Source organism: Maylandia zebra, unplaced genomic scaffold (genome assembly GCF_041146795.1).
Source record: "Maylandia zebra isolate NMK-2024a unplaced genomic scaffold, Mzebra_GT3a scaffold03, whole genome shotgun sequence".
Classification (NCBI taxonomy): domain Eukaryota; kingdom Metazoa; phylum Chordata; class Actinopteri; order Cichliformes; family Cichlidae; genus Maylandia; species Maylandia zebra.
Genome location: NW_027490033.1, coordinates 3873088 through 3939626, shown reverse-complemented (window position 1 = coordinate 3939626; position 66539 = coordinate 3873088). Strand labels below are relative to the sequence as shown.

General features: G+C 40.1%; 2 long non-coding RNA genes and 2 other non-coding genes across 4 annotated transcripts; 3 read left to right on the top strand and 1 right to left on the bottom strand.

The window, feature by feature from the left end:
• The first annotated feature begins 9438 nt into the window (after positions 1 to 9438).
• Positions 9439 to 13485, top strand: LOC143415745 (uncharacterized). Its single transcript, XR_013096172.1, has 4 exons — positions 9439 to 9504; positions 9678 to 9742; positions 13111 to 13207; positions 13397 to 13485. It is a non-coding gene; the product is annotated as an uncharacterized LOC143415745 (long non-coding RNA).
• A 23382-nt stretch (positions 13486 to 36867) lies between these two features.
• LOC112431111 (5S ribosomal RNA) lies at positions 36868 to 36986 on the bottom strand. Its single transcript, XR_003022355.2, has one exon. It is a non-coding gene; the product is annotated as a 5S ribosomal RNA (ribosomal RNA).
• Positions 36987 to 37342: 356 nt separating this feature from the next.
• On the top strand, positions 37343 to 37461 carry LOC112431107 (5S ribosomal RNA). Its single transcript, XR_003022352.1, has one exon. It is a non-coding gene; the product is annotated as a 5S ribosomal RNA (ribosomal RNA).
• A 20730-nt stretch (positions 37462 to 58191) lies between these two features.
• LOC143415737 (uncharacterized) lies at positions 58192 to 61151 on the top strand. The gene is made up of 3 exons (XR_013096160.1): positions 58192 to 58257; positions 58561 to 58683; positions 59998 to 61151. It is a non-coding gene; the product is annotated as an uncharacterized LOC143415737 (long non-coding RNA).
• Positions 61152 to 66539: the final 5388 nt, after the last annotated feature.

Here is a 66539-nt window from a genome sequence, read left to right as displayed (position 1 = left end):
CACCTGAGAGCCAACAGAGCCCCTAACCGGACATGACCGCTACCCCGGGTTGAGCCCCCCAAGGAAGATGCCTCCGGGGAAACCCCCGATGCCCTAAGCCTGTCCCTACCCCCACACCAATCACAACAGTGAAGGCGGGACCAAACTATGACCCCCCCACCCCCACTAGGTGATGGAGCTGATCAAAGGAGCCCAGAGCAACTGATCTGATGTGGTGGCAGAGGCTGTATCAAGACTAATGTAATCTAATAGATAATTTCTATATTGGTTAGAATTAAGATTATTTTTATTTTTCCAGTTCATGAGGACAGTTTTCTTGGCTATGCATAGGGCAGTGAAAACCATATGGGCTATATTCTTTTCTGAAGTGACATTATCTAAGCTGCCCAACAAACACACTAAGGGGGAAGTTGGAATGTTACATTTCAGACACTTTGATAAGTCTTCACATATCTCGCGCCAAAACTTCTGAACTGGTGGACAGAACCAAAGAGCGTGGATATAATTGTCCGGTGAATTGGTTTGGCAGTGTGAGCAGTTGTTGGTAGACGTAAAGCCCATCTTGAACATCCAATGACTGTATAGTGCACTCTATGTAATATTTTGTATTGAATTAATTGAAGACTGGGATTTCTAATTAGATGAAAGGTTTTTAAGCAAATCTGAGACCAGAAGTTTAGGTCTAAGTTAACTGATAAATCCGCTTCCCATTTTGCAATAGGAAGTGATATTGATTCATCTGTTTTAGAAAGCATTCTGTATATTTTGGATAGTAATTTGGGGGTTTTAAGAGTAAGAAATTGAACCACACTTGGTGGTGTTTGTAGTTCAACTTGACCCGGTTTAAATTTCTTTTTTACTATGGATTTAATTTGTTGATATTCTAAAAATCTTTTCTTGTTGAGCCCATATTGTGTAACTAGTCCGTCAAATGAAATAAATTCTGTTCCTTCTAGTATATGTTCTAAATATTTGATTCCTTTACCACTCCAATCTGAAAAGTTTATCATATTATTGTTTTGTAATATGTCAGGGTTGTTCTAGTTAGGTGTACGTTTGCATGGGATTAATGAAGACGCCGTCAATTTTAGAAACTCCCACCATGCTGTCAGAGAAGAGCTGATGTTGATGCTTTTAAAGCATTCATGTCGTTGGATGTTTGAGCTGATAAATGGTAGGTCTGAGATCTCTAGATTATTGCAGAGTGCTTGTTCTACATCTAGCCAAGGTTCATCTAAGAGGGTGTGTTTTAGCCATCCTGAGATAAACTGAAGCCTGTTGGCTAAGAAGTAGTGCTGAAAGTTAGGCAGTTCTAGTCCTCCTTTATCCTTGGTCTCTTGTAGTGTTTTTAAGCTTATACGTGGGGGTTTATTTTTCCAAAGGAATTTGGACATACATGAATCTAGAGATCTGAACCAATCTTGTGGCGGTTTAGTTGGGATCATTGAGAATAAATAATTTATTTTTGGTAAGACCATCATTTTTATAGCGGCAACCCTTCCCATGAGTGATATGGGTAGACATTTCCACCTAGCCAGATCATCTTCTACCTTCTTTAAAAGTGGGATATGGTTTAATTTAGTTAGATCTGCAAGCTTGGGAGAAACATTAATACCTAAATATTTTATATTTCCCGATTGCAGTGGTGTAGAAGAGGAATTATGGAGTTCAATCACCCCAGAGAAATTGGTTTGTGAATTTTGGAGAAAGAGTAACACATCATCCGCATAAAGGCTGATTTTATGTTCCACGTTCTTGCATTTTATGCCCTTTAATTACTGAATTCTGTCTAATTGCTGCTGCTAGTGGTTCAATAAAAATTGCAAACAGTGAAGGGGAGAGTGGGCATCCCTGCCTGGTGCCCCTCAAGAGACAGAAGCTGGAGGATGTCTGGTCATTTGTTCTGACACAAGCTGTTGGGGAGTTATATAATATTTTTAACCAGTTTATGAAAGAGGATCCAAAACCAAATTTGTGTAAAGTTGCAAATAGAAATTTCCAGTTAACTCTGTCAAATGCTTTTTCTGCATCTAAAGAGAATATTGTAGTTTCTAGGTTTTTACTGTATGAGTAGTCTATCAAATTAAGTAATCTACGTGTATTTGTTGATGAGTGCCTACCTTTTATGAAACCAGTTTGGTCAGGATGAATTAACAGGGGGGTTATTTTCTCCAGTCTCTTTGAGAGAGCTTTGCAGATTATTTTAAGGTCTACATTTATAAGGGATATTGGACGATAGCTTGAGGGATATACAGGGTCTTTGCCTGGTTTTAGCAGGAGATTAATGTTTGCAGAATTCATATTTGATGGAAGTCTGCCCTTTTCTTTGATTTCCAACAACGTTCTGTAGAAAACTGGTGCTAGAATCGACCAGAATTCTTTGTAGAATTCTGCAGGAAAGCCGTCTGGACCTGGAGCCTTAAAATTCAATTTCAAATTAGACTAATTCAAATTCAGTTTTCAAAAGCATTTATTCAAGTTACAATTCAGATTCAATCTGAGCAATTCAAATTCAAATTGAATTTATTCAAATTCAGTTTCTGATGGCACAGATTTCTGCCCATAGAAAACTTTTTTAAAATTATTGATGGCTCTGTCTAGCACAGACCCACCGCTGTAACGAGACAATTATACTACAACAGCAGAAAGCATTGAACACCAACCAGAGCTCTTTGTTTGATCTCGTGCACGAGGGAGAGAACTGTGACGAGCGCTGTTCCTGACGCTCGAACCCCAGCCACTCTCGTCTGCTCCCCCGTAACACTGCTCTTTATTGCGGTTATATGACTATGCATAAGAATCATTAACATATGACGTCTTACATAGGTGTATACATGTAAACAAAGAGTACCTTGTTTGTGTGTCGTGTAGGTATGTGTGCGTGTGTGTGTGTGTGTGGTCAAGATGTGATCCTGTGAAGACTCCTTAAAGCTGGTGCCAGGCGTCCAGCGGTCCTTCTAAACAAAGGGCTCTTATACTTATTAAACAGATACAGAGTAGGTGTCCTCCTATACCACAAATCAGTAAGAGAAGGCACGACCTCTCTCATGACCTTAAGATGTGTGTGTATGCCAGAGTGCTCTGGGAGGCACACAGGGTCTTTGCAGACTGCTAAGGATCAGACATACTATCAATATGCAATCGATTATAAGATTCTAAGCATATATGAGTGCATATTTCTAAGCATAAATGACAATCAACAATATAAACCTAACAATTATTATTCAAAAAATGATTTAATATGAAGGCAATAGGCAAAGTGTTACAGGTATAGCCCTAAAGAATGTAGCCTCAGCTTTTCAACGCCTCTCTCTGTCTCTCGCTAGCAAACTTGACCCAGACAACAAAGCAAAGCTAGTTTTCAGCTACGAGCCCGACACCAAAACCGACGGATTAGTCAGAGGTCCCTTTACTACTGTTTGGAGCCGCGGACCTGTTTTATATACGCGCGGAATAGTTTTCTATACGAGATCGCTGCAAAAAGTGCAGCTTTACCTAATGTCCACCTACTGTTACTCAATTTTTATTAAGATTTAAAAATCTAGTTGGTATTGGTATGGAGAGTAACCTTCAGTAATAGTAATAAGTCACACAGCAATAGTACATTCATGTAGTTGTAAAAAGCATGATAACATATTAAGTAATCCAAAGTATTCAGAATACGTTACTCTCATTGAGTAACGTATTTGGAATATGTTACAAAATACATTTTGGGGCATGTATTCTGTAATCTGTAGTGGAATACATTTTAAAAGTAACCTTCCCAACACTGTCTATTAGGTTCTCTTTGTGTCTTCATCATCTGTGTACCTCGCTGCCTCTCTGTGTTTGTCATGTCTAATTTTTCTTTTTACATATTCCCCTCCTTGTGTTTCATTCCATGTCCCCTCTGTCTGTCGTGTGCATTCATGTATGTTCCCCAGTCCGTCTTGCCTCTTTCTCTTCCCTCTCTTCCACCTTCATGTCTCTTGCTCTCTCTCTCTGTCCCTCTGTCTCTTGTTCCTTCTCTCTCGCTCTCTGCCTCCATGTCTCGTGTCCCTTAACTGTTTCCATCTTTGTGTCTCCTCCCATTGTTTCCCCAGTCTGTCTAGTTCCCATATTCCCAGGACACCGCTGGACAACAAGTGGGTGTTCCGAGACTGAGAGACAGCCAGAGTTGGTAAAAGATCAGACATTCTGTACTTAAGTAGAAGAACAAATACTACTGTTAAAAAATACTCCAGTGAAAGTTAAAGTACTGATTCAACTTCATTACTCAAGTTAAAGCAAAAAAGTACAGGCTCGAAGCGCTTACAGAGAAAAGCATAGAGAAAAGTACTTGGGTGAATGAGGCAAGTTGTAGAGAGTAGAAAAGTTTTATATGAGAACCAGTTCATTTACCATTACATGTTCATTTTATTTTCAGTTCTGTACTTTTTATATTTAATATTGATTCATTAGATTGACTACATGTATCAGACCTAACTCACTGACTGTAATTGTTTATTTGTACATTATTGAACATTTAAAGGTGTGAAGTCTTGCACTTTAATAGAACAGAACAGTCTGGTTTCTAAAGCTACAATGGGAAATGATTGCGTCGAGGCTGCTTCCTGTCTGCACAAAGGTACATTTTTATTTTAATCAGCACACACGCAAGTAATGGAACTAAAGCTGATCGAGCTCTTTCTGCACAATGACAACCATATTAGGACACATAGAAGAAATGGTTGTATATATCTTAGCACAAATGACAATCTTAAATTATTAATTCTGACAGAGACCACATCCTCATTTTAGGTTTGACAGCATTTCTTGTAGATAATGGCAGATGGCTGGAGCATGAATTTAGGCTGCAATTTTGGGAAGGCCTCAGAGGGGACTGTCAGCGACTCCTGAGCTCACAGTCCGTTACAGTTTTTAAACTGTAACTGTAACGGAATACAGTTACTCATATTTTGTATTTTAAATATGTAACTCTGGTACATGTATTCTGTTACTCCCCAACACTGATAGCAGACAAGAAACTAAACAGGGATCACTTTTACCATCTTTTATGTATTTGCTGGTCATCTTATTTCTTCTATTTTGCAAGCACAGTGTTGCAATCATTGTCTTTGTGGTACAATGACACAGGCATAATACAGACTTTTTCATGTAAGATAAAGCATGTATGTTCTTCAGTGGTCAAACTGATGCCCTAAAGATGCCTAATGTGATTTGAAGAGAAGATAAAAAATCATGTTTTAACAAAAATAAGCAGCAGACACGTCTGTGTGTGAGTTATTCAGGTTCAGTAAGAAGGTAATATGTCTGCAGAATTTGTAATTCCTGTGCAGATATTGCTTGTACAATAAATAAAATCTTTTTAACTTCTTCTTCTGGAAAGTGCCTTTATATATTTAGTCATTTTGGGGCGATCCTGTCACGGTCCTGGGTTGGTGACCCAATGTTTTCAGTTTTGTATCATTATTGAATTTTTGTCATCGCTTATCTTTTCTAGTCTTTTTTATTTCTGTTCTGTGTTCTATGGTTGCTGTATCCCTAAATTATGTCGGCATCTGTTTTGTTTCCTGTTTTACTTTGAAAGTCGTTGTCTTATGTCAGTGTATTGAGTTTTGCTTCCCTTGCTCTCGTCATGTCAGATTACTCCCAGCTGTGCTCCCCTTCTGTGTCTCATGCCCTCGTTATCCCAGTGTGTATTTAAGCCCTGTGTTTTCCCTGTGCTGTGTTTGGCAGTTGATGTTCATGTCCTCCCTGTGCTGTGTTTGGCAGTTGTTCATGCGCTTAGTCCTGTTCCTATGGGTTCTCTATGTTTAGGTTCCAGTGTCCAGTCTAGTTTCATGTTCATGATTTTGGTTGTTTCAGTAATGTTTATTTCTCTGATGAGTCATCCCGGTGAATAAACTGCACTTTAAGTTAACCTCTTGGTTACGAGTCCTGTGTGTGCGTCCTCCATCCTGCCTGCTCCACAGCACACTACGACTGCTCCGTGACAGATCCTTCATTTAGTAGTAACCTTAGTTGGGGATATATATCACAGTTTACTTTCAGATATGAGCATTGTGATACCCGTAAATGAATCTATCATCATGACACATACAAAACAATAACTTACTGTGTTTTAATTTTCCTTCCACTCCATAACTGGCAATTCCCCCCCCCCCCCCCTTTTTTTTTTTCTTTCTTTTTTTTCTTTCTTTTTTTTCTTTTTTTCTTTTTTCTTTTTTTCTTTTTCCCCCTTTTCTTTTCTTCCTCTGTCTGGGTATAGTTTTGTCTTACACTGTGTGGTAGGACTTGAGTTCGAGCTTTTCTGTATGAATGATATGCTTTCTGAAAACTCAATAAAAACACTTTGATTATTATTATTACTGTGTTTTAATTGTTTGAAATCTGATGGTTAGACGAACTTAGTGTGTGAGGTTGCACTGACCATCAGAAATCTTGAGCCTTCGGGGGTGTTTTTTGTTCTTCTGTGAAAGACCTGCAAGCTAAAAGAAACCCATGTAGCTATAACCAGACAGTCAAACCCCTAGGTCACATTTGTATTGACATGCACAATTAAATCTTTTCAATGATTTAACAGTGTTGCTTTTCAAAGATTAGGATTTCAGAATTAAATTGTTGATCTAAATGTTCCACTGTTTTCTGACAGAATTAGTGTCACAAAAGGTAAAGAAGTTCATAATTTCATATAACTTTAATAATATGTGTATTGCTCACTGAGTAGAAGTGAATGCAGATGTTAGTGTTGCTCTGCATCTGTAAAAAACAGACCTGACTATTTGTGTGTCATATGTTTGTTTTGTTTGTGTCTTTGTCCCCTGAAAACTCATGTTAAAGATGTCCTGAGCACAAGGAATGTGTTACAAACTGTTACTGTAATCTCATTACATTTTTTAATAATGCAGTAATCTAACTCAATCCTGTATTAAATTTGCTAATTACGTTACTCTTACAATGATGTTGTTAATTCAAAGGAGCTTGCAAAGAAAAGCGTCTGGACTTCTTTAAGTTGCTTGAAGACGTTTCACCTCTCATCCGAGAAGCTTCTTCAGTTCTAAGGTCAAATGGTGGAGAGTCCCAGATATAAACCTAGTGGGAGTAACCCCCCACAGAGGGACAAAAGGACCCCCTGATGATCCTCTAATCGCCTGAGCCAAGGTGTGAAACTGGGTGTGGGTCCCAATCAGCCAGAGTTTCGGGTGTGTTCATTGTGAAACCTGGCCCCACCTTATCATGCGAATTCCTGAGGTCAGATGGCCCAGGATGTGAGTGGGCGTTAAGGCGTCTGGGAAGGGATCTCAAAACTGGATTATAGATGGCAGAGAGTTGGTGTCGTAAAGCCCCGCCTCTGTTCAAAGATGGTCGCTCACAGTGGACATAGATGGCTTCTTTCACTCCTCTTTCAAACCATCTGTCCTCTCTGTCCAAAATGTGAACATTGGCATCCTCGAAAGAGTGTCCTTTATCCTTAAGATGCAGATGGACTGCTGAGTCTTGTCCTGTGGAGGTGGCTCTTCTGTGTTGTGCCATGCGCTTGTGAAGTGGCTGTTTGGTCTCTCCAATGTAGAGGTCTGGGCATTCCTCGCTGCACTGTACAGCATACACCACATTGTTAAGTTTGTGTTTTGGCGTTTTGTCTTTCGGGTGAACCAGTTTTTTGTCTGAGCGTGTTGCTGGGTCTGAAGTACACCGGGATGTCATGCTTGGAGAATGAACACACCCGAAACTCTGGCTGATTGGGACCCACACCCAGTTTCACACCTTGGCTCAGGCGATTAGAGGATCATCAGGGGGTCCTTTTGTCCCTCTGTGGGGGGAAACTCCCACTAGGTTTATATCTGGGACTCTCCACCATTTGACCTTAGAACTGAAGAAGCTTCTCGAATGAGAGGTGAAACGTCTTCAAGCAACTTAAAGAAGTCCAGACGCTTTTCTTTGCAAGCTCCTTTGACTACGATGACCTGGATGACTGAGAACCTTCACAGACGATGTTGTTAATTGTTGCTTCAGAAATGATCTTCGGTAATCTGCATGTCAGGCAGACAGACAAAACAAAATCAAACCAACAGCACAGACAACATGCTAACGTAAAGAGCTAACAAAGAAGAGTGATGATACAGCTGAGTGCATGCTGACTCCGACCAACCAGCCAGACCCTGACCCTCAACAGGTAACAATCAGTCAGAATCAGAATAGTTGAATAATCCCTAAGGAAAGACAGTTATGGGCAGTCAGACTGCAGCCTCTGTTTCTACCTGTACAGGTTTCTATGGTAGAATCACTGTGGCAATCGCTTTAAAGTCACTTTGGGCTGGTTTTCATCTTTGCTTTGTTTCGTCAGGTTTGTGTTCATGTGTAAAAAGTAGAAGAAACATCATTGTGTTTGCTTATTAGTACACAGATATTATGTTTGGTTATTATCAAAGGTTTCTTTTGTGTCCAACTATCTGGCTTTGAACAAAGTGTAAGAGATGGCACATGTGCTCCTCTGACTGACAACTGGCTGGGAGTGAAGAGAGAAAATGGTAAATGGTCTGTATTTGTATAGCGCTTTACTAGTCCCTAAGGTCCCCAAAGCGCTTTACACATCCAGTCATTCACACATTCACACACACATTCACACACTGGTGATGGCAAGCTACATTTTAGCCACATCCACCCTAGGGCGCACTGACAGAGGCGAGGCTGCCGGACACTGGCGCCATCGGGCCCTCTGACCACCATAATGGATTCTTACAGGGAAAGTGGCCTGGTAATGCTATGAAATACAGAACTGGATAATACAGGATTTCCTGAACTGAACAAAAAGGGTGGACTGTAACAGTAAGAGCCCCTGGGGGTCTGGTGTGTTCATCTTCAGTTGTGTTTGAGACTTAACCTGCTGGAGGTTCTTATTTGATGATTTTAGTGTCTTTATTTTACATTTTAGGAGTCTTTTAAAATTTGTTTTCAATAAGAAATTTCTGCCATGTGAAGTTGCATCTCCAGTCCCTTGTGTGCTTTTTTTCCATGTCCTTATTTAATTTTGGTATATTTAGTTTTTCTCCTGCCTGTGTTGAGCCTTGACTTTTGTTTTAATTAAATAAACTTTTTCTTCCCTTTTCTCTGTTGTGTCTGCATTTGGATCCTTATTTGAAATGTAAAACTGAAAAGCAATTGTCTGCAATTCTTAGGTGCACTCAGTTTATTTATGTAAAGAAAAATAATTTAAAGACATTGTCAATAGTTTGGCCACAGGAACTGCTTGCAGGACTCAGCTGTGAATAACAAAGCACATCTGCATGCTATTGTGGTCATTTCTCCTCATATTTGCAATGTTTTTCTGAACCACAAAAAGAGAAGTGTGTTACAATTGGTGCACTAGTGACGTAGGTCTTGATTATTTTTGGAGCTACTTAAAATGTATAAAAACTGAAGCCTCCAGAGCCAAGTGTCAGTTCTTCTGCTTGTGTGACAGAACTGCGTGTCTGAGCTGCACCAGACGTGATCTCTGCTCATCGAGTCTTCACTCCTCAATTGGTAAGAATTTTTTATTTATATTATGTATATTTATACACACCAAATTTATGGATTTATGCTCAAATTTAAATAAGCTTTTCATTGAAATCCAGTTTTACTATGAATTCACAGTAATCACTGACACCTTCAGAGCATTACATTCATTAAAGACGTCTTCTCACCTTCTCTTCCAGACGACTGACACATACCTCAACCACTGCAGATTAACCAACCACTCATCAGTAAAGCACAAAATAAGGTAAGTGTCCTCATGTGGAAAGGACTTAAATACAACTCCCATATATTACTAATGTAACAGATCCATTTAGGTAGAGTAAGAACACTACGCTGGATGTCTTTTAATGCAGGAAAGTCCTGTTTTATACTGCACCTCTCTGAGGAGAATATCATTGTTCCTACAGATCATCAGCTCCATCAAAACCAAAGCAGGAAAGACTAATCCTGTGGCAGCAACAAATCATTTACATTTAATATCTGAGGACAGTTTCATGATCCAATATCATAAAATTTTAGGCCTGCTGTCAACAATAACTGCAATGTTGATTCACATGCATACATGCCAACCCTCCCGATTTTTCCGGGAGAATCCCGAATTTCAGTGCCGCTACCAAAAGTCTCCCGGAGCCACCATTCTCCCCAATTTCTCCCGATTTTCCACCCGGACAACAAAATTGAAAAACCATATCCCAGATTGGCCCAGCCAATTCCAGTTTCCAACAATGGATACTACTACTGCAGCTACTTAGTTTTAATTTTACTCTTATTACTCTTTCTGGGTCACAAAATAAACTTTTAACATATTTTCAGGCGACAATATAGCTGTGTAAACTTCAAATATCTGAGCCGGGGAGAACAGCAAACTCCTGGAACATCGTTTTCAAACCCCCGCGGTCTTTCGCTACTCAGGTTAAACATGATATATAAGTCACTTAAATAACTGAAACATGTTTTTGTTATTGGGTTTTATTTGTTCGTGAGTAAATCGGTTTGGCTGAGATTAAAGTTATTAGATTAGATGAGATTAAATAAAACTTTATTAATCCCTCGGGAGGATTCCTCCGGGGTTTTCACACAGCTGAATAAACGTCAAACAGAAAACTGATTAAACAGAAGTGTGAGATGGTCGAAAATTTACGCCAGCGTCCGGTTATATTTTAGATAGCAAGGAGCAGACACCTGAGTTTCACTCCACCGAGAGAGCTCGTGACGTAATTCTGAAGGCTAGACCGTCCAATTTCACAGTTGCTCATTTCCGGTCTGCCCGGCTTTTGGAGGACCCAGCCCACTTAGACCACGAAGGCCGGGTCCTCAGGTGGACGCAGACTCTGAATTTGGACACCCCTGGCCTGTTTCCGGCTGGACAATAATAACGGTGACATTTAACTTATTTTATCCGATAAATAAACATTGTAAGATTCAAGTTTTTTGTATATATATATATACAAAAAAAAATATAAATAAATAAATAAATATATATATATATATATATATATATATATATATATATATATATATATATATATATATATATATACATATATATACATATATATATATATTTTATCCGATATATATATACATATATATATATGTATATATATATATATATATGTATACCACCCCTCCCCAACAGCCCTTTTGAATGTCTCCCTAATTCTGAGGTCTCAAGGTTGGCAAGTGTGTTCACATGGCTATTATTTTAAGAAGTATTAAATAATTCTAAGATTATTAAACAGTGAGGCCAAACAACATCAAGGTAGTGTCACTTTTATTAACTCTCCAACAACCTGCAGTCTTTGCATTGAGGACACACAAACATCACAGTGTCAAAATATATGAGCTGCATTCATCTTAGCTTAATTTTTACAACATGTGACACATAATTTCACAGCAGTAAGGACAGCGCACACAGTAAGTGTGAAAAGTAGCTGTTATAACATCAGCACTGAAAGAATCGCCCACAAATTTCATCTGCAAGGCTTTCAAAATAAACATGCTCCCTTTTAGACTCGAGATTTAGAGTTTCAAACCATTTAGAGCTCAGTGTTTATAAGGTTTTATGCACGGAAAGTCAACAGTGACAAATCTGAATCTCTAACAACCTTTTGGTAAAATGGTAAATGGCCTGTATTTGTATAACGCTTTACTAGTCCCTAAGGACCCCAAAGCGCTTTACATATCCAGTCATCCACCCATTCACACACACACACACACTGACAGAGGTGAGGCTGCCGGACACTGGCGCCACCGGGCCTTCTGACCACCACCAGTAGGCAACAGGTGAAGTGTCTTGCCCAAGGACACAGCGACCGAGACTGTTGGAGCTGGTGCTCGAACCTTCCAATTACAAGGCGAACGCCCAACTCTTGAGCCACGATTGCCCCGTAAAACGGTGTAAGATAAAATAAGAAATTACTTGGTTATTATTATTGTGAAGTGAAAAGTGAAGCTCAGTTAAAAAATTTGAAACTGTGAAGAAGGAAAAATTAAATTCCAGATTATCTCCCAAACAGCTACACAAAGTGAGTTTGGTGCTGCGGCTGCAGACTCTTTACCAGTCCATGCTGAAGAGACAGCTGAGCTTAAACGCGAATCTCTCACTTCACCAGTCGATCTACGTCCTTACCCTCACCTTTGGTCACCAGCTTTGGATAGTGACCGAAAAAAACGAGATGCAGATACAAGCTTTGGAGAAGGAGGTCTGGCCTTCTCTGCTTGGGCTGCTGCCCCCGTGACCCGGCCACGGATAAGCAGAATAAAATGAACGAATGGATTGAATTACAAAACAAATTATTGTGACTTCTTCTTTGCACCACTTTCACTTACACTTTCCCTACTTGCTAAATGCCACTTTAACCTTTTGGACATATTTGATATCCACTCTAATACTATAGCTTTAGCTGCACTAAACTCTTAATCCAAAACATGTTTCTGTTTTTAGTTTTCCACTCGAGTTTCAAAGCAGGAGAATCTTCAAATAAAATCTAAAGACAAACAATGTGGAAAAATAACCTTTTGTGAAATTTTTGAAGATGACATACAAAATCTAAAAGAACTACAGTTATAAGGATATCAATATATCCGTATATACCAAAGACATCGTAATCAACCAGTTATGGACAGCATTACATGACTTGATCTTTATTTTGTGATCTTTAATAATATGAATATTTTACATATTTACTTGCATAGTGAAAGCTTTAACTGATTTCTGTTTAGATATAAATTCATTCAAACTGGTCAGATATGCAGGTGCTGACCTTTCCTCTGGAGCGATCGTGGCTCAAGAGTTGGGAGTTCGCCTTGTAATCGGAAGGTTGCCGGTTCGAGCCCCGGCTTGGACAGTCTCGGTCGTTGTGTCCTTGGGCAAGACACTTCACCTGTTGCCTACTGGTGGTGGTGAGAGGGCCCGGTGGTGCCAGTGTCCAGCAGCCTCGCCTCTGTCTCCTCTACAATGTAGCTGCCATCACCAGTGCGTGAATGGGTGGATGACTGGATATGTAAAGCACTTCTGGGTCCTTAGGGACTAGTAAAGCACTATATAAATACAGGCCATTTACCATTTACAGGCCATATGAACTCACTGCAAACAATCTGACTTTTCAGAGAGTTTCCTACACTGAAGATCTTCCTCATTCAACCAACAACTGTGGGTGTTCAAGGCATCCAATCACACTTTGGCTAACTGAAAAAAGAAGACAAGGTGAGACATCTTTGCTAGTTATTGTTTGGAGCATTAGTATCATCTAATTTGTAGTTTTAAATATCTATTGCATTTTTACTTTAATAGTTAAGCACGATTAAAATTTAGGAAACAAAAATAAACAAGTTAATAAATTAAATGAAATAATACTGATTTATATATTCACTCTGTTTACTTTCTTTGCTATAGAAATACAATGAAGACTTCCATTTTCCTGCTGGTGGCGCTCCCTGTCATTGTGCTCTGCATGACTGACGGACGTGTTCGGAAATTCCAAAACCAGCATATAATCTCTGAAATCCCACGAGGGGGATGTGATTTTCTGATAGCAAACAGGAACATCAGAGATAATAATGGTAAATGTAAGCGCGAGAATACCTTCATCATTAGTAACTTTAATCAAGTTAGAACAGTTTGTGCTCCAAGGAATCGTATCAATGTGAATAGAAATCTTTATAGAAGCCCCAGGAACATGCGCGTTCTGTATTGTAAACTGCTGGGACAAACAACCAATACACATTGTAAATACAAACAGATACAGATGAGAAAGCGTATTGTAATTGCATGTGATAAAATCAGAGGAGGATTCCTTCAGCCTGTACACTTTCAGGCTGTAGGACTGCTTACAGCATCTCTTTTGATTTGAGAGATGCTGTAAGCTTGCTGCGATCTTTAAACATCACTTCATGATGCTGGTTTAGATGCTTTATAAGACTTTGTTACGTTTCTTAAACAGTGATGAAAATAATAAAGAGGAAATATGAGAGAACTGATTTTGAAATGAATGTTGAAAAGATACAACGGTCACTAAAATTATGGCAAAATCGTTCCACTTTGCTTTCTTAGCTTGCATGTTGTACATTTTGACAGTTGTTTCTAATTGGCTACATCTTCTCTTGTTCTCACAATTATTGCTCATCTTTTATTAAATAAAAAAAAACTGTCGCTGCTTGTAAGGTTGGCATTCTTGCAAGACTCAGTAATGCGTCCATAGCTACATAAAAGAACATATAAAAAAACATAAAAATGCATAAATGAATATTATGAACTTTACCCCATGTAATTTCATGTTGAGTTCATGTGTTTATTAAGTGTTTATGCATATTTGTTTATAAATGCATTTATTTGTAACAAAAGACATAACAAACAAACAAGGCTATAGTTATAGAATTCAGAAGTTAGTGGATGAATTCATGAAGGTTTGCTTTTTCCTGTCCAATAAATTGTGGCATGGCTGACGAGGCGAATGTCTTTGCTTATTATTTCTCCTGTTTTACAGTTCAATAATCTGTATTCACACCCACTGTCATTAATTGATAATTAATTAACCCTTAAACCCTGCAGCTGAGACAATAAAAACTAAAAATATCAGGAGCAGGTTATGAGTTGTGCTTTAAAATAAACTAATTTTCACTGATTATTTTATTCACAGCGTGTTTTAAGTGCGATGTAGAGTCTCTTTTGTTAGTCTGTGAGAGAGTAAGCTTTAGTGTTTGAATGTGTCCAATTTGAAGTTTCAGAGCTCTAATGTGTAGCATCTGCCTTAGAAATAATGAGCTCGAATTAACCTGTTTAATCCTCTCTATGTGCTAAAGGCTCATTTTTTAACGCAGCATTAATCTCATTGTTTTAACAGTGCTGATTGGAGCAAGCGGCACTCTGGGATCATGCTGTGTGGAAGAAGAGTCATGTGATTATTTTTTTTAAAGATTTTTTTATATGAGTGCACACAGAGTGTGAAACAGAAAGATAGGATTGACAGAGAAAGCTGATAATGTCCGTTGTGACACCTGCAATCCCTGACTAGAGTTTTAGGTTTTATCAGGCAGCTAACACAAAGAAAGCCTGGTTTAGGTGAACTTCAAATTCAAATTTTATTTGTCACAAACACAACCATACACAGTATGACATGAGGTGAAATGCTTGTAGCTGTGCAGTGCCCGACCATTACATGACAGTAGGTTTACAGTAAGATATACAAATTTACAGGTTACTACAAAATTTACAGTAAAATTGTGCAAATAACAGTAAAAATGTACAAATAACAGTTTACGTAAGAGATTATTAGTCAAAAGAAATTATAAAATTTAGGAAGTGTGCAAGAAGAAAAACCAGAGTGCATGTGGTGATGTGATGCGTGTGAGAGTCCAGTCCTACACCTGGTTCAGGGCCCGAATAGCCTGAGGGAAGAAGCTCCTCCTCATTCTCTCTGTTTTGGCCTCAAGAGAAGTGCTTCCCAGACCTCAACAGTGAGAAGAGTCCATTATTGGGATGGGAGAGGCCCATCATAATCTTCCTGGCTTTGGTCAGCAGGTCAGGAAGCTCTGATCGAATGATGCGTTCGGCTGAGCGCACCACTCTTTGCAGATCTCGTCTGTCCTGCTTGGTGCTGTTCCCAAACCAGGTGCAGATGTTTCCCGTCAGGACGCTTTCGATGGTGCAGGAGTAAAAGTTCTTGAGCACCTTCAGTGGCAGATGGAAGTCTCTGAGTCTTCTGAGGAAGAAGAGACGCTGGTGGGCTTTCTTAACCACGGTGTTGATGTGACAGGACCATGACAGGTCCTGATTGATGTGGACACCCAGGTATCGGAAACTGTCCACTCTCTCCACTGGTGTGCCACTAATGATGAGGGGCTTGTAATTCCTGCTTTGTAGTGAAGTCCACGATCGGCTCCTTAGTCTTGCTGACATTAAGGAGGAGATTATTCTCCTGGCAACTTCCTTCATTGTACAAATAAAACTTACATTCAGATTCCCTCTCACCACATATCCAACCCGATATCATGACCAGCAGCTTTACGGCTGTGGCTCCAGCAAACATCAGCTGATACTAGAAATTAATATTAAATAAATTCTAACAACAGCTGATCAAGCTTAAACGTGCTGCTGTTGATTAGTGCGACCTCCGCTGGTTTCCTCTTTCTGGCACAAAGTGGGCGATAAACAAACGAGAGAAAAGCCGATCAGCTGATCATTGATCAGTTTCATGATTGAAGAAGCAACAGGAGAGGCAGGGGGAGAGAATGAGAGAAGAAGAGACGGCTGCAGCGTAAAGACAGAATAACTCCAGCTTTGTGTCTTTTTTTCATTCTAGCTGAAGTACAGGACAAACTGTTTTCCTTTTCAGCTCAATACGAAACGTGTAATATTTTCTCTGAATGCGGGACGATTCAGTTTTTTACGGGACGGTTGGCAACTCTACTAACTAACCTTATGAATAAACTAAAGTTCACTATCAGTAACATCATAGCACTCACCCAGCTGTATAGAAACTCCGTCATGCTAGCTAGCACGCAGTACGAGATATTGTAACTGACAGTAAAAAGTCAGCATAACGAAAATAAACTCCACCTAAACTTGGTTTATATCTGACCCAGATAGACTACAGGTCATAACTTCTTACCTGAAGTTCAGTTCACCTGATACTCGGACCGGCAGCCGCCTTCGGTCTCTCCTCCTCCTGCCTCTCCTCCTCCTGCCTCCCCTTTCCATCATCCACCTGCTGGCCTCTGTGGAAGCTCCGCCATAGCCACCACTAAACAACTGATTTACTTTTATACATCGGCCAGCATCTGGCCAATCCACCACCTTTCATTGCTTATACTGTTATTAAAAAAAAACGAACAAAAATCATCCCCCCATAAAAACGAAAAATCACCACCAGCACCAGGATGGCCAGTCCAACTATGGTCGTGCCATCAGTTAACCTTTCGCGTGCTCAGGGTTGCCGACCCCTGCACTAGGTTATGCGGTTGACGCCACGTTTGCATGTTTTTTACTGACCTTTTTGTCGAGTAGCTAGATAGGCCTTTTTGTTTTACATTTTATTTTATTTAGGCACAGGGAAGCTATTGACCTCTTTTTGTTTTATTATTTTTTTGGTTTGGCTCAACCGCCCAGTCCTCCTCCCCCCACCTTTTTGTTTTGTTAAGTTTGGCTATCAAGGCAAACAATCAAGCAAGAAAACTAAACTAGGAAACATCAGTTACTATAAGAATAAAACAATAGCATAAGCAACATTGAAAAATCCACCAATGCAAAACACTGGGACAAAGACTCAGAACTATGACACACAGACACTGACAGTGTTCTTGTTAATGCTCTGCCTCCTCTGGATCTTATTTAATTAGCTAAAGTGGACGGCAGTCTTTCATATTCTGATATTATTAATAGTTTACCTGTATTAGACTCTTTCAGTCCACCTGAATCACACAAAACAACATGTTACAAGCTGTTTTGCTGCTGGCTCAGTGAATTTGAATTTGGTGCATGTTACATCTCTCTGTTCAGATATTATGTTGTACTCATTTTTTCCTTTATTCAAATAAGAGCAGTTATTGTTCATTTAATCAAATGCTGCTCAATCATCTGTGTAATGAAAACTTTGATTCTGTTCATGTCACGATCCTGAGTCTTTTGACCCAGCGTTTTGAGTTTGAGTTTATTTCTATGTTTAAGTCCATTCTTCATCTCTATTATGCCTGTCATTACAGTTCTTTGTTATTAGCAGTGTAGGGACTAACGCGTTATTAAGTAACGCGCTACAGTAACTACGTTATTATTGAGGTAACGAGCACGGTAACTCATTATTATGCCAAAATCAGGAACGCCTTAATCGTTACTGGGATTTGGATAGGGTCTTTATTCGTTACTTTGCGTGTTGCGTTCGATTTACCTCGGAAATCAAAACACGGACCTGACAACGATGTGTCGCTGGAGTAAACGGCGATCTGGTTAGCCTCGTCAGAGAAGTCGGCATTCCAATATGGCAATGCCCTCGAAAACTGTTGTTTTGCTGGCCCTGTACAAAAATAAATTACTATTAAGCAGCCATAGCTGCACTCGGTGGGCCGATGGTGATTTTTCGTTTTTATGGGCCGATGTTTTTTTGAACAATGAAAGGTGGTGGATTGGACAGATGCTGGCAGATGTGTAAAAATAACTCAATTGTTTGGTGGTGGCTATGGCGGAGCTTCCACAGATTCAGTAACATTAGCAAGTGGTGGAGGCCAGCAGGTGGATGAGGGAACAAGGGAAAGGGGAGGCAGGAGGACAGACCCGAGGCGGCCGCCGATCCGAGTGTCAGGTGAACTGAACTTCAGGTAAGAACTTATGACCTGCAGTCTATCTGGGTCAGATATAAACCAAGTTTAGGTGGAGTTTATTTTCATTGTGCTGACATTTTACAGTCAGTTACAATAGACTATGCGCACCTTAGCATATGCTACTTCCGGTGGGGAAACTCCTGTGGGGCGCTTCGTTTCCGGTGTGATATTCGCGTCTTGTTTAAGGTCGGATTTCCCAAAAACAGTCAACCAAATGGACGAATCAAGCGGTGATTTACAATTCTCAAGATGTCTTGGGCATTTACCGAATATATATGTAGATGATGTTCATCAACTTGTCGATATTTTTCCATCGCGCCTCAGAGCAAAAGAGAGAAAGGACTGAAATTTCTCAGTATTTTTATATAGAGTCCCCTCGTTTATTGCAGGTGTTACGTTCTAAAAATAACCAGCGAGAGGTGAAATCTGCGAAGTAGCCAGCTTTATTTTTTACAATTATTTTAGATTTTTTAAGGCTGTAAAACCCGTCACTACACACTTTATACACTTTTCTCAGACAGGCATGAACAGTTTCACACTTTTCTCTCTTGTTTCCATTATAGAATGAAACCAAAGATGTTGTTTTCAGTCCCAGTGCTTGTGTACAGTTAAAAAATTAACTAAATTTTCTGGTGTGTATTTTCCAGCAGAGGTTTAGCTCTGTGTCGTGTGTCTGACATTTTGTGGATGTCAGAGAGCATCATTATTATTTCCTAACTTTAGGTTTCAAAACAGGAGGGAGACTGATATTTACTCACAGTAAATATCAGTCTCCCTCCTGTTTTCTATTTTGCAGAGCCTTATTGATGAGCCACAGCTGTTGTTTTATTTTCTCCCCCTGATATCTGTAACTTTATCATTTAAACTGTTGATATGGCTCCAAGCAGCCCCATTAACTTTGTAATTGACTTTTGTTTCCTCCTTTCTCCTCTCTATTATTTACTGCCGATATATTGTGAGTTTATATCAGTAGCATTTGAGCAAAACCTGGTGAGGATTTAGAAGAGCTTCAACATCCCATTAAATTCAAATTCAAATTTTATATGTCGCATACACAGTCATACACAGTCATACACAGTACGATATGCAGTGAAATGCTTACACAACTGCTCGTGACCTAAAGAAAAAAGAAAAGGCTATGAATAAGATAGGAAATAAATATGAAAATTAAAAAGGGTAAATTTAACTAGGAAGGAATAAAATAAAATAAAATATAAAAATTAAAGTTAAAAATGAAATAACTGTACAACAAAATACACAATACACAGTATAGAACTATATAAGAATGTATGAGAAATATAAATATATATATACACAATAACAGCAGCTGTACAAGTATTAACTGGAAATGAAGAATATAGTGACCAGTGTTGTGCAATCCACATTATGTCTTGTGCAGTGCAAATATGCTTAAAGTGATGAAGTGAAAACAATGTCCAGAAAGTCCAGTGTGTGTGTAAGAACTGTATGTGTGGGTCAGTACTGTGTGGTGGTGTGATTGAGAGACCGTATCGCCTGCGGGAAGAAGCTCCTCCTCAGTCTCTCTGTGTTGGTCTTCAGGGAGCGGAATCGCTTTCCTGACCTCAACAGAGAGAACAGTCTGTTGTTGGGATGGCTGAGGTCCTTCACCATCTTCCTGTCCTTGGTCCAGCACCGCCTGGTGTAGATTGAGTGCAGGTCAGGGAGCTCGGAGCGGATGGTGCGCTCAGCTGAACGCACAACCCTCTGTAGAGCTCGTCTGTCCTGCATGGTGCTGTTCCCGAACCAGGTTAAGATGTTTCCCGTCAGGATGCTCTCTATGGTGCACGAGTAAAAGTTCCTGAGCACCTTGGAGGGCAGTTGGAAGTCTCTCAAGCGTCTGAGGTGGTAGAGACGCTGACGGGCCTTTTTCACCACGGTGTTGATGTGACAGGACCATGACAGGTCCTGCGTGATGTGAACTCCGAGGTATTTGAAGCTGTCCACTCTCTCCACTGGGCACTCGTTGATGACGGGGGTCTGGTAGTTCCTCTCCTGCTTAGTGCTGAAGTCCACTATCAGCTCCTTTGTCTTACTGAAGGAGGCTGTTCCTCTGGCACCAGTTCTCCAGATTCCTAATCTCCTTCAGGTAGGCCGCCTCGTTGTTGTCAGAGATCAGGCCCACCACGACGTTATAATTTTAGTATCGCACAGACAACATAAATTACAACCTAATCCAATCTGAAGACACAATTGAAGCTTCAGACATTCACATATTGACAGTGAAACACTGCCCTCTGCTGGACTCCAATAAAACAGATCATACTTTAAAATGAGGCAGCATCAACAAGCTGTCTGCAAAAAAAAAAATATATATATATATATATATGAGAACAAATTTTGCATGAAATACAGAACGTATTGATTCTATGAATCAAAAAAAGCACTCTGTAGTATTCTACAGAAAGAGGAATTTCTCGGCACAGTACTGAGTAACTTGTCAACCATGGAGAAGGCACAGTGTCCACCTAAAGCCCATATTTAAAAAACAGAGCAAACAGTTTTCTCGCATCGCTCAAGGTGAAGGTAATGCTTCACCTTTTCATTTTCATATGACTTATTATGGGCTTCGATCTCATGGTGAAAAATTAAAAAGTATACACATTAAAATCTTTTAATATGAGGTTGTACAATGTCTTAAATTGACATGGCTAATGCCTATTAACTTCTCATCAGTGATCATGGATGAATAATGAAGGAGGAGGACTACCGCACTAAAGTGAGTTTACAATCCAACATAGAAACTGACCCCCTGAGATGGAAAACTTTTATATTCAACGATACTCAAAATCCTCATTCTTGACTTATTACCAAAAGAAAAAAAATTATTATATGTTCTGATGACATTCAGTTGGATCTGATTTACACATCAGAGGTTTGTTCAAGTAAATATATTCAAGTCAAGTGAAATAAAGAGCAGAAAACACTTCATGAGAAGCAATGCAAAACGTGACTTTCAGCAAAGGCCTGCTGTCACAGTGTGGTTAGACTGAGGGTTTGTCAACAGTCTGATGACACTGCATCAGAGACTTGTCTTTAAACACTTTGTTCTTTTCGTGACCACAACTCAACACCTTGTGAGTGTTTGCAACCTGGTAATGCACCGTGACCCGAAACTGTGAACAACTGAATCTGTTCTGAGAGCAGAAGAAACTTCTATGAATGCAATAACTCTAGATGTTATCACACTAACTACATGTTATAATGTAACACTTTGTGTCATGTAAAACTCTGAAGTCAAGGTTATAAATTGCCATGTTTGACTACTTTTGAGTTTACCTTTATAAATTTTACTTTTAAAACTTTACAGTCATCATTTCATTGTGACTAAATCTAAGCAGGAATGTTTTTTAATCTCTATGAAAACGTTTTTAATCAGTCAATTTTAATATGAATTGAAAAATATAAATTGTATATTTCAAAACTATGTTTAAGTTGCTCCTGCTTTTAACTGGACTTGGAGTATACATGCATAATAAACTGGACTGGGTTAAGAACACAGCTGCACTCTACAGGAAGGGCCAGAGTCGTCTCTATTTTCTGAGGACAATGCTCAGGATTTTTTCCAAATCTGTTGTGGCCAGTGCCATCCTCTATGCTGTTGCATGCTGGGGCAACAGGTTGACGGTCACAGGTGCCAACAGACTCAAACTGATTCGCAAGGCCAGTAATGAGTGGAGATGGACTCCTTCAGGGTGTCTGAGAGGCAGATGTCGTCCAAGAAAAGAAGCACATTCAGTGAGAGACTGAGATTACCAAAATGCACCATTGAACAACACAGGAAATCATTCCTGCCCGTGGCCATCTCCCTGCACAACTCCTCCATCTAATACAGTTATACCAGCTGGCACATGTTCTACAGTAAAATAACAAATGACAAAATTCATTCTATCTATCTATCTATCTATCTATCTATCTATATCTATATATATATATCTATATATATCTATATATATCTATATATATATATATATATATATATATATATATATATATATATATATATATATATATATATATATATATATATATATATATACACATATATATATATATACACACATATACATATACACACATATACATATACACATATATACATATAATCTGATTCTGATTATTCACTTTAAATATGAATACCACACCAGACAGCTCATATTATTCAGAAAGCACCTTTATTGCTTCAATGCAAATTAGAAGGTGATTAACAGCCAGATGCTGCTAATCCACTGCATTTGAATAATTGCTCATCAGCATATGTGAGCAGCTCTATAAAAGCAAACATTTTGGCAGTTTTCTGGTCTGGAGTATTCAGGTGTTTGTTAACACAATGTCATAATGTTCCCAGGAACGGATGACCCAGAAAATTCACCCCAGGGTCAAACTGTGCAGTGGTCAGAAAAAGCTCAAAAATCCAGAAGCTACATCTCAGACTCTAGAGGCCTCAGTAAGCAAGTTAAATGTTAGAGGCCATGACAATTAGAAAAAGTTTGAATAAGTGTGGCTTGTTTGGAAGGGTTGCAAGGAGACAGTCTCTGCTCTCTAAAAACAGCATGACAGCATGGCTGCAAGTTTAGTAGCAAATTTGCAAAGCATAACAGCACAAACACCGCATACCAGCTGTTAGCATGGTGGTGAAGGGGTGATGATTTGAGCTTGTCTTGCAGCTACAGAACCTGGGCCCTTGCAGTCATTGAGTTTTCCATGAAGTCCCTTGTATACCAAGTAGTCTACAGTCAAAACTGAGTTTTGGTAATGCAGCAGGACAAAGATCCCAAGCAAATTAGCAGAGCTACAACAGAATCAAGGTGTTGCAATGACCAGGTCACAGTCCACAACTCAACCTGAAAAACAGTGCTGGGAACTTAAGAGAGCTTTACATAAACAAATACCACAAACCTCAATGAACTGACGAAACGATGTAAAGAAACGTCAGCCAAAAGTCCTGCACAACCGTGTGACAGACTAAGAGTCATATAGAAACAATTTAGTGACACTACTGCTGCTAAAAGGTGGCTCTGCAAGCTACTCACTCATGTACAGTGCTTAGTTTTTCAGAGTACTCTATAGATTCCCATGAAAACACTCTTTTCCACATGACTGTATGTCAGATAAAAGAGATACGATCTGTGAAGAGGATTCTGAGAAGAGAAAACATCTGGGGACCTGCCCCGAAAAGTTCATTTTGTTCATCTGGACGTAGAGTTTTCAGTAGCAGGAACGCTCTGTCACTCATCCGAGTTCGACTTCAGACTTCTTCTGTCTCGGCTCAGTGCAGGTTTCCCCAACCTTTGTTTGAATTTAGACTTTACATGTTGTCCAGTTTCAGGCAAGGGAACTGAAAAGTGTGCTGAGGATAAATGATAAATTAGGCAGATGTAAATGAACAACAGCTGCAGGCTGGTGGCTCTGACATCACACCTGATGGACACCTAGAAGGCTAGATTCAATTGTTTTGGAGTTTCTGAAGACCGTCTATGACTCTGGGGTGACATCAATCATCTTTTATGGTGTGTTCTGCTGGGACAGCTGGGGCTTCCCTCTTTCCCCTGCTGGGATGGGCACGCACACGTCGCTGAGATGTGTGGTCTCAGGTAACTGGTACTGCTGGAGGCTGCAGGTGACATAGTCATACTATACCAGTGTAATAACTGAAATAGAAATGAATAAATAAACAGATAACATAGTCACATGAACAAGAGGAGCCTATAGAGATTCTAAGTAGCTGATCTTGCAAAAGCAAAATGTGTTCTGCACCACAATGCATTCAGGTCACAATTCTGATTGCAAAAGCTGGCAGATAGGACAGGATATTAAAAATAAAACAAAAACCCACCTCCCACCACATGCAGGTCATCCTAGCAGCACTGAGCAGCTCCTACAGTGACACGCTGCTGCAACAACAGTGTGCGAGGAGAAATTTCAGATATCTTTCCAGCTGCTGTCAGACTCTACAATAGAGTCTTAGTGCCCACTTTAAAATTAGGTGTATACAACATCAGGGGAATAACAACACGTGATATATTACACCGTGCCATTATTTACTTAACAAAAACTAAGCCAAAAGGCCGTTTCTGCACTTTTTTCACAAATGTCAATATTTTTTTATTTACTTATTTTTAAAACATGTGGTTTATTGAATTGAAAAAAAAATAGCTGCAATTGTTGTAACGCGAGCTATGAAAGACAACCTGCATCTGCAGCTGTGGTCACTGGTCCTCACATCATGTTTGCAGCATGTTCTGAACCACAAACAGAGCAGTGCTAACTGGTGGGCTGGTGATGTAGACACTGATGCTAGTTAATTTAAGGTGGGGCTGCTGAAATGTTTAAAAGCTGAAGCCCCCAAAGTTTTACTTGTCTGTGACACAAATGAGCTCCAACCTGCTCAGGTAGAATTTACTAACAGCTGAGCTGCACTAGACCTGGTCTCTGCTCATCTTGACTCCTCGTTTGGTAAGAACTTTTTATTTGTATATTTAAAATCTTTTATAAACAGCATGTTTATTTTGAACAACTCGATCTCCTGCCACACTTATACTCACATTCACTAACCAGATATGGGCTTTAAAACATGCATCATCTGGGTTCTGTGACCATGAATATCGTGCATAAGAAATGTGCATGCACAGGCAGAGGCCTATCTTTTTTTATTTATGTTCAAATAATGTTCAATTTTAATTCCCCCTTTAGAGCATTTCATTTACTGAAGACATCTTCACCACCTGCTGTTCCAGACGACTGACTCGTGCCTGAACTCCTGCAGGTTAATCAACCAACCACTGATCAGTAAAGCAAAAAGTACGGTAAGTGTCCTCATTTGGAAAAGTTTGCTTAAAAGTTTCATATCTTTATAATATAAATAATTATATTTAGCAAGAATGTTGTCATGACTGAGTGCAATGACCTTTTCCCTCTGTAAGGTTCAATGTGTGGATGCAAGTAGAGAAGTTGTCTTTAGATACACCTCATGAATAGGGGTGGGTTTTTATAATCGATTTATCGATTAAAATCGATTCTGGCTTGGATAGCGTGAAATCAATCCATTAAAATCCTGAATTGATTTTTTTTAATATAAATTTATTTTGCCCAAAATGCCAGAATCTCTGGTGAAAGATCACAAACTTTCAACAACCACCAAACAGCTAAGACAGTAAATGAGAGCAGGAACACGGATTCTGCACAAAGATGTAAACACACAGCGCGGAGCGCGGATCAGAATCAGTTAGATGTGGCCTTTCTCACAGTCGGGGCTGAAAGCCGACAGCTCGCTGATTCTGATTTGTCGGCGGGTCCACGCTTTGTGTTCACGCCCTTTTTGCGCTGATCATAAAGCTGTTAGTTTTATCTCTCTCCAAACAACATTGACTGAACCAGCAGCAAACGAAGCAGCAAACTACGCTTCACATAAACATCGTCATGAATTCACTCTGACTTTTGCTGTTTTGCTTCCACCACGATGCACAGCTCTCTCTCTCTGTCTGTCTGTTGTCTTGCTTGTTACACAGAAGTCTACCGTTGTTTACAGGCTGTCAGCTGCTGTTTTACTTACTTCCGAAAAGAAAACCCAATTTCTGCCGTTCAATACTAAACAAATGTAAACTTTTTAAAATTATGCAAAATGCAAAACGCTTAGCCGTGTCTCTAATAAAACCGCGGTAATGTCAGAGGTAACGTTCATATGTTGATTAATGGTTTTCTTTCATTTTTGATGTACTGCAGAATATTTTTATAAAATCCCAGAACAGTAAAACCACCTTCATGTTTTTCTGTGTTTTATCTTCAGCTACTTTGACACAAAGGCATCTGCTGTGACGCTCACACCTCTGATAACGTCTTGTGTGTGTCAGCTTCCTTTTTATAGATACAATAAAATGTACTGTACTGATCTGAATTATAATATTTCTGACTGTCCAAATTTCCCAGATTCAAATCGAATCGAATCGTGGATCGAACTGATTCGGTACCTTGTGAATTGGAAGCGAATCGATTCTAGAAATCAGTGACGATACCCTGCCCTACTCATGAACTCATCAACTGAGAGTTAAAAAAATCATCAAATTTATTTAAATGACTTGTTGTTAATTTCCACTACTTTACATAAAAACTTCTGTCACATGGTAAATGGCCTGTATTTGTATAGCGCTTTTACTAGTCCCCCCTAGGGACCCCAAAGCGCTTTACACACCCAGTCATTCACACACTGGTGGAGGCAGCTACAGTTGTAGCCACAGCTGCCTTGGGGCAGACTGACAGAAGCGAGGCTGCCATATCGCGCCATCGACCCTTCTAGCCAACACCAGTAGGTGAAGTGTCTTGCCCAAGGACACAACAACCGAGACTGTCCGAGCCGGGGCTCGAACCAGGCAACTTTCAGATTACAAGGCGAACTCCCAACTCTTGAGCCACGATCACCCCAAATGAGCTGCTATGCAGGCATATTCAAATATTTCTAAGATTATAAGGTCTTACCAGCAAACTCCACAATTTTATTTGTGTCTTCGTGAAAAAAGTCAAGTTTAATCTTGTGAATGTAAAAAATTATTAGGTAAAGCAGCCCCTTCATAATGTCTACATGCTACCAAATGTATGTAAATGATTACAATTTCCTGTTTTAAAAAAATCAAGTAATACTTTTAAAAATTACACAATATTATTGTTCAACATGTCCTCCGTGGCTCTCTGAAAAGTTTCAAAATATTTACTAAAGTAAAAATTAGACTGGTTTTGATATTGAATTTTTGGAAGCTGTTATATTGATATTGATTTTTTATTTTTATTTTATTTTATCATTTAATGATTTTAAAAGTCATCATTAAAAGGAATAAGAAAGTAATGACACATGTTTTTAGTTAGTTTCATTTACTTTAATTATTATTTTTTAAATGATCCTTGGCGCATATATTCCTTTCAGGCACTCTCCAATAACCTGCGGTCTTTACAGTGAAGACACGCAAACATCAACCTGGAACATAACTGTATGAAAATATATGATCCGTATTCGTCTTAGTTCATAGTTACACTGTTTAAAATAGAATATTAAACCAAACAGCGGTAATTACCTGTCCAGCAGAGATTCGCTAGCTCTTGTTTCATTTCAAGCTCAGTTAAATTATTTCTTTCTGCTTTTCCTCATCAGCGATCTTCCGTCTTTTCTTTTCGACTTGTCTCTCAGTCCGCGCTTCCTGCTCAAGTAAGTCAGCCCCCTCCTCTGGCGCGCATGCTCTGCAGCGCATACCCGACGGGGTCTGCGCAGCGCGTGCACCACAGGTGTGGAGAAGTACTGATTAGTGCTCCAGTTTCAACATAAACGCTTCCAGAAAGCGAAACATGCTCCTTTTCAGACTAAAATATCAACGTTTCAAACCATATTCCAGGGTTTTTAGTTCACCGTTTATGAGGTTTAACAAGAAAATAAAAGACAAATCTGAATGTTTGAAAATGATTTGAAAAAATTCTGTAAAGAATGGATCAGAAATACTAAAATTATCCTTTTACTTAAATTTAGTTGCTTTATTCATTTGTTACATAAGTTAAACAAACTTATGTGGGTTTCTATATAAGTCAATAAAGAAACAAGAACAAACTGAGAGGTTCTGGAAGCGTGGAGTTCAGTTTGCAAATTTATCTAATGCAAAAAACATCTATGAATAAAACTTTTTTATTATTATTATTTTTTATTTATTTATTTTTTTAATAAATGAATAAAACTTTGTTGGCCAGCAACTTTTCAAAAAGACAAAAAAGAGAAAAGCTGGTCATAAAAAGAAGCTATTATCTGGGGGGAAATAATCATTTGATCCTCTGCTGAGTTTGTAAGTTTGTTCACTTATATTAAATAATCAGTCTCTAATTTTTTTTAAAGTATTTTCATTTTGATGTAATGAGACAGAATATCAACCAAAATTGAATAAAAAATGTATTTGCTAAAATAAATGAATTGATTTATATGTCACTGAGTGAAGTAAGTATTTGATCTCAAACACAACTTAGTACTTGGTGGAGAAACCCTTATTGCCCAGCACTGCGGTAATATGTTTCTTGTAGTTGGTCACTGGGTTTGCTCACATCTCAGGAGGGATTTTTTTCCACTCCTCCTTCCACAAACTCTCTAAATTCTTTAGATTTCTTTGCTGCTGTTGTTAAAACATCAAATTAATCTTAAAGGACGTAGGGCTCATAGATGTATGGAGAGAACTAAACCCCAACAAGAAGGATTATACCTTTTTTTCTCACCCTCATTCATTTTATTCTAGATTGGATTATTTTTTTATGTACCAAAAAGATTTTAGCAGGGTGATCAATTGCAGGATAGGAGTGATGGATTTATCAGACCATGCCCCATTGTACCTGGAAGTAGTGCTTGGATACGAAAGAAGAGTTACATCCTGGAGATTAAATACAAGTATTCTAAGCACGATGAAAGAACAAATTAGTCAAGATATAATAGATTATATAGCGGAAAATAATAATGAAGAAGTTTCCCCAAGTATTCTATGGGACGCCCTAAAAGCAGTGATAAGAGGAAAACTCATAGGTTACAGCGCTAATTTAAAAAAGAAGAGAAATGAGCATTTAAGAAAACTCCAGACACAACTACAATATCTTGAAGATGCCCATAAAATAAGCGCAGTTACAAACTTACAATTAGAAATACAAAAGAAGAAAAATGAAATCGATGAAATTTTTTCAAGTGAAATACAAAAAAATATGTTTTTTTTAAAACAAAGATACTATGAGGTAGGAGGCAAATCTGCTAAATTACTGGCTTATAAATTAAAAAAACAACAATTAGAAAATACAATATATAAAATAAAGGACCCTCAAACAAATAACATTGTGTATAAACTTGAAGATATACAGTCAGCCTTCCTAAAATTCTACAAAGAACTATATACACAACCTAGAGTGGATATTAAAGGTATGATATCTTTTTTAGATTCATTCGACTTACCAAAGTTGAATGAAAAACAGAATATAACCCTAATCAAGGACATATCTGAATTTGAAATTAAAAAAGCTATTACAAAATTGAAACCGAATAAATGCCCAGGCCCAGATGGATTCCCATCAGACTGGTATAAAGAAATGAAAGAGGTACTGACTCCTTTGATGAGAACATCATTCAACTATATTTTAAAGACGGGAGTAATTCCCCCATCTTGGAATGAGGCTTCTATCTCTATAATAGCTAAAGAAGGAAAGGACAGGCTTGACTGTGGAAATTACCGCCCCATTAGTGTTCTTAACCAGGACTTTAAGATATTTACATACATTCTTGCCAAAAGAATTGAAAATATTCTTGTTCAGATAATTAGTTTGGATCAGACTGGTTTTATTAAGCAGAGACAAACGCAAGATAATGTTCGCCGAACACTACACGTTATTGATTATGTTAGGAAAAATAAAATTCAGATGGTCCTTATGAGCTTAGATGCAGAAAAGGCCTTCGATCGGGTTAATTGGGAATTTTTATACAAAGTCATGGATAAATTCGGATTCCATCAATCGTTTATCAGGATTATACAAGCATTATATAAATCACCAAAGGCAAGAATCAAAGTTAACGGGGCGCTTTCAAATGTTTTTAACCTACAGAGAGGGACACGTCAGGGTTGTCCTCTAAGCCCCTCACTCTTTGCTCTCTTCATAGAGGCCCTGAGTCAAAGTGTAATACAAAGCAATACTATTACTGGAGTCAAGATTAGGGGTCGAGAGCATAAGATTTCCTTGTTTGCTGACGATATTTTGATTTATTTGACAAATCCAAACACTACTTTCCCCAAGCTATTGTCACTTCTGGAGATCTTTAGTTCAATATCAGGTTATAAACTAAATATATCGAAGACTCAGATATTAACTTTTAACTATGAGCCCAATTATGAAATTAAGGCTAAAGCCAATTTGAAATGGGAAACGGAGCAGATGAAGTATCTTGGAGTAAATATTACTAAAGATCTGTCTAAGATATACAATGCAAACTTTAATCCTTTAAGTTATAAAATAAATGAGGATATTAAAAGATGGAATTTATTACCATTTTTAAATTTTGAATCACGTATAGATACAGTTAAAATGAATATCTTGCCCAGGATGCTCTACCTATTCCAAACACTCCCTGTAGAAATAACTGACAAACAATTTCGGGAATGGGACAAAATAATCTCTAGGTTTATATGGCAGGGGAAAAAACCACGGATTAAGTACCAAACTATTCAGTTGGCTAAAGACAAAGGAGGGTTGGGGTTCCCATATTTGAAAGACTATTATATTTCTGCTCAATTGAGGACATTAGTGTGTTGGTGTAATGTAGATTATCAAGCGAGATGGAAAGAACTAGAAACAGTGACCTTAAAAGATTCTCCAATTCAGGCAATTCTAGGGGATGTGACACTTATTAAAAAACAAATTCATCAAGGAAACCAATGGATTAACCTACCTTTAAAACTCTGGTTACAATTTCTTAATAAGAATGATTGGATTGAAGAGGTTAGGATTTTAAGATGGTGCGCTTTTGACAGTGATTTTTTACCTAATGAATTAGACGTAAGATATAAAAAATGGTCTGGACAAGGTTTAACGGCATATTGTACGTTTTACGATAAGGGAATTCTTAGGGACTTCCAATCAATAAAAGATCAATACCAGTTAAGTAAAACGGACTTTTTTAGGTTCTTACAAATTAGGCATCATCTATATAATTTTATACCTAAGAGAACAGATCTTTTTTCTTTACCTGTTCTGAGTATATTTGTCAAGGCTTATCAGGCTGACACAGGCCTTAAGGTGATTTCAAGATTGTACAAGGGTATACAAGAGGTTAAGAAGTGGAATACTACCTACATCAAAAAAAAATGGGAAAATGAAACAAATATAGCAATATCAGATAACATTTGGTATGAGCAGTGCGCTTTTCAGTGGAGAATTTCTAGTTCTAATACATGGAGATGTTACGGTTGGAAGAGTATCTGTAGGTTTTTTATTACCCCTGCACAAAGTAAACATTATTTTAATCACTCTAATTGCTGGAGAAATTGTGGGGCCCAAGGAGTAAAACATTTTCATCTGTTCTGGTCTTGCCCAAGGATCAACATTTTTTGGGTATTGATCCACTCTGAGTTGCAGATTATTTTTGGTATGCAGCTTCCCTTCAATTGGGACGAACTTTTGTTTGGATATTTATACTCAGTAAATGTAGATAAAATGTCTAAGCAGTTGTATGGTATCCTGAGTTTGGCTGCCCGTAAAATTATTACCAAGAAATGGCTTAGTGTGAAAATTCCATCACTGGGTGATTGGCATGAGACTGTACATGGGATGTTTAAAATGGAAAGAATTACCTTCATTAAAAGACTCCAGTTTGATATATTTAGTGAAATTTGGGGTAAATGGAAACACTACATCCGGTTAAGGAGACCCGATCTTGTTTGAATCTCTGTAACTATATATGCCACATTTCTGAATCGTTATGTGTTTATATGTATATGTTAGTATGTATGAGACTACAAGTGAACACATATGTAAGTAGGTATGTGTATGTATGCTTAAGAATATGGGTGTGTGAGTGAATATGTGTGTGCGAGTACATACACACTAGAGGGTACACCCGTCTGTTTTTCTTATTTTTATTTATTTATTTATTTTATTATTTACGTCTGTTCTTGATTATATGTTTATTTTGGATTATTTGTGTTTATATAGGTTGTTTAATAAAAAGAGAATAACAAAAAAACAAAAAAAAAGATTTCTTTGCTGCTGTTTGGTAACTTTAAGCTTCAGCTCCCTCCACAGATTTTCTTCAGGACTGAGGTTTGGAGACTGCCTTAGCTCCACTCCATGTCCTTGTGCTTCTTCTTTAGCCACACCTTTGTTGCATCAGTGGTATGTTTTAGGCCATTGTCATGCTGGAAGACCCATCGATGACACATCTTCAGTCTTTTGCCTGAGAGAAAGTGGTTCTTGTCCAAGATTTTGCAGTACATGGCTCCATCTACTGGCCGCCTCAGTGTGGTGAAGTCGTCTTGTATCCTTGGCAGAAAAACAGCCCCACAGTATAATGTTTCCACTTCTGTGCTTGACAGTGGGGATGATGTTCTGTGGGTTACACTCAGCATTTCTCTTCCTCCAAACAAAGTGGGCTCAGTTCATGCCACAGAACGCTTGTTGGGTTGTCGAGGATCAAAAACTTACTTCACTCAATTATATGCAAATCAGTGAAAAGAAATCATGTATTGTGTTTTTTTTTCTGTTGGTGTTCATGTCTCTCTCCAGTAAAATAAAACATCCACAAAAAATAGAGACTGTTCATTTCTTCATAAGGGAACAAATTTACAAATTCAGCAGGGGATCAAATACTTACTTCTGCCACTACAGTGATGACGCTTTTGTTGCATTAAATTCTTGATCTGGAAAATGTTCCTGTTTTTCTCTCTCCAGGAAACAATGAGGATCATGTTTACCTGTTTGCTGCTTGTGCTGCCCTTTGTTACTGGACTCTCAAAACCAGCCAATCTTCAACCCAACCGAATTGAGAAGCGACTGAATGAAACAAATTATGAAAAGTTTAGACGACAGCATGTAGATGCCAAGATGAGCGTGAAAAAATGTGATACAGAAATGAAAAAAAAAGAAAATATATGCTGATCGAAACAAATGTAAGGATGTTAACACATTCATCCTCAGTGATTACAAACAGGTCAAAGCCATTTGTAACGGTCAAGGAAGATATGATCAGACGAATGGCACGACAAAGAGTGTAGCAAAGTTTCGCATTGTTAGATGTGACCTAAAGAACAATGGAGCCAGGAAACCCAAATGTCAGTATAAAGGCACACTTCTCACTAACAGAATAGTTGTGGTCAAATGTGAAGGAAAGTTACCTGTGCACTATTATGGTGATGAAATGACCTTTGAATCCAATAATGCAACTATAGGAAAAATCCCCATGCGCTCTACTTCTGTACCCACAAATTTACATTTCTGAGATAACAAAAGAGCAACATTTATCATCAGCTCTAACTAAACGTCGCTGGAAACGTCTTCTTCATTATAAGTTTTTATTTGAGTCTGTCTTAGCAATAAGTATATACATTTTTTAACATGTGATCAACCTCTATTTCTTCACATGTTACATGAAATAACATAAAACTATTATTTCCTTCTGATGAGGGAATTTTATATTCATCCCACCAATACCGACATATTAATTGTACTGACTGTAGGATGCTGTGTAGAAATAATCTCTTAGATCCAGCTTGCTTCTAATAAAATATTTTTTATCTGATCACAGGATAAGCATATAATAAAAGTCACTTTTTGGTGTTTGTTGGTTTTTATATATTTATTTTTTAACATTTGGAGCATCACCAGTTACAAGACTCACAAGCTGACAAGTTCTTATTCAGCGCTTTGTCTCTTGTTTCTTTTGTTTTTAATGTCATCCAATTTTTTTGTTTTCATTTTGGCATGCGATTCATTTCTAAGACTTTTCTAAACGTCTAAACGTCGTTGCCATAACGGAGGGGGCTTGAGCATTTGCCCCTTTCCTCTTGGACGTCCCAAGAGCCCTGTTCTTGAGGCATTACTATTTTTTAATCTGTGTACATGTGCTGTCTGTGCCCCTCAACAATAACATTTAACTAATAACCCCAATTTTGCTAAATAAAAGGATCTGGCTTCCACTAGTCACATGATGCCCATTAACTAATTCTCGACTTTGACGGCAGAGGGCATTGGTTACGAGATCACAAAGAACATGCACATTTTTTGCCGCCTGGGTGGTGCGGAGCTGTAAGCGAAACACACAAAGTAATTGGGAGATGCAGACTGGTGCAACAAAAACCAGTAAGTAGGTGTAGAGCGTACACTGTAGTCTATAGCAGCGGTCCCCAACCCCCGGGCCACGGACCGGTACCAGGCCTTGAGTCGTTTGGTACCGGGTCAAGAGAGTTGAAGCTCGTACCGCACAGAAAAAATAAATAACTTACATTATTTCCGTTTTATTTATTATCCGACTCTGAACAGTGTTTTATTTGGAAAAAGACTGAATTCTCTCAGTTACTTCAGTCTATGACTGACTCTTGACGCATGTCAAGATACATTAGTTAATATTAAACCCACAAACTAGCAAAATTAGTAAAAAACAGATGTCTTTGGAGGGTTTCTTTGCAAAGGAAAAAAGGCCCAGTGAGGAGACAGAAGAAGAGTCTATGACAACTACTAAGAAAAAGAAAGCTGCATTTAACAGACAACAAGTGGATATATTGCAACAAGTGATTCCCATGCACCAAGCCCGCTCTGCATAATATATGTGGAGACCAGCTCTCCAATGAGGCAATGAAGCCTTCAAAACTGCTTCGTCACTTGGAGACATTAAAAAACAAGCCTTTGGACTAGTTTAAAAGAAAAAAGCAGGAACAACAGGGACAGAAGCCATTACTGAGGGCCTCCACAACAACAAATACAAGTGCACTGAGAGCATCATACTTGGTGGCTAACCGTATTGCTAAGGCTAAAAAGTCATTCACTATTGGTGAAGAATCAATCCTTCCTGCCACTAAAGACATTTGCTGTGAACTTTTCCCCTTAATATTGGTATGATCCCAGCTCAGGCACTGAGCGAGGGGGCGGGGCAGCTGCTGCCTGCGAGTGCGCTGTTGGAGAAGCGCAGCGAGGCAGACAGAGAACTGAAGTTTGACCAGGTTCCAAAGGAAATCATTCGTACTGTACAAATAATGTAAATATGACGGTGCATCACAAAAGATTGATATCAAACTGATCACTTGACCCATATTACGTTACTTGCTCTTCAAGTGAATCAACAAAAGGTGAAATGAAAAGCCGAACAACAACAATGCTGTTTCTTTAGAGTCTTAGCTTACATGTGTGTTTATTTCATATTTTCAGTTGTTTCCCTCCACGGCTAAATAAATCGGTTTCAGTTATGCACTGATATACAAGACTGGACATAAGGAGCTTCTTTCAAAGAAAAACTCTGGTAGATGTTATTTTATATATTATGCTTTGGATGTTGTTCAGTATATTTCTATGCAAAACAAAAGGAATTTCAATACACAGCAGTATATTCACAGTTGAAACCAGATATTTACATACACTTTATGGAAAACACAAGAACATTTTTTTACTGTACAACATCAATTTAGAGTAAACTTGTTTTGTTTTGCATAAATAAATATTGAAATATCTTTTGAATTAGTTAAAGAGAGAGAGCTGTCTCTTTTTTATCACTTTCACCAAATTTAGGAGCACATATACACTAAGTTTATTGTTAATTAATAAGAAAACTCCAGACGATTCCATTCTGAGCTGAAGAAGCTTCTGATAGGTTGGTGGCACACCTGTGGATGCATATAAGGCAAAACACAGAGCCTGTTTCTGTGACATGGGAACATCAAGAGATGTCAACCAAAACACCTGGAAAAGAACTGTGGAGCTCCATAAGTGTGGCTCAGTTTGAATACAATTTGGTGCCATTTACAATTAAGAAATACAGACAGTTTCTCTCTTTACTCTTAAAGTTAACAAATATGTTTTTTATATTTATCAACATAAAAAATAAACATTTAGTCTGATTTGATGTTACAATTAAAAAAGTGTTTTTGTTTTTATCTGAAGAGTTTGTAAATATCTGGTTTCAACTGTATATTTGATGATGTTGGTGTTTGGTTTGATTGTCAGCACAAAGAGGGAGAGAGAGGGAGGGAGAGAGAGAGAGAGAGAGAGAGAGAGAGAGAGAGAGAGGACAGAACAGAGATGAACAAGAGCAGGTGAGACACACATGTTAGTCAAATGGTTGTTTACCAAAAGTATCAGCGTATCATAGGTCCTCATGTATCTCGTACCTAGTGTTTCTTTTTAGGTTTGTTATTTTTCAAATTCTATATTTATTAAGTTTTGCAGGCTTGTTTGCACAACAAGGCTGAATAATTATCTAAACTTTTCTCAATCTAAATAGTGGACTTTGGTAGAATTAAAAAATAAGTGTAGTGCAGGTCTATGATGATTTTTAGTGCTACTATCATCTAGCTCTGATTCTGGTTCTGTCTTGGTTAAATCCTAAGTAGTCCTGCTTCTGAACTGTTGTAGTCCTGTTTTAATTCCGGATCAGTTCTGGGTCTGGTTGAATTGGGGTTTAGTCCTCGTGTCTTGATACAGCCCCGACTTTGTTCTGCCTTGCTGCTTAATTAAAAAACTACTTTAAGGTGTCCTGCACATGTGATATATTTTTCCCTATATGAATATGAACTCAAAACAGAGCCAATTAATCTTTCAGTCATTTCTTCCCCCCCACCCCCCAAGTCCCAGATGCATACTACCCTTTAGGGCTAAGCCCCGGGTGTATCAAATGTCTGCCTCTGCTCTGCTCTACAACAGAATCACAAAGGTGTCTCCAATAAGCTGCAGAGATGATTGTTGTTTTAATTTTTTAACGGTACACAAGCAAAAAATTAGAAGAGAGGTCATGAAGTTTCTTACTAAACAGTAGCGCCCTCTGCAGTTTGTGTGTGTAAGTGCAAAAGCTTACAGCACCTGGTATTCCCAGGCGGTCTCCCATCCAAGTACTGACCAGGCCCGACCCTGCTTAGCTTCCGAGATCAGACGAGATCGGGCGCGTTCAGGGTGGTATGGCCGTAAGCGAAAGGTCAGCTCAGAAACGGCGTTTTTATACATGCTGTAATGACACATACACGCTTACGTTTTTGTTTTCTATATTTAAGTTAAAATGTCCAAACGACAAAAATGTTGGACTTCCAAATCGACCCAACACACCGTGTGCTCTCTGTCACTTTAACACTGTGCTGTAATCAACGAACATGTCTTCTTATCGTGATGTTACTGCGGGAAAAGCATTTTTGCAGCTCAATTTGAAGCTGCAGTTAATAACGAAGGTTTGCATGTTGTCGCTGTAACATATGAAGTTTAGCACAATAATATAGATCAAACTGTGAGACATTTGCCACCAATAAAAGGTCTTTTTCACAGCTTTGCTTTCGCTTACGGCCATACCACCCTGAACACGCCCGATCTCGTCTGATCTCGGAAGCTAAGCAGGGTCGGGCCTGGTCAGTACTTGGATGGGAGACCGCCTGGGAATACCAGGTGCTGTAAGCTTTTGCACTTCCACACACAAACTGCAGAGGGCGCTTCTTCTCCTGCTTGTGCTAAGAGGCATGAGAAGTTAACATTTATGGGTGATAAAATCCTTTTTCTATATTTTTAACATGAGAATATCAGTTTTCCATCTTGTGTTCCAGAGTAATCGGACAAAAGACAAACGTAGAACAAGGAAAAAAGAGGCCAAGTGTCTCACCTATAAAACAAAATAGAATAGAATAGAATAGAATTCAACTTTATTGTCATTGCACATGCACAGGTACAGGGCAACGAAATGCAGTTTGCATCCATCCAGAAGTTCTTTAGTGATATAGATATATTACAATATATATTAGCAATAATATAGATATGTGAGTATATTACAGAAATGGGTCTATTATGGTATGTTATAATGTACACGGTATGAAGTATGTTGTGAATATTCTATAACTATAAGTATGTACAGGCTGTAGTGAGTACAAGCTATGTACAGGATATGAACAGGATATAAATATGAAAAACTATACAGAATATGAAATAAATAACTTTACAGAATCTGGGATATACAGCTATACAGAAATGGGAACTATGCAAGTTGTAAACAGTTGTAGGATTAAAGATTATCGAATGTACAGAATGATTATTTACACAGAGCTATACAGTAGCTGAAAATTACTGTTTTCTGAATAGTCTCACACAGATAAACATTTGCAGGGAATACCTTTTCCTTCAAAACAAACGTCACAGACTGTGTTTTTCTTTACTGATTGTATTTGAGTAGAAACTCAGATTAAAATGGCATGAGTGCTCATAAAACGATTTAACTGTAAAAGTAGGTGTAGTGGATCACTTTGCATAGATGTAGATAAAAGTGCAGTAAGCAAAGACTACAGTGGTCATTGAGCAGCTGTTCCTATAATGTGAATCTGGGATAAAGGCAGAGATTATTTGTTTGCCTTTGTTTCCTGGTTCTTTCTTTCTTATCCAAATGGAAAAAGAGAGCATAAAAGTAGTGTTTACAAGCAGCTTATCTACCTCATTGTGCCCACTATCATAAAATCTTGGTTGAGCACTGAGCCATCTACCACTCGAAATTGAACCTGTGTGGGACAACAACAAAGTCCAGTATACTAAGTTTCAGTAATGTGGAGTTTTTTCTGTGGAAGATGTAAATCTAAATAGATGTCCTATTGTATGCATAATATAGCACTGAAATGTATAAAACAACTTCTAAAGACAAATTTCAATTTATTTTAGATTTTCTCAAATCCAAACAGCGCTAAAAGCATACACACAGTCAAATATTTTTCATACGAGGTGCTGAAGGTTCTGCAATGTTCTGTCAGTGCGCCCCAGGGCAGCTGTGGCTACAATGTAGCTGCCATTACCAGTGTGTGAATGTGTGTGTGAATGTGTGAATGACTGAATGTAGTGTAAAGCTCTTTGGGGTCCTTGGGGACTAAGTAAAGCGCTGTACAAATACAGGCAGTTTACTGTGCATGTGTTTATGCTCAAGTGTATGAATAAATTAGTCAGTTTTAAACAGTTGCAATTTAAACAGTAGAAGAGTGGCACTATATTTATATATTTATAAAGAATTTCAAACAACAATTAATTGATGGTCAAAGCAGGTTTATTTAATTAATATCCAGATTTCCAATTAGTTCCGAATTGATTCAGCAGCAAATCACATCACCAGTCACTTCAAGGCTGTATGTATTATTGTAAGGTAGACCCTACAATAATACATACAGAGAACCCAACAATCATATGACCCCCTATGAGCAAGCACTTTGGCGACAGTGGGAAGGAAAAACTCCCTTTTTACAGGAAGAAACCTCCGGCAGAACCAGGCTCAGGTCGGGGCGGCCATCTGCTGCGACCGGTTGGGGTGAGAGACTGAAGACGTTTGTTGTAGGTCTGATTGAAGGACTGATGTGATGGTAAGTTGTCTGCTGCTCCGCTTTGAATATTGAGAGATTAGTTGATGGATTTCAAGCCAAATTGTGCCCAAGTTTAAGACCACATTCATTGCTTTTTTTTGTTGATGTTATTGTTTTGGGCTTTTTTTCCACAAGAATTTCTAGCTCCCCTAGAATTCTGGCCACCCAAACGATGATTGCTGCTGAGAGAACACAAGGTTTTGTCCCCCTGTACTATTCATGTCAGTGCAGGGGGTTCTCCTTGAGAGGCCAGGGTGGAAAAAGGGATGCTTCAGAACCTCCGAGGGTGTTATGCGCAGATTTGCATCCAAGGCCAACATTTCTTTGATTAGCCTTACAAATAATGTTTGGCCATTTTCCGGTCCTCGCCTAACTTTCAGCAGTTTTTCGAGGTCATCGAGACACTTAAGTTTTATATATCGAGTTTCCTTTGATCGATAATGTGTCTCGTATTGAAATTGTTCTTGGGTCTTAAATGTCCAGCGCTGTTTGTTGTAGTTATCCTCGATGAAGTAGCAGTCAGTGTACAAGCCAGACTCTAGGAGATGATCTGGTAGCTGACCCTGGGTTTCAATTATGAATTTTAAAACATCATAATCGTCTTCCCCAGGATAGAGAGGCACCCCTGTAGCAAGCTCCACAGCTACCAGCCCCAGAGACCACATGTCGATTGCTTCGTGGTATGGAATGCCAAGCATAACCTCAGGTGCACAATAACCAATTGTCCCCACACAGTCACCAGGAATCACTGCAGAGGTGTTACATGCGATGCCAAAGTCTATAAGTTTGACTCTGACTTGAGACTCACTGCGGTTCACAACCATGATGTTGACAGGTTTGAGGTCAGCATGCACTATTCCCACAGAACCCAGGTGGAATAGAGCATTTGCAAGCTGATGCAAAATTGGCCTGATTTCTCTCATTGGGAGACCTTGGTTATTCCGGTCCCCTATGTAGTCTGACAGGCTTTGATCGAGGAGTTCAAAATTCAGGCAAATGCGCTCTCCATCGAGGAAATAGCCGTTCCATTCCACAATGTTGCACCTGTCTGGATCCAAGCGTCGTAGCTGCTCCAGGATGAAAATTTCCAGTTTTGCCTGGAGCAGAATTTCAGGGTCGCTCTTGTTGACTTTAACAGCAACAGTTTTGTTGTTTTTTGTATCGCGACATTTCGTTACAACACCAAAGCTTCCTTCTCCAAGGAAAGCCTCCACCATGTGGTGATCTCCCAAAATGGTCCCTTTAGATATTCCAAGCTCATCTGAGCCGAAGGCTGGGTTGGCTGACATGGTGTAATGTGTCTGTTTGCGCTGTGAATTGGTGAGAAACAAAACTGAACTTGTTTTGGTTTCTCTCGTAAATTGCTCTCAAAGCTTCTCAAAAGGGTTTTAGTTGCTGCAGGTCAACGTCCGTTAAGCATAAAGTAACAGGTGAGCGCTTCTATTTATAGGTTTTGGATCAAAGCAAAGTTATGACGTCAGAAAGGATCAAAGCAAAGTTATCACGTCACAAGCGATCGAAGCGATTCTAATATGTGCGCATGCGCACATATGAGAAGCGATCGGAGGGATTCTAATATGTGCGCATGCGCACACACGTGCTTGTTTGTGTAATATTGTTCACACTAAACTTGACCCTAATCAATTTAATATCAGTCAATCAAAGAAAATGTTAGTTTTGGAAAATTTTAAAATGACATAACTGACAGTTAAAACATTTTTTGTTCATGTATTTGTATTTGTATTGTCTTCGGAATTTTTTTTTGCATACCACGTCAAGCTTTTCTGTATATAGTCATGTCGTAGATTTCGGAGCAAACAAGAAATTGAATTGGATTTTAATATTGCAGTGCTTGGATTTCGGATTTGGTGCTTAAAACTTCTTGAAACTGTAACCGTATTTCATTCACCACAAAGAACTATCTGATTGAATAGTTTTCTTATCAGATAGAGAAATAAAACGAGTCGCAAAGTCTAAAAGCAACATTTGTCTGCCTGGGCTGTACCTCTGCACGTTAGTCTGTTTCAATGTGTGACCCCCCACCCCCTCCCTGATCAGTCGGGGGTGAGTGCGCTAATGTGCCTGGAGGCCGTTTTAATGAGTGTTTGCTGGAAAACGAAAAATACAAGAAGGATTTGTACGTTTTCACAACGGGGGAGTTGCGTAAGTACTAGTAAATAATTTTCTCGAGTGTGTACGTTACACATGTTATTTGTTTAAAATTGGTATTATTATTTTGCTAGCTAGCAAACTCGCGGGACAAAGGATTGAAGTGCACTCAGTGCGATACAATACGGTGGCGCTATTCTAACAGTTAGTTATTGCAGGGTAACTTGTAGAATATGCTGTGAATTGAACCAAGATTACACAGCAGTAGCAGTAATACGAGTTACTTCCCTCAAGTGAAAGCGTTAAACGTTAGCCCGATGCTTAACTAGCCAACGTCAGGCTTTCTGATTGAAGGCTAAAAGCGACGTTGTCACCAAGTAAACAGAATATTGATGATATTTTTGTGTATCGCTGCAGCCTTTTCAAGTATTAACCTGGTGTCTTTGGGAACAGCTTAGGGGGAAATGACGGTAATATGACTGAACCATATGGGAAGAAAGAATAGGCACTTTTTTGTGCTAGCGAAGTTTCCTCGCTTTCATTCAAAATCTGTTTATCATTAAACAATTGAAACATAATGGCTTCGAGCTGACATTGAGGCCTGTGGGGCACTATCAGCCACTGAGACAGTAGACAAGTGACTATTTCACACTTTAAGGCTGCCTGTTTATTTAAGGGAGATGAACGGTACATTCTAACTGTACATAATAATATCAATGATGATAGATTAAATAAATGGGTTTTTGAAAGACGCTTGTGCATTTTTAAAGTCTAAAGTGTTGAATTGATCTGAGTATGTCATGTGTTCAAAGCCTCTCCCAGTCAGTGCTGTTCTCTATGCCTGTCTTACTCTACATGATGTTATTAGCACAAACACTTTAAAGGTGATAATTAGGTCTACAACAATAACACAGACTGCAATGTAGTTAAGCGTCTTACAGTTAGTTTTGAATGAATGAACTTAAAAACAACACAAGCAAAGATCTGTCTCCTCCTGTTTTTTGTGTCACATAAGAAAGAAGCATCAATATCTGATGAGAAGACTTATTCATTTGGCCTTTCACGTGGTCTTACTCAGGTGATGCGAAGTGAAATATGCATCCTTTTTATGGTAATGTGCTGGAAAATGTTGAAAATGGACATTAAACGTGCTTACAAAGTGCTTGAATTTGACCCTGAAAGGTGTATGAAGCCAGAAAAAGTCACACTTGGAGTAAAAACCTCTCATAGCAAGTTAATCATATTCAATTGATTTGATGCTTTCAGCACAAAATTTAGCCACACAGTCAGGACAGCGTCTGATTTACCTTCATCGGTAAACGTGTTTATGCAGTACATAGTAACAGTGTGGCTGAGTCCTCTGGTTCAAATCAGTTCCAGTACATTTGGAGATGTAAGTCTTAACCTTTCACATGCATCGGGAAGGAAAAAACATTAAATCTTCACAGTACTGCCGAAGTGCAGCGATACATTGTGAAGTGCACATTTGCATTTCTCATACAGTACCGATCAAAAGTCTTGAACCACCCCCTTATTTTTTCGTGTTTTGCCAGGTCAGTCTGTGTTAACGGTGTTATTAACTGCATTCTTCAACTAAAGAAGTGAGAACAAATGATGTGGGCTTTTGTTTTTTTGCAATAGGCTGCAAGTAAATGTGTACAGATACAATTTAAAATTGGTTCTTTGTTAAGTTTTGTGGTCCTTTCCGTGACTTAGGTGTCTGTTTATGTTTGAATGTTTCAGAGATTAGTGTGAAGGGTCTTAACAGACAAAAAGTGGTCAAATACAAGCCCTGGATTAAAAATCAGAAACACTTTAAAAAGCCTGGAGAGCTATTCCTTAATACCACTTTAAAGATTACAGGGAAGTCCGGATCCCTGGAAGCAAATGAGGGATGGCTCAAGACTTTTGCACAGTGCTGTACATGTCATGTTCCCTGTTTTATAGCTCAGCTCAAACTGACACGTTCTCACTAACTGCTTCTCATTTTCTCCACAGTAAACTTTGACCACTTCCAGATACTGCGGGCCATCGGGAAAGGAAGCTTTGGAAAGGTAATGCAGCCTCCATTTTTCACGCGACTTGTATATTGTTTGCCCTTAATTACCCACCACGGTCGTCATCTCTAAAGAATCAGTGCAAGCGAAGCGAAATGTGCTGGGATTACACTTTAGTTCTCGTGTGCTGCTGTTATTTAATAACAGTTATAAATGCAGCTGATGTAATTATTTCTATAAAGTCAGTTAGAGGAGAGCCGATTTCTATTTCATCTCACTCAATCTAGGTGGGAATTTTGACCCCACGTCTCAATTTAATTACACAGCAGCAAAATTCTGCGGCTCTATTTGTCATCGCGCTCAACGGTTGGGCTGAAGGCAGGAGGAGAACTTAGTGTGTGTGTGATACACAATTGGGGCTGCAGAGATTGGAATAGTTTACCTTCATTTTAAATATCACTGCCCTGTGCACATTGTCGGCTTTAAAATTCAAACTTAAAGAGTTTGTAAGTAAACTGGCTGAGATGAGACAGACGATGCACCGGGTCCTCGTCTGAGTGCTGGCTTTCAGTTGTGCTGTTTCTCTTGCCCAGCCATGCACACACAGACACTGTGCTACACTTACACAGTGAGACAGATGCTCACAGAGACGTCCAGATACATTTTGTCCTTGCTGGAGGTCATCTTGTGTTTTTTGGCCCACTGTGGCCTCACACTGAGCTCCTGCTGTTTTTTGAACACTTTAACAGCACCAGTCTTTAGCTTCCTGTTGAACACACTTAAGTGGGGGAGGTGTTATTATTAGTGGTAAATGATTTGTGTATTTGTTGGATGCACCTCAGAGCAACAGGAAACATGACACGACACGCTCCAGTAACCTGCAGTCTTTACAGTGAGGACACACAAACATTAACCCTCTGCTCCTTACAGAAACTCTCTAAATCCTGTAAGTTTCTTGACTGCCACTTGGAAAGTTGAAACTTCAGCTCCCTCCACAGATTTTCTACAGTACTGATGTCTGGAGACTGACTAGACCACTCCGTGATCTTATAGCACTTCTCCATTAGTACATACTCAGATCAGCTTGCTGTGACTCATTTTCCATTACAATCAAGTACCACCTAATGTGCGTGGGGTCATTACAGCAAAGCGGCCCGATGTCCATGTTGTCATTTATGAGCAACACGAATGCCACAACAAAGGAAGACGTCGCAGCGATGATGTATCTGTGGCTTTTTGTCACACTTGGAAACCACGGTGTTGTGCAGCTATTTGCCTTGTTGCAGGGTTTTAAAAAAACTGCAGTTTTGATTTTAGTGAAAGACAAAAGCCAATCCGTGGCCTGCAGTCTGACGATGTCACATTTCCTGACTGTTTGGAACCCCGACTAAGTCGTCCTGTAGCCCACATCATAATGTTTCCATCTCTCTGCTTGACTGCAGGGATGCTATTTTTTGCATCACACTCCTATTTCAAAAGGTCAGTTAAAGCCACATAATTTCGTTTCATCTCCCCACAGCACTTTCTCCAAAGTCTTCCCTGAATCATTTAGATGTTCACTGGCACTTGAGATGGGCCTATACATGTTTCTCCTTGAACAGGTAGCTACCCTATGTTAGCCTAGCTTTCTATCACTGATGCTCTGTGTGTATGCTGCTGCCTCTCGTCTCGTGTTACTTAAAAAATTAACCCCACAGCTTCAATAACCGTATCTAAAAATCTCTCAGTGAAAGTTACGGTTGTAGGTTTGGAAACATTTTGGGGTAGCCAGTGTTAAATAGAGACAGGGCCACATTCTTTATCTAGTCATTGTAATGAAAGAAGCACATTAAAAACTATATGAGAGTTTGCTTTTAACAAGCATGTAATGACTCTACTTAAAAACTGAAAGTAGCATTTTGTGGATGTTTTCCCTGCTGCCCGATCCCATCAGTCTCTTAAAGCATCATTTTTTATGCGCCCTGGTGTGACAGAGGTTTCATGGCGCTACAGGTTACCTGAGCACATCAGGTATATTACGGTTGAAAACAAGTGCCCGGCCTTCCAGTGGGTGGTCGACCCCTCGTGCACAGCTCAGGAGTCTAAACGACCCAGCAGTTATGGACATGTGTGTTTTTGGTGTGCTGTCCCTCCTTCTCCCTGCTTGCAGGTGTGTGTGTGTGTGTGTGTGTGTGTGTGTGTGTGTGTGTGTGTGTGTGTGTGTGTGTGTGGATGCCGGCGTTTCTGAGAGCACCTGTTTACAGGCACCTTCAGGCCTGGTGGGTGTGGCCCTGCCAGGTGGTTGGCCACACCTGAAGACCATCACACAGCTGATCAAGCCTTGTCGGAGGAGCTACTTAAGAATGCGGTGGCGCTCTCTCTGACGCTGGATCATTGCGTGACTTCACGTTAGTCTCTCGGCCAGTCAGTACGGATAGTCTGCCGCATTGTATGTGTCTTACGGCTGCCTGTTTGTTATCTCCCCAGGAGAAGCGTGGAGACGAGAGGGCAGCGAGCACGGGGTGCTCAGACACTGAGGAGCGGAGACAAGGAACACTAGCACTGGGAAGACGACATTTCACGGGAGTCGGGAACGCACTGCGGATTTATTGTTATTTTCCATTCACTGTAAATAAACGCACTGCTTGCATTCAGAGCTCCGTGCCTGGCTCCTCCTTCCTCACATCCCCACGGTTGACGCTGGACAACCGTGACAAATAGCTGTTCTTAGATTCATTATTAGTTCAACATTGACAAATAGTAGTTGACTAATATCAGGAGCCAAAAAGAAAACAAAAAACAAACTAAATAAATATTTCAGACGCTGAAAATAAATTATTACGGTCGTTTAAATTTGCTGTCAGCAAGTTAGGTCTAATACATGTAGTCAATCTAATGAATCAATATTACATGTAAAAAGTACAGAACTGAAAATGAAACTAAAATATAACGGTAAATGAACTGGTTCTTGTATAAAACCTTTCTACTCTCTACAACTTGCCTGATTCATGCACTCACTTTTTTCTATGCTTTTTCTCTGTAAGTGCTTTCTATCTAACATTAATACGCATTCATCCTCCCGATGGATGCATCGGAGAGCAACTTGGGGTTAGCATCTTGCCCAAGGATATTTGGCATGCAGGCTGGAGCAGGCGGGGATTGAACCAGCAACTTTCTGATTAGTAGGTTTCCTGCTCTACCTGAGCTACAGACACCCCAATTTGTGGTGCTCTGGAAACAGCACGTTCTCATCCCAACAGGTAACGATGCTATGTGACAAATCATCGGTATGTGTAAATGTGTTTTTTATTCTGATCATGAATCGCTTTGTAAAACAAGACCTGATAGGGTTAAGGTTAAAGTTATGGTTAGAGTTAATGTTAGGGATAGGGCTGGAATGGACGGCTGGAGCCTCTCCTCCAAGTGTGTGTTACTGCCGCGATCAGCATTCTGTTGTATGCTTTTCTCTGTAAGCGCTTCGAGCCTGTACTTTTTTGCTTTAGCTGAGTAATGAAGTTGAATCAGTACTTTAACTTTCACTGGAACAATAGTATTTTTACTTCTACTTAAGTGGAGAATGTCTGATCTTTTGCCAACTCTGGCTGTCTCTCAGTCTTGGAATACCCACTTGTTGTCCAGCGGTGTCCTGGGAATATGGGAACTAGACAGACTGGGGAAACAATGGGAGGAGACACAAAGGTGGAATCACTTTTACCATCTTTGATGTATTTGCTGGTCGTCTTATTTCTTCTATTTTGCAAGCACAGTGTTGCAATCATTGTCTTTGTGGTACAATGACACAGGTAGAATGCAGGTGTTTTCATGTAACACGATGCCAGAAAGATGAGTAATGTGTTTTGAAGAGAAGATAAAACATCATGTTTGAACAAAGATAAGCAGCAGACACGTCTGTGTGCGAGTTATTCAGGTTCAGTAAGAAGGTAATATGTCTGCAGAATTTGTAATTCTTATGAAGATATTGCTTGTACAATAAATAAAATCCCTTTAACTTCTTCTTCTGGAGAGTGTCTTTATATATTTAGTCATTTTGGGGCGATCCTTTATTTAGTACTAACTCTAGTCGGGGATATATATCAGAGTTTACTTTCAGATATGAGCATTGTGTTTCCTGTGGATGAATGAATGAATTATTTATTTATGTAATTTTTGAAAGACTGGCTCATGTAAAATATCTGAAAGTATGACACAGCTCTCCTGTTACACTTTATGGACTCCTGAGCTTCACCATGAGGGCCTGTCTTTATTCACTGAAATCCACTTTTATAATGAATTCACAGTAATCACTGACACCTTCAGAGCATTACATTCATTAAAGACGTCTTCTACACCTACTCTTCCAGACGACCGACACATACTTCAACCACTGCAGGTTAACCAGCCACTCATCAGTAAAGCAAAAACTAAATGTAAATGTCCTCATGTGGAAAAGACTGAAACACAACTCCCACATATCACTAATGTAACAGATCCATTTAGGGAGAGTGAGAACACTAGGCTGGATGTGTTTTAATGCAGGAACATTCATCATGTCTTGAGTTCAACAAATCATTTACATTTAATATGTGAGCTGGATGGTTACACGATACAATGTGATTGTCAACAATAACTGCAATGAACGCTGGTTTGAGGGCGGAGTCAAGGAGGCCATTTACGTGAAAAGGGAAAGACCCTCTCTGAATCAAGGAGGGGGCCTAAGGGTACATCTGTCACCATCTTACAATGCTGTGATTGCAGCCGTTCTCCAACTCTCTGTGAATGGTACTCAAGACCATTGATCAGTGGTTGTTGATCAATGGTCATGAGAATTTGCATAATCATGATTAAGGAACTGACCTCCCAGCCCATTGTTCCTTCAGTCGGCTGGTTTCTCTGACTGAAAACGCTACGTCCAGAAGAACAGGATCAACTTTTGGAGATTTACTTCCCTGGATGATTGAGCACGCATCAAGACCTTTAATCAGGCCAACAAATATCTTGTACTCAATTTTAGCAGCAGCCATTGTGACACTGATGATAAAACTTGTGTAAAAGTGCGAAGCTGTAAAAAAGTAATTATAAAAAAGCATTTTTGTAGCTGAATGTTACTGGATAGCTGTTTCATCTGTAACACATCAAAATAACCTGCTAAGGTTTAATAGGCTATAAGGAACACACTCACTTCCTGAGCCCTGGGCAATAAGAGACGTTTTGTGTTTTATAATTTATTGATATGTTTGATCCTTTCTGACCTGCGTTAATGAAGCAGTCATTAGAGCACCATGTCCGCTATAATAGTTCTGTAGTTTGATGCTTGAGTCGTTGCAGACTTGTTGAAACTCCCTCACCCGTCAAAGCAGCATCTTTGTTATTGGAGTCCAGCAGATGGCAGTGTTTCACTGTCTGACGGCTGTCTGAAGCTTCAGCTGGTTTATCCGTTTGCTATGTTTGCCATGTTACAGTGGGGAGGAAAAACTCCTTTTTGACAGGAATATCTAGACATGAGTGATTACTGCAGTGGGGCACTATCTGTGCTATCTATAAGAAATGTTAGCAACAATAAAACTCTGAGGATCAGGGCTCCATTTCACTCCAGTGTTCAGTGGCATTTTAAAAGAGTGAATACCGACGCTGAATGTCTTTGTAAAGCAAAAGCACTTTGTTAGCCTTTACAGAGCAAAGCTATGGATCAATGTGCAGTGAAGAAAAATCCAGGTGGCCAGTCTGTCCTTTCCTAACCAATCACAGAGCTCCTTACATTGTTGCGCTGGAGAATAACTAAATATAATATAAAGATGATATTGAAAATAATCTTTTGTAGAGTCACTACTTAGTGGGCAGAGGACAGTTATCACTTTGCTGGATGCTTTAAAGTCGCATGTTCTGTATTTGCAGATTAACAGGATATTAACAGATTAACAGCTTTCATTAGACTTCATATGATAATCAACAGTGAAGTGTTTCTCTTTCAGTGTTTATTCTTGCTCATTGAATGGTCTCTGTTCAGATAATATGCTGCACTCATCTCATGTTTCTTTAAATACGGCATCACTTGTCCAGCTGTCAAACTCTGAAAGAGTTACAGTTTCACCACTGAGCACTTTGAATGGTTATTCTTTTATTTAAAAGCACTTATTCTAGCTGCATCATCAATACGACAAAAACTGTGACTTCAACAAAAATGTATCTAAAAATATTTAGGGGGAAATGTTCCTACACCCCTCATGTAAACGTTACACCTCCAAAAGGGAGAAATAATCAGAATAAGGCGTAATCATTGTCTTGATAATAATGACCATGAAAATGAAACTAGGCCTACCTTTAGTTCAGCACACTCAGTGTTGCATAAAGACATGCGAACATGCCATCATCCATTCTGGAGCCTACTTTTAAAAAGAGCGAGCTGTTTATTCTGGCTGAGTAGCAAACAGAACCAACCATGAAAACCTAAACTGGGAAAACACTCGGAAACCTTGAACACTGGGAATATGGAGACACAGGGGGTAGGTGAACAGACACTCTGACAAAGGACAGAGGAAAACAGAGACAGTATATACACTGAGGGGTGATCCGGGAGTGGACAAACATGGGAACACAGACTAGGATTATCAAAATAAGACAAGAAGTAGCACGAACACAGAGACTGAGATAAGGACACATGAGCTTGACACTAGGATGGAAATAAACAAACATGGGAACACACGACGGACTGAGGAGACAAGGACAACACACAAAGAGAGGGACACTGGAAACAGGTAAAGGAGACAAAACCCAGAGACAGCACTAAGACACAAAGAGAGGGAGACACAAGACGGGCTGGGGACACTAAGGGGACGCCGAGGACAGAACACAGAGACGAACTCTATGACAGACATTACGTGACAACAAGACTGACATCCACAGGAGACACAGAAAAAACAATAATCAGAAAATTCACGAATGCAGGAAAAGTAAACTAGGAAACTTCAGTCAGTATAAGAACACAACAATAATGATGAAGCAACATTCAAAAGTCCACCAACACAAAACTCTGGGACAAAGACCCAGAACCATGACACACAGACACTGACAGTGTTCTTGTTAATGCTCTGCCTCCTCTGGATCTTTAGTTAGCTAAAGTGGACTGCAGTCTTTCATTTATTGATATCATTAATAGTTTACCCATATTAGACTCTTTAGTCCACCTGAATCAAACATAACAACATGTTACAAGCTGTTTTGCTGCTTCCAGTGTCTCAGATCTCATGCAAACAAGTGGCTGGCTCAGTGAATGTTAATTTAGCACATGTTATATAGAATAGAATAGAATAGAATTCAACTTTATTGTCATTGCACATGCACAGGTACAGGGCAACGAAATGCAGTTTGCATCCATCCAGAAGTGCTTTAGTGATATAGATATATTACAATATATATTAGCAATAGTATAGATATGTAAGTATATTACAGAAATGGGTCTATTATGGTATGTTATAATGTACACGGTATGAAGTATGTTGTGAATATTCTATAACTATAAGTATGTACAGGCTGTAGTGAGTACGAGCTATGTACAGAATATGAACAGGATATAAATATGAAAAACTATACAGAATATGAAATAAATAACTTTACAGAAATCTGGGATATACAGCTATACAGAAATGGGAACTATGCAAGTTGTAAACAGTTGTAGGGTTAAAGATTATCGAATGTACAGAATGATTATTTACACAGAGCTATACAGTAGTGCAGTTAAGATAAGTGAGGGTGTAGATAGTTTCTACAGAGGCTATATAAAGTGCTAGTGGTTGTGAGTGGTGGTTCAGTCCATGTTATTATTGTGTGTTTGAGGGTACAGTTGTCCATTGTGGGTGTGTGTATGTTCAGTCCATATGTTAACGTGGGTCAGATGTCAGGAGGCAGAGTTCAGGAGTCTGACAGCTGTGGGGAAGAAGCTGTTCCGGTACCTGGTGGTCTTAGTCCGGAGGCTCCTGTAGCGCCTCCCAGAGGGCAGGAGGGTGAAGAGTCCATGTGATGGGTGACTGGGGTCTTTGATGATTTTCCCAGCCCTTTTCAGACACCGCTTCCTGTAGATGTCTTTTATGGCAGGAAGTGGTGCTCCGGCGATGCGCTGGGCAGTTTTCACGACCCTCTGCAACGCCTTCCGGTCCGAGGCAGAGCAGTTCCCGTACCAGACTGTTATACAGTTGGTCAGGATGCTCTCGATGGTGCAGCGATAGAAGTTCACCAGGATGTCTGAGGACAGGTGGTTCTTCCTCAGAGTCCTCAAGAAGAAGAGGCGCTGGTGAGCCTTCTTGACCAGCTTGGAGCAGTTGGTCGTCCAGGTGAGATCCTCGGAGATGTGGACTCCCAGGAACTTGAAGCTGCTCACACGCTCCACAGCCGTCCCCTTAATGTGGATGGGTGGATGTGGGTCAGCATTCCTCCTGTAGTCCACGATGAGCTCCTTGGTCTTCTCGGTGTTAAGCAGCAGGTTGTTTCTGTCGCACCACTCAGCCAGACGATCCACTTCCTCCCTGTAGGCGGCCTCATCGTTGTCACTGATGAGGCCAATCACCGTGGTGTCATCTGCAAACTTAATGATGGTGTTGGAACCATCAGCAGGTCTGCAGTCGTGGGTGAAGAGGGAGTAGAGGAAAGGGCTCATCACACAGCCTTGTGGTACACCGGTGTTCATTGTGATGGTAGATGAGCAGTGGTTATCCAGCCGGACATGTTGGGGGCGGTTGGTCAGGAAGTCCAGTAACCATTTGCAGATGAGGGAACTGATGCCCAGGTCTGTCAGTTTCTTGATGAGTTGTGAGGGGTGGATTGTATTGAATGCTGAACTGAAGTCTATAAACAGCATTCTGGCGTAGGTGTTGTTGTTGTCCAGGTGTGAGAGGACAGAGTGCAGTGCGATGGAGACTGCATCCTCTGTGCTCCTGTTCTGGCGGTATGCGAATTGGTGGGGGTCCAGGGTGGGGGGGAGACAGGATTTGAAGTGTGCTAGGACCAGCTGCTCTAAGCACTTAGTGATGATGGGGGTGAGTGCTACTGGGCGGTAGTCATTGAGGCAAGATGGGGTTGGAGTTTTTGGGTATCGGGACGATGGAGGTGGATTTGAAGCAGGCCGGTACCACAGCGTGGGCCAAGGACAGATTGAATATGTCTGTGAGCACTCCTGCAAGCTCCCCAGAACACGCTCTGAGAACACGCCCGGGGATGCCATCGGGACCTGCAGCCTTGTGGACATTGATCCTGCTCAGCACCGCTCCTACATCGGTGGGGGAGAGAGTCAGAGGTTGGTGGTCTGGCGTCATGTCTGCTTTGGTTGTGGTTGTGGGGTTCCCTCGCTCAAAACGAGCATAAAAGTTGTTGAGCTCGTTGAGGAAGGAGACATCAGAGGATGCGGGGGAGGGTTTGGTGGTCCTGTAGTCTGTAATGGTCCGGAGTCCTTGCCACATGCGTCGGGGGTTGGAGTTGGAGAAGTGTTCTTCTACCTTCTTTTTATAATGGTGTTTGGCTTTTTTGATGCCCTTCTTTAGATTAGCCCTGGCTGTGCTGTAGGCGTGTGCATCTCCTGACCTAAAGGCGGTGTTGCGGGCCTTCAGGAGGAGACGAACATCCCGGTTCATCCAAGGCTTCTGGTTGGGGTACATGGTGATCCGTTTCTGGGTGGTGACCAGAAACGGCTCCAGCCAGGTTGGAATACACATGGTCTAAAGTCTTGTCTCCTCTGGTGTGGCAGGAGACATGTTGGTGGAATCTGGGGAGGACTGTCTTTAAGTTGGTGTGGTTGAAGTCGCCAGCAACAATAAAAGCAGCCTCGGGGTGTTTATTCTGGTGTTTGTTAATGGCTGCAGAAAGTTCTTTCATGGTCCGATATATCTCTGTTCAGATATTATGTTGTACTCATTTTTTTTCCTTTATTCAAATAAGAGCAGTTATTGTTCATTTAATCAAACGCTGCTCAATCATCCATGTAACGAAAACTTTGATTCTCTTCATCTGGATGTAACGTTTTCAGAATCAACTTTTTTGGGAGCTGCAAAGCAGTTTCAGCTCAGAGCACCGTTCATGTTAACTTTTGCACCACTTATTGAAGCTGCATCATCATTTCCATCGAAGCTGTGTGTTGACACAGCTTCTTCTGTCATTGCATCCTCTTGTTTTTTTCTTGCTCTTGGCCTTTGTCTTTGAGCCAGAGAGATGGAGGTCCATGGCGTCATGTAAAACTACTTTGAAATTCTGACCATTTGATAATAAATTGTGAAAATGTATAATTTGAACATATTTGTTTTCACTCAGCACTACAAGCTGTATGTTCTTGCTTTTGAGCCCCGCACTCCCTCCTTTTTCCAATTCGTTTACTTCTCATTAGCACTCAGGGATCTGCACAGCTTAGGAGTCGCTGGCTGTCCCCTCTGTGACCTTCCCCAAACTGCAGCTTAAATTCATGCTCAAGCCATCTGCCATTATCTACTAAAAATGCTATCAAACCTAAAAAAAGGATGCGGTCTCAGCTGGTGAAATTGCATTATACACCGCTTTGAGGCAACTGTAGATAATTCATTTATCATTATTCAACATTGACAAATAGTAGTTGACTAATATCAGGAGCCAAAAGGAAACAAAAACAACAACAACCCCAAACTAAACTAATATTTCAGATGCCGGAAAGAAATGATTACAGTTGTTCAAATTTGCTGTCACCGAGTTAGGTGTGATACATGTACATCAATCTTACATGTAAAAAGTAGAAAACTGAAAGTAAATCTGAAATATAAAAATGAACTGGTTCTTATATAAAACCTTTCTACTCTCTACAACTTGCCTCATTCACCCAATCACTTCTTTTTTCTCTCTGTAAGTGCTTTCTATCTAACATTAATACACATTCATCCTCCCGATGGATGCATCGGAGAGCAACTTGGGGTTTGCATCTTGCCCAAGGATATTTGGCATGCAGGCTGGAGCAGAGGGGGATTGAACCAGTAACTTTCTGATTAGTAGGTTTCCTACCTGAGCTACAGACACCCCAATTTATGGTGCTTTGGAAACAACACGTTCTCATCCCAACAGGTAACGATGCTATGTGACAAATCATCAGTATGCGTTTGGAGGCATGAGAGCCGTTTGGAATGAATCTATACATGTAAATGTGTTTTTTGTTCTAATCATGAATCGCTTTGAAAAACACTACCTGATAGGGTTAAGGTTAAAGTTATGGATAGAGTTAATGTTAGGAGCCTCTGCTCCAAGTGTGTGTTACTGCTGCGAGCAGCGTTCGGTTGTTTTCAAATGGGAATCTGGAGCATCTCATAAGGATGCGGAAAGATACCTTTCACGTTACTATGAGATGCCTCAGGCCATGACAAACTGTTGGTATGTTATAAGAACTGAGGGCAGCTGTATTTGGGCCTTTATTGGCTACAGAGATTCATTAGAGGTAAGGGTAAGGAAATGTGGCTTCCAGTAATTGTCCTGAACATACACCTGAGAAAACTTCAAAATCAGAAAAAAAAGCATCAAAGTAATCTTAAAATGTGTAATGTGCTTGTTACTCTGCTACAACTGGGATCATGTACCGCATAAAAAGACTAGATAGTCTATGTGATGTGGATGCTAGAGCGAAAGCCATGGTTGATATTTGACCTTGTAGTATTTTATAGTTTCCTTCCTGGAGCCAAATAGAGAAACAAATGAAGGCCCCAATTGCAAGAAGATGCTAGCATAAAACAAGCAATATAAAGACAACATATTCTGATCAAATAGCGCTGCAGTCATTGTCTTCATACTGGTAGTGATGATGCATTTCTGATAAATGCCTGTAAAAGAAAGACTAACCATATATGGTGCTCAGTGGTGAAACTGCTTTGTAAGTTCCTTACAAACCATTTTATACTGATTAAAAAACCAGAAATGAGAACGCTATATCTGAGCAGAGATAAGCAACAGACAGCTGTGAAAGTAAGATATTCAAATTCACTGAGCCAAAGACGCAGCTACAGAACTCATGACTCAAGAGTTTGCAAAATATATCCTTTCAAGAAACAAAGTTAAAAATGAGCTTATTGTTCATTATGATAGCGAGCGACATTCCACAGGGCATTGACAGATCCAAACCACTTCACACTTCACACACTTTAGAATTAATCCTGAACAGCTCACCACAACATTGTTTTCTCCACGGGATCTGCACACAGGAAAATAAATAATGATGGGACATACTGAACATTTGTGGAGAAATCCAGTACGTTTTTTATGAAGCACGTATCAAGGCTTGCTTATTTAAGAGTGAGTAATGTCTCTGATAAGAAAATTATTAGAGTCTTGCTGTTTCAGAAAGTGGTTTGAGTGCTGGTGTGATTAATGACCATATACAGTGGTCCCTGGTTTATCGCAGGAGTCACTGATAGATGAAATCCATGAAGTAGCCAACTTTATTTTTTACAATTATTATAGATGTTTTAAGGCTGTAAAACCCCTCACTACACACTTTATACACTTTTCCCAGGCAGGCATGAACATTTTCACACTTTTCTCTCTTGTTTGAACACTCTCAAAGTCTTGTAGAAAAATAAGTCCAGTGTTATAGAAGGAAACCAAAGGCACCCGCCGGTGACGATGTTTTGTCGACATTGTTGTGTTTGTTGGGGAGAAAACTTACAAACATACAGTACAGCACGTCAGAGTCACACTGCTAGCGATCGAAGCTTTATGTAAATTTGACCAGCTGAACGCATTCTGTACTGTACAGGAGACACAACACGAGATTGATTGACAATGGTCTAATTGTCTACAGCCAGTCAGGACGCAGAATACAATGCACTTAAAAAAATAAATAAAAAATGCAACAAAAAAGAAAAAATCAGCGAAACAGTGAGGGACCACTGTATGTGCTATTGGATCCCTGCAAAATTCTTCTGCTCATGTTGGAGATTCACCTTTTTCACCTCTTTTTGTGTGTGTGCCAAGCAACTGGGGTACAACAACACCTAATCTATATAATCTAAGCAGAGGTGCATCTATCCAAATCTTTACAGGCTTTCTGTGGGATACCCTTAAACCCCTGCCTACTTAGTACCACGTGAAAGGGTTTTTCTCCAGAGATGGAGAGGTTATTACCAAAAAGAGAAACCGGCTGAGCCAAGGCACAGCGGAAAAAATATTATTTTTAATTAAACTTTATTTTTATAGAACCAAATCACAAATGTGCTTTATATTGTACGATAAAACCCTACAGTAATACAAGGACAACAGAAGACCCAACAATTATATGAACCCCTATGAGCAAGTAGGGTGACACACAAGCAGGTAGGGATGGCATTCTCAATATCACTTATCAATATGATTCTCTTATTGATTCTTATTGGGTTGTAACTGGCTCCACGTTGAGATCTACAACCATCTCTAAGCAGCATATTAAAGGCATTACATTCATGCAGATGAATTGCATGCTGTGGGTCAAATGTTTGTGCATGTTGGAGGCATTGCCCGTTCTTATAGAGTTCAATACTGGGGAAACATGAACCTAGTCAAAAAAGTAATGCATTACACAGAACAGTGTTCTTAAAAGTATTGCAATGCATTATTTACTCATTACATCTGTCATTTTTTACAGTGTGGTATGTTGGAGCAGCAGTTTATCGGCAGCTGAGAGGAAGAGGTTGGATAAACTCATCAGGAAGGCCAGCTCTGTTCTGGGATGCACCCTGGACCCAGTGCAGGTGGTGGGAGACAGAAGGACTCTGGCCAAAATAACATCTCTGATGGACAGAGTCTCCCACCCCATGCATGTAGATGTTGCTGAACTGCAGAGCTCCTTCAGTGAGAGACTGCTGCATCCTAGATGCATGAAGGAGCGTTTCCGCAGGTCCTTCCTCCCTGCAGCTGTCAGACTGTACAATCAGAACTGCTCCCAACAAACATAGATGTTTACATCAATGCTGTAACTGCAATAAGTTAGTTAATTAACCAATTCGCACTACAACCTGGTTTGCCTCTTACCTGTAATTATTTTTATTTAATTTAATAACTGTACAGTTCTCTCTGTTTATAGTAACCATTGTCCTTAATGTAAATATGTAAGAAAAATTGTGTATGTTTCTGTTCTGTGTCCTGTGTCCTGTTTGTTTGTATATTTGTCTTTTTGGCTGCTGTTACAACCAAATTTCCCCTTGTGGGACAATTAAAGGATTATTCTATTTTATTCTACTTTTGTGTTACTCTGTAAAATAGCTGAAACACATTGTCACATTATAACCAGTAACAGTATAAACCTTAGGAAACAGTCCCACACACCAACACAAATCCCGGTCCTAATGAGGACACACATATGAACTTTCTCTTAGTATTTAGGTATGAACACAATGTAACAATGAAAGCCAGCCTTTAAAGCGATCGCCACAGTGATTCTACTTTGGAAACACGAACAGGTAGAAATGGAGGCGTCAAGCCTGATCGTTCAACCTGATTGTTTGGCCTGCAAATATGCAAGAAAACTTTTTTTTTCGTAAAACAGTAGAAAAGCCAGCTATGAGTGACAAACTACATTTGCGTGATGCTGTGGTCATGTTGCATTAAGTTTCTGAAACACAAACAGAGAAGTGGTACATTTTCTTAGAACTGGTGCACTGGTGATGTAGGTGATAATTTAAATGATTACATAAGGCGGTGCTGCTGAAATGTATAAAAATCAAAGTGGCAAGAACCAAGTGTTCTTTGTTCCAGTTTGACTGACTTGAACGTAACAGCGTGTCTCAGCTACACTCTGCTCATCTCGAGTCTTCGCTCCTCATTTGGTAAGAATGTTTTGTTTGTACAATAAAAATATTTAATTCTCAACAGGCTCATGTTCTACACCTCCAAGGAAGTATAACAACCCTCGCTCCTGCCACACTTTACCTACTTTTACAATCCAGACACGGGCTTAAAAACATGCTGACATTATCTGGGTTCTGTGAGCACACAAATCCTGCATAAGCTACATGCATGTACAGTTTGAGACCAGTCTTTATGTTAGATAATCTTTCATTTTCATTCACACTGACTATCAGATGTTGCCTATTCAGTCATGTATTTGATTTATTGTAATCTTTCGCCAGCTTCAGAGCCTTTCACCTGCTGCTCCACACGACCCACTTGTGCCTGAACCGCTGCAGGTTAACCAACCAACCAACCAACCAACCAACAACCACTCATTCACTCATCAGTGAAGCAAAAATAAGGTAATCTCATGCTGGATGCCTTTTAGTGCAGCAAAGGTCGTGAGGTTCTTGAGTTGAGTTTTATTCGTTTTCAGATGTGCAGTGCAGATTTGTTATTACAGACCAAGCCACAATACACGAGGAGATGTGAGGAAAGCTTCCAGCGTTTACATTTATGATGATTTCATGTCCGAGTCGACGTTTAAGTTCTTGCAAATTGTTTCATTGTGTGATGTAAAGATTTCTGGCTGGCGATCAGTTTGTGAAAAGACAAAATCAAAATTCTAATGTGTCTCACTATAAGACATTTAGATTCAACAGCAATTTAAGACTCGGCCCCTTAGTTCCAGTAAAAGATACTCTTAATGCTTCTACACACCAAAACACTTATGATACGTTCATGCTCCATAGTCTGTGGGAACAGTTTGGGGATGGCCCCTTCCTGTTCCAACGTCACTGCACACCAGTGCACAAAACAAGATCCATAAAGACATGGATGAGCGAGTTTGGCCTGCACAGAGTCCTGATCTCAACCTGACAGAACTGCTCATAAATAGAGCAGAGACTGCAAGTTAATGTGTGAGATCAGTGGCTGACCTCATAAATTCCCCATACACTCCTAAACGCTGTGGAAAGCATTTACAGGGAGGTCGACATCATATGGATTAAAAATAGGATGTAATTCAAGTTTATATGTGTGTGTGAAAGCAGAGGAACAGAATCTTTTGGCAACATAGTGTATGTAACAGTAGAATATGAATGAAGGGGAAGGAGTGTATGAGAAGTCCCTGAGCACCCAAAGACAAAAGCAAAGTAACTAAGCAATCATTCAGCAGCTGATCCGACGCTTCTTGCTGGGCTTGAAGCCAGAATAGGAGCAGGCTCAACAGGAGAGGGCTGGGTGATAGTTGAAGCCTCTGCTTCCTGTTAGATTTGTATTGTTGGATTGTCATTTATGCTTAGAAATATATATTTATATATGCTTAGAAGTATATATTCATTTGTAGATTGAAAGAATGTCTCATCCTAGGAGGTCTGTAACAACTCTGTGTAGCATGAAGAGGGGGGTGCGTTCACTCCTCTTCAGAGAGACACTTGGCTCCAGGCAGGTCTCCCTCATGCATGAGTAACACAAAGAACTTTGCCTACTTGTGTCTTGATTTTTGCTGTGTAGTAAACTGTGGTTTATGCTACAAACCTATCACTTCCCATTCTACTTTAGGAACCACAAGTTAGCATGTAGACTCAAATTTATTACATATTTGTTGCAATAATTTGTGCTTTTTCTGGATAAAATTCTCAATCAGAATATTGTTTCTGTTTTTTCTTCACCAGGTAATAATGAGGATCCTGTTTATCTGTTTGCTGCTCATTGCCACTGAGAGTTCAACGCTTGAAGAAACCCGCTATGGCCAGTTTAGAAGACAGCACATAAACGCCAAGATGACTGCAATGGATTGTGATACGGTTATAAGAAGGAAACAGATCTACAATGTTGACAACAGCTGTAAAGATACCAACACGTTCATCCTTGATAATCCAAGTGAGATCAAAAACATTTGTGTTGAGGGAAAATTTGATGAAACACTTCAAATGACAAAAAGTCACAAGATGTTCAAAGTTGTTAAGTGTGAACTAAGGAATGTGGGAGCCAGAAAACCCAGATGCCAGTATACTGGTAATCTCCTCACTAACAGATATGTTGCAGTTGCTTGTGAAAATAATTTACCTGTACACTTTGCAAGAGACATTCTGGTCTTAGACGGCTAACAACTAGTGTTAAGTATGTTCAGGAAAGCCCCTAATATTATTTTTTCTTTTCTCTTTGGTGGAAGCAAAACTTAGCTGTGAAGACTGTTAACCTGTAGCTAAACACACAATGAATTTGAATCTCTCTAAAACTGCAAAGTAATCACAGAACATCGAACGATTCCTGAAGCTCGTGTTGCTTTGAGTTTGTGGTCCAAAGCATTAACATGTCGTAACAGTAACATGCTGCCACTTGTTCAGTGATTCTGTCATCAGCCATGGCTGGCTTGTGACGCAGTGCCAAAGGTGACTGTGTTTCTGTGATACTTTTACAGTCTGGACGATGTCAATGACTAGTCTCATGATCACACACATTTCACTGAACACACATGAGCTGTTTCTGTCATGAATCGCTGTGCGGCAGGCAGGAGTTGGACCCAAAGTGCAGGACTCACAGACTCAGGGAGGTGAACTCAAAACTCAGCTTTATTTGCTGGCAGGGAAAAAAAACATACAAACTAATCTAAACTGGGAACTTGGAAAACTCACAGAGAGACACACACAGGGAGACCCACACAGCATGAGGGACGACGCGACACTGACTCAGAGAAACACAGGGTTTAAATACACTGGGAAGTAACGAGGGGAATGAGACACAGAAGGAGGGCACAGCTGGGAGAAATCAGGACTGACGAGACAAGCAAAGCAGGACGCATTCACATGAGACACGGACCATCAAAGTAAAACAGGAAGTATCACACAGAGACGCGAACTTGACACAGTGGAGACAGCAACTAAGAAATACAGAGACATAAACCATAAGGCAGAGGTCTAAGAACCAAAATACACAGGGAAATACTCAGCTGGGAACACAAGAGACTAGACTAGAGAGAGTAACAAAAAACCAACCATGAGAACATAATGCACAATGCAGAGTGACAGAAAACAAGAAACTCAAACATGCAAAGACACACAATTACACAGAACAGAGGGGACACAGAGAGACATGAAGGGCAAGGGATCAAAACTAGAAGCCATAGAATAAATCACACACAAGTACAATAATACAAAAATCACAAAGAACTAAAAACGCTGGGTCAGGAGACCCAGGACCGTGACAGTTTCTCTGTCAGTCACAGCAGGAGGAAGACTGTCACTTTTTTGTCTTTTTACCTTTGACTCTGTCATTTCTTTTGGAGCTTAGTAAACAACCTGAACACGCGTTAGCCACTTTTTAATTTCTTTCTTTGTTTTTAGCAGCATTCCAGGGCTGTGTGCTGCCCAGCAATTTTGTTTTTCAAAGCATGTTTCTTGTGTTTGAGCAATAAAAAAAAGTTACTAAAAAAACCATCTGGTTACACGTCATTTTTCTTTATACTACCTGAGCTGGTACATAATAAATACAACAATAAATACTGTACCTTCTACAACACGACTTGTGTAGATGAGTTAGTAATATCTCTCCCGAGCTTGCAGAATTAACTAAATTAAACCACATCCCACTTTTAAAGACAGTAGAAGGCGACCTGGCTAGATGGATTTCTCTACCCATATCACTCATGGGAAGGGTCGCCGCTATAAAAATGATGGTCTTGCCAAAAATAAACTATTTATTTTCAATGATCCTAAATAAGCCATCACAAGATTGGTTCAGATCTCTAGACTCGTATATTTCTAAATTCCTTTGGAAAGATAAATCCCCACGTATCAGCTTAAAAACACTACAAAGGACCAAGGATAAAGGAGGATTAGATCTGCCTAACTTTAATCACTACTTTTTAGCCAACAGGCTTCAGTTCATCTCTAGATGGTTTAAACACATCTTCTTAGATGAAACCTGGATAGATGTAGAACAGGCACTATGTAATAACCTAGAGATTTCAGACCTACCATTTATCAGCTCAAACATCAAACGACATGAATGCTTTAAAAGCATCAATATCAGCTCTTCTCTGACAGCATGGTGGGAGTTTCTAAAATTGACGGCGTCTTCATTAATCCCATGCAAACGTACACCTATCTGGAACAATCCGGACATATTACAAAACAATAACATGATAAACTTTCCAGTTTGGAGTTATAAAGGAATTAAAAACTTGGAACATATATTGGAAGGAACAGACTTTATTTTATTTGACAGACTAGTTACACAATATGGGATCAACAAGAAAATACTTTTGGAATATCAACAAATTAAATCCATAGTAAAAAAAAGAAATTTAATTCCAGTGAAGCTGAATTACAAACACCACCAAGTGTGGTACAATGTTTTAATCTAACCCCCCCCCCCCCCCCCCCCCCCCCAAAAAAAAAATTATTGTCTAAAATATACAGCACACTTTCTAAAGTAGATGAATCAATATCCCTTCCGATTGCAAAATGGGAAGCAGATTTATCAATCAGCTTAGACCAAATCCTTTGGTCTCAGATATACTTAAAAACCTTTCAATGGATCAGAAATCCCAGTTTGCCATTAATACAATACAAAATATTACACAGAGTGCACTATACTGGTCATAGGATGTTCAAGATCGGCTATACGTCTTCCAACAACTGCTCACACTGCACAGCAAATACACCGGACAATTATATCCACGCTCTTTGGTTCTGTCCACCAGTTCAGAAGTTTTGGCGCAAGATATGTGACGACTTATCAAAGTGTCTGAAATGTAACATTCCAGCCTCCCCTCCCCTGCTTGCTGGGCAACTTGGATGAGGTCACTACAGAAATAAACACAGCCCACGTTGTTTTTACGGCCCTATGCATTGCCAAGAAAATGGTCCTCATTAACTGGAAAAATAAAAATAATCTTAATTCTAACCAATATAAAAACCATCTAATAGATCACATTAGTCTTGATACAGCCTCTGCCATCACATTTGATCAATCCCTCTGGACTACTTTGATTGGCTTCATCACCTAGTGGGGGTGGGGGGTCATGGTTTAGTTCTGCCTTCGCTATTGTGGTTGATATGGGGGTCGGGACGGCCTTAGGGCATCTAGGGATTCCCTAGGGACGTTTTCCCTGTGGCCATGACCTGGTAAGGGGCTCTGGTGGCTCTTAGATGGTGTTTTCCTTGTGGCTGCTTACAGCGGAGATGGGGGAGGGTCTGTGCTGGTGGACGTTGGTTACTGGCCTGGTAGCCTGGCTGCCCCTGGGTGGGTCCGGGATGGGCGTGGAGGCTTGGGGGTCTGGGGGTGCTCCGCCCCCAGGCTGGGGCTCTGGCTGGGCCTTGGGGCCTTGGGTCCTGGTTGTTGTGTCGCCGGGGTGGTGCATGGGGGCTCAGCCCCGGAGCGGGGGACCTCTGGTGCATCGGCCTGAATGGAGGGCTCTCTAACTGGTGGGGAGGCTGTTACATCTTTGCAGGAGGTCTCCTCTCTACAGGAGCAGACTCTGCAGGTGGGGGAAAGATATTGGAGAGGTGGAGAATGACTCAACCTGGGTGTCTATTGTCTTGTGTAGTCTGGGAGAAGATTGGATGACGGGGTGGGTGCATTTTTCTCTGCAGTGGGGTCGGGTGGGCTGTCCCGGACTCTGTGGGGCCGGGTGGTGCTGCTGCTGTGGGTCCCGGTCCGGATGGGCCTGGGCCCTCTTGCCCCGGTGGGTTCCAGAGTGTGGGGGTGCCTACTGGGGTCAGCGGGGGAGCTTGGGTGTAAGACTCCACCTCTCTGGGGACATCTCGGGCTCTCCGAGGTGTGGAGACCTCTCCCCCCTCGGCACGCTCCCTGCCGGTGGCTGGTGTTGGTGTGTTGGTGGTTCTGGGGGCGACTGTGGCTCAGGGATTTGGGAAGCCTCGCTTCTGTCAGTCTGCCCCAGGGCAGCTGTGGCTACAACTGTAGCTTGCCTCCACCAGTCTTATGAATGTGAGAGTGAATGAATAGTGGAATTGTAAAGCGCTTTGGGTGCCTAGAAAAACTCTATATAAATGCAATCCATTATTGTTATTCGTTTTGGTGTCTGGGGCGGGGCGCTCATGTATGTACCGACTCACTCCTGGTGGCCGATTGGCGGGGCCTGGCACCTGTGGCCCAGCTAGGCCCCTTACGGGGGGTCGGGTGCCCTCAGGCCTCTCGGCCTGATACCCGGTCTTCTCTGGCACAGCTGGCTGCTGGCAGAGCCCGCGGGCACATCACTGCAACCCCCTCTGGCCTCTGCTCCGTGGCTGCTGGGTGACCTCTCGTTTGGGGCTCTCCTCAGCTCTTCCCAGGAGGGTGGCACGTTGGCCCCCTGGTGGTCCTCCTCGGGTCCTCGTACTCTGGGGCCTCTGGATGTCTGGGGCCTGGATCTCCTCCATACCTGCTTCATGCCCTGGGGGACGGGGCTATGGCTCCCCACACTCCCTAGCAGATCGTTACATGGAGAAACCTTTTGAATACAAGCGTGCTGATCCACACAGGTGTGTACACAGTTTATAGAAATAATTACATCAGCTGCATTTATAACTGTTATTAAATAACAGCAGCACACGAGAACTAAAGTGTAATCCCAGCACATTTCGCTTCGCTTGCACTGATTCTTTAGAGATGACGACCGTGGTGGGTAATTAAGGGCAAACAATATACAAGTGGCGTGAAAAATGGAGGCTGCATTACCTTTCCAAAGCTTCCTTTCCCGATGGCCCGCAGTATCTGGAAGTGGTCAAAGTTTACTGTGGAGAAAATGAGAAGCAGTTAGTGAGAACGTGTCAGTTTGAGCTGAGCTATAAAACAGGGAACATGACATGTACAGCACTGTGCAAAAGTCTTGAGCCATCCCTCATTTGCTTCCAGGGATCCGGACTTCCCTGTAATCTTTAAAGTGGTATTAAGGAATAGCTCTCCAGGCTTTTTAAAGTGTTTCTGATTTTTAATCCAGGGCTTGTATTTGACCACTTTTTGTCTGTTAAGACCCTTCACACTAATCTCTGAAACATTCAAACATAAACAGACACCTAAGTCACGGAAAGGACCACAAAACTTAACAAAGAACCAATTTTAAATTGTATCTGTACACATTTACTTGCAGCCTATTGCAAAAAAACAAAAGCCCACATCATTTGTTCTCACTTCTTTAGTTGAAGAATGCAGTTAATAACACCGTTAACACAGACTGACCTGGCAAAACACGAAAAAATAAGGGGGTGGTTCAAGACTTTTGATCGGTACTGTATGAGAAATGCAAATGTTCACTTCACAATGTATCGCTGCACTTCGGCAGTACTGTGAAGATTAAATGTTTTTTCCTTCCCGATGCATGTGAAAGGTTAAGACTTACATCTCCAAATGTACTGGAACTGATTTGAACCAGAGGACTCAGCCACACTGTTACTATGTACTGCATAAACACGTTTACCGATGAAGGTAAAGCAGACGCTGTCCTGACTGTGTGGCTAAATTTTGTGCTGAAAGCATCAAATCAATTGAATATGATTAACTTGCTATGAGAGGTTTTTACTCCAAGTGTGACTTTTTCTGGCTTCATACACCTTTCAGGGTCAAATTCAAGCACTTTGTAAGCACGTTTAATGTCCATTTTCAACATTTTCCAGCACATTACCATAAAAAGGATGCATATTTCACTTCGCATCACCTGAGTAAGACCACGTGAAAGGCCAAATTAATAAGTCTTCTCATCAGATATTGATGCTTCTTTCTTATGTGACACAAAAAACAGGAGGAGACAGATCTTTGCTTGTGTTGTTTTTTAAGTTCATTCATTCAAAACTAACTGTAAGACGCTTAACTACATTGCAGTCTGTGTTATTGTTGTAGACCTAATTATCACCTTTAAAGTGTTTGTGCTAATAACATCATGTAGAGTAAGACAGGCATAGAGAACAGCACTGACTGGGAGAGGCTTTGAACACATGACATACTCAGATCAATTCAACACTTTAGACTTTAAAAATGCACAAGCGTCTTTCAAAAACCCATTTATTTAATCTATCATCATTGATATTATTATGTACAGTTAGAATGTACTGTTCATCTCCCTTAAATAAACAGGCAGCCTTAAAGTGTGAAATAGTCACTTGTCTACTGTCTCAGTGGCTGATAGTGCCCCACAGGCCTCAATGTCAGCTCGAAGCCATTATGTTTCAATTGTTTAATGATAAACAGATTTTGAATGAAAGCCAGGAAACTTCGC